This window comes from Streptopelia decaocto (assembly GCF_964273445.1).
Source record: "Streptopelia decaocto genome assembly, chromosome: 4".
NCBI lineage: Eukaryota > Metazoa > Chordata > Aves > Columbiformes > Columbidae > Streptopelia > Streptopelia decaocto.
In genome coordinates, this window is record NC_138658.1 from 72,184,931 (window position 1) to 72,254,432 (window position 69,502).

Below are 69,502 nucleotides of genomic sequence, written 5' to 3' on the forward strand. Positions count from 1 at the left end.
TGAAACAACATGGTCCCAGACTCAGACCAAATGCTGGTTTGCAGTCAATTTTGTCCACGTTTATTAGGAGCTTTGGTTGTACTGTGCTATGGAAAACACAAGCTCATATCTGGCTTGTGCTGCTGCTTCCAAATATTGAAGTGAGTATGTTAAGCAAGTGGTACTCAAACTGAGGCATTTATTTCAAGTACACTTTTACAAGACATTTGCCAGTCAGATCACAGAATCCCAGACTGGTTGGGGTTGGAAGGGACCTCTGGAGATCATCCAGTCCAACCCACCTGCTAACGCAGGTTCACCAGAGCAGATCACACAGGAATGTGTCCAGGTGGGTTTGAATGTCTCCAGAGAAGGAGACTCCACAACCTCTCTGGGCAGCCTGGTCCAGGGCTCTGGCACCTCAAGGTCAAGAAGTTTCTCCTCATATTCAGATGGAACCTCCTGTGGTTCAGTCTGTGCCCATTGCCCCTCATCCTGTCGTTGGGCACCACTGAAAGGAGTCTGGTCCATCCTCTTGACACCCACCCTGGAGATATTTATAAACATTGATGAGATCCCCTCTCAGCTTCTCTTCTCCAGGCTGAACAGACCCAGCTCTCTCAGTCTCTCCTCATAAGAAAGATGCTTCAGAGTCCTCATCGTAGCCCACCACATGACTCCAGTCTGTAAGTCAACACAAAACTCAAGAGGAAGTTTATTAACCACGTTAACAGCCTAACGACAGGCTAAATGTTCTGTTTCCGGCACACCAGGCTTCTTAACGCAGCCCTGACTCTGTTTAAAGTCACTCTTCGGTATGTACTTGTGACACATCTGAGGAGGCTGTGAGATGCGTTCCTCACTGCCCAACTGGCAGCGAGCCCCGCTCCACCTCAGGTGCCGCAGCGCTGAGCCCCCGCGGCCCCTTCCCGCCGCCGGGGGTTTTACCTCAGCGCTCACGCACACCCACCCCACCCTCCCCGCCGCAAGAGGAGCCGTCCCGGCGCTCCGGTGCCTCCAGCGGGGCCGGGGCAGCCCGGGAGCTGCCAGGCCCGACCCGGGCGCCTCCACGTCGCCATGGCAACAGCGCCCCCTCGGAGGCCCCCGTGCCTTAGCTGCCTACCTTCTTGCCTGAGCCGCAACACATCAATATCCCCTCTGCCCAAGCTGATCTCCTTACCGCAGGCCCTATGGGCCACCGAACCGAAAAGCCCAAAGCCCAACGCTACCCGGGACCGCCGCCGCCACCACCCCGGGACGGCAGGGAACCGGTAGAAATAACCCGCCCACCGGTAGGCGAGGGCTGTCTGTTGCGCTGCCTGACTAATAATCACTGCCCCTCCCTTCGCGGGCTGCGGTGAGGTCCTTGGCTAAGGTGTCCCCGACGCCGCCTGTCCCGAGCGCTTCTGAGGTCCCCAGCTGGCCGCGGCGCTGCCTGTGCACAACTGCCGTCAGCCTGAGGAGCCGGGGAAGTTGGGGGCGAGCGGCGCTCGGGCCGGGCCGGGCTGGGCCGCGCCGGCGGGACGGTGCTGGCGGAGCGCGGAGAGGGGGGCCCGGGCAGAGAGGAGGGCCCGGTGGCGGAGGAAGAGGTGGAGGACGAGGAGCGCGGCCCGGTGCCGGCCGCTATGGACCAGTGCGTGACGGTGGAGCGGGAGCTGGAGAAGGTGCTGCAGAAGTTCTCGGGCTACGGGCAGCTCTGCGAGCGCAGCCTGGAGGAGCTGATCCAGTACGCGGGGGGGCTGCGCCGGGAGATCCTCCAGACAGAGAGTACGTGGAGACCCCCCCGATCCCCCCTACCCCTCCCCGGGGGGCCGGCTCCTTCCTCCGGGGTTAAAAGGCCCAAAACTTTGGACCTTTGTGGGCTGGGGGTCCCCTCTGGGGAGACCTCCCCTTCCAGCCCTGCTGTGGTGGATCCGGGAGGGTCCCTCTGCTTGGGGGGCTGAGCTGGGGCTCTGCTTCCCTCACACCCTGCTTGGAGCTTTGTTTGTGTTTCTGACAGGGAAAAGTTAAAGGTGGGAAGAGATCTTGGGCCTCCCCTGCCCTCTGTGCATTGCTGAGGAGTGTGACCCGGTCCAGAAGGACTTTATGTTGAAGTTACAGCCTTTATGTTGAAGTTACAGCCTTTATGTTGAAGTTACAGCCTTTATGTTGGTCTCTTCTCCCAAGTAGTAAGTCATAGGACAAGAGCAAATAGTTTCAAGTTGCACCAGGGGAGGTTTAGATGGGATATTGGGAAACATTTCTTCATGGAAAGGGTTGTCAGGCATTGGAACAGGCTGCCCTGGGAAGTGGTGGAGTCACCATCCTTGGAGGGGTTTAAAAGGCATTTAGTTGAGGTTCTTAGGGACGTGGTTTAGTGCCAGAGTCCGGTTATGGCTGAACTCGATGATCCCGAGGGTCTCTTCCAACTGAAATGATTCTATGATTCTGTGTTGAGTTACAGCCTTTATGTTGAGTGACAGTGGGGTTAGACACCCCCAGGAGAAACAAACAGGGCTGCCCTGTTTTCTTATTTTGCCCCTCTTATTTATTTTTCTCTTTTTTCCCGCTTAAGCCACTGAGTTGTTTTCTTTTGCTGTGGGTGGGTTTGGAAGTGTTGAGGGTAAAGCCACCCTTCAGCAGCAGGTAAACACGGGCTCCTGAGTCCTGCCTACGTTTCACAGCACTATAAACACGAGACATTTAAACCTTGCGAAATCGCCGAGATGGAGGTGATGTGGTGTTTGTTGACAGGGTGGGAGGGGACGATGAGACAGCTGAAGGGATTTACCCAAGGCCACGCAGGGAGGGACGGCTCAGGGACTGAAAGTGGGAACTTGCTGGCTCCTGAGGCCAAACTGGGGACTGAACTGTGCGTTTGTGGAAACTGCATTTGTTTGTTTCAGAGAAAAAATGTGTTTGCTGTAGTGTTGTACAAATACAGGTGCAAAGCTCACTTACAAGTGCATATAATTCCAGGAACGTAAACACGAATATATTAGAGCTGCTGTGTGTACATGGCAATTTCCATAGAGAGCAAACACAGAACTCGGAGGCATTTATTTGGGGTGAAATAACATTTGGCCGTTTTGGCGTTGTTTTGATCTGTGTTTCAATAAATGTATTTTGTGCTGTTGGAAACAATATGGGCTTGTGCATTCAAGACAGTTGATAAAATGCGTGTCTTCACAAACAGAGATGTTGCCCTTGCCTGGAAAGCTGTGTGGCATCACCCTTATGCTTCTATTGGTCTTCATAGGACTCTGTGGGGCTGTAAAGATTTGTCTGGGAGACAGATCTTGCAGGTCCAGAGCTTTTACTCTCTTTGTAATAAAATTAAAAGGTTCCACTGTGCAGTTCCTTCAGAGTCCTCATTGGATTTTCTATCCAGATTTGGATTTAGAGTTTTTGGGGCTGTCCTGTGAAGGCCCTGGACATATTTTTTCATTACTTACCGAGTGAGTGGTGATGCTGTGCCAGCAAAGTGCATCCCAAATTGAGCTTTCTTTTAGGAACTACTCCAGAATGAAGCCGATATGTTATTAGTGCATCTCAAGCACGTGAGGACTGTGTTCAGTTTTGGCATCCGAGGGTAAGCTGGCTTCATAGGTGGTGAAATTCTTATTTTTTTCTTCAACATGTTACTTATAACTTTCTAGTAAGAGCAGGAGTTTGGAACTTTTCTATACTGTATCCTGAGTATCTTTGAAAGTTGATGGAAGTGGAAGCAGCCAGACTTGTTAATGTGGAGCTCTGTAACTCAGGGGTCTGAACTGAATAAACATGCTTGTGTATATAATGTAAAAGGGTAAAGGAAAACAAAAGAAAACCCTCACTGCTGAAGAAGAAATTAATGCTGTAGGAGAAGATTGGAGAGCAAAGATCTTGTGAAAAGCCCTTAAATAGGCAGTGGAGACAAAAAGGAAGTGGGTGGAGAAAAGTAAATGCTAGAAGCTGCTTCAACCCTTAAACTGTTTTTTTTTTTTCTCCCCATTTGTACACGCTCCTAAAATTTTTTGAGCCTAAGTGCAGCTTAGCCTAAAAGCCTAAGTACAGACCAGCCCTGTGCTAAGGCTTGTGAATAGGAAGAAAAGTTTGGTTTTCTGTTCTCATCCCTAATATATTTCACCTACTGGAGCAGCCAAAGCAGGATTATGTATTCTTGGGTGGTATAAATGTGTCTAGCTGAGTAAATGTGGCTTTGGACTCTACTCTGTGCCTTGCGTCGGTTCTCTAATGTATTTTTTTTCTTAATTTGGCTGTACTCACACAATACATAGAAAAGCTGTTGGTCTCTAGTGTTCTGTGAACACTGAATAACTGGCACGACTGGCTGCAGGTTTTCTGCTGCTGATTATTAGAAGCAGCTCATCCTTTAATTAAAGGTGGAAGAGATGGTTGCAGGGGGGATCCTTTCTCTGATGGCTTCTCCTGTGAAGGCATTTTCATCGCTTTGCTCTGCTTGGTTTCTGCTGCAGTAAGTGCTTGGGGCCAGTAATTCACTTATTTGCTTGGGGTAAAAACAATTACCCATGTAAGTTGTTTGGGTTTTAGCTTAATGGCTTTTCTTGCAAAAAATGGCTATGAAGAGAGTGCACTTTAACCTCTCTGTTTACTTTGGAAGGAGTATTTAAATTTGGTTGCTGCATAATCTTTGATCATTTTGGCAAAAGTCATGAGAGAGTTATTTAAGAACCTTCGTGTGTGTGTTTCGTTTTCTTGTTTGTTTGTTTTAATATGTGTCTATCACAAAAAGTAAATAGCAACCAGGAAATAGTGGTTATTTTTGAAATAAATTTAGGTGGCAAACTTTATGTGACAGCTGAGCGAAATGTTAGTTTTTATTTTAGGCTGCATAGAGTCGAATTAGCGAGTGTTCACTGAAGAGGCTTCAGTCCTGTTACTCCTCACTCGTTCACTTGGAAAACTATAGAACCCTGATCGCCTGGGAGGTCGATCATCAGCTTCATGGGACTGGAGGGAGAAACAGTGATGGCTGTTGCAAAAACGCTATTAAAGCTTCCTCAGCTGGGGCTTGTGGGGGTGAACAGGAGCTATTTGCTTTTCTGGAGACGAGTTTTTTGTGGAACAACAGGTTGTTTTTGCTGCTGGTGGCAGCAGCAGGGCTGGGAGTTGGGATGCGTAAAGTATCTAGAACAACCGGCTGGTAAACTATTACCTGCTCCCTGTGATTACAGCTCTTTTCTGGATTCCCTTTGCTCTCCTCAGAGGTGTAGGAATTACAGTTTGTTTCTGTTGTTCCTGTGCTTCCGCTCCTGTGTTTTGTTCTCCTGTGAAACACCTGAAACTGGGCTCTAAAGTGCTGCTGAAACCAAAAATGTGTTAAAATACAAAATGAGAAAGGAGCAAACTTTATGGAAATCATAGTTGCTTTGAAAATCTTCTAAAGACATATTTTAGGGATTTAATTCTTTCACATTAAGGTTTTGGATCTGGAATGTTAGGGAAGCCTTTTTGGGCTGCTCTGCTGCTTCAGTGAGCCTTCCCGTGAACTTTGAGGAAGGAGAGACCTTCAGAGGTGAGCCTGGAAAACAGATTGTCCTTATATTTCGGAATCAAAAGCTGGGAGAAAGGAGTGAAGCACAAAAGAATTATTATTTTCTTTTAATTTTTATTTTTTTCCCCAGCTAAAGCTGCTGAGTGATGTTTGAGTTGAAGTACAAAGGGTGTAAACTATTAAGTGCGATGGTGTGGTCAGGGGCTTGTAAACCTTTCATATTTATTATTTTGTCCACAGGATGGATCATACAGCATTGAACTTGTTCGTTGGACATCAGTTTAAAAATGTCACAGTTTCTAGAGAATAGATTTTATAACAAGAAAAAGCGGATCTGATGTTCACAGTCCTTTAGGAGCTGTTTCTTGTCCATCAAGGAAAATTGGACACAGGTTGACTGAACCATTTCCACAAGTTGAAAAGCAAAACTTTCACACAGCTCTAATGCAAACAGGGTCTGATATAAGTGGATATTGTGGGGAAAGAGTGAATCGGGTCTTCATTAATCCAGATTTTGCTTGCACTTTGTTGAAGTTAAACCTGATGTTCTGGGGTGTCTTTAGGGAACTGTCTAGAACAAAACTGATCCTGTAGTAGGTTCAGTAGCTTCCTGTTATATCCTGTGAGATTGATGGTTGGGGTGGTTCTCTGAGATGTGTTTATTAATCTGCTGTGACTGAGACATGTGAGAACTTTATATTAATTTTTTAAACTATTGCATTATTTTTTTTAAACTGTTCCAGTGCACCTGACTGGATTCATAATTCCATGGGTGAGCTGTGCCCTGTACATTTTAGTTCATTTAAGCTGATCTTGCTTTGCAATACTCTCTAGTTTGCATTTCCTTCTTTTAATACGATTTCTTCTCTTTATGTATTGTGCACATTAAGAGATTTAATGTTAGTGCTTGTACCAAAGTTAGTAAGTTTCCTCTCCTTTTGTCTAGATCAAGATGGAGACTTGTCGGGGACAATCTCACTCGTTATGACACAGTGTTGTAAAAGAATAAAAGACACAGTTCAAAAACTGGCCTCGGATCATAAAGACATTCACAGCAGTGTATCCCGAGTTGGAAAAGCCATTGATAAGGTATTTATACTGTGGTTTCATTTATATTTATGTTACGTATATTCTGTGATGTGTACTCTTACAAAATTTGGATTTATACTACAATTAATCTTAATTAAGTCTTCCTGTCAGCTACAGAAGCACAGGGTTGGGGTAGAGGCAAGATGGTGGGTTGTACAGTATTTGCTTTCAAAACTTGTGCACAGAATATTCCTTCTGGGGCAGCTCAAATATCTTAATTTCCAAGAGAACATGCCCTATAGATATTACTAGACTTAGTAATAATGTGTGTTATATGAGCTTAACCAAATGTTTGTTCCAATATGTGTCTCAATCAGAAATACTGGTTTTAATACATATATATTGCATTTCTAGTTAATCATCAGTAACAAATACCGCAAAAGTGGTGTTTTGTTTTAGAAGGCAGTATAAAACCAGATTTTTTTTTGAGAAAGACGCTTTGTATGTATTTCAGATGTGTTGTCAGTTCTTAGGGCTTAATTTTATAACACTTGGTATTCTTAATGTGAGTAGATTCAGCTTCTCACAGTATCTGTGTCTATGCTGTACCAAATAATAAGGTAGGGCAGCTTATCTTTGCATATGAGACATTCATATATGAATTCCAGGTTCAAGAATAACTGGGATCTGAAAGTGTTTTTGTAGGTAGATATTAACAGTGTTTTTGAAATGATACTAAGACTCTTTTTTGCGGTAGTTGGTGGTGTATGTGTACTTTCAGGTCATGCTTTTCTCCGTCTGTGTGTTCTTTCATATAAAGTAGTTCTGTATGTAAGGAGTCTGGGACTCGTTATTTTGGACATTCTTAAGTGATAGTTTCATATCAGAACATGCTTATGTTGATAAGGTCTAAATGGTTGGTTTGAGATGCACTTTATTCTCTTACTAAGGAAGACACTGATAAACGAGTCTCTTTATTTGGCCAAAGGCATTTGCAGCTTTCCAGAAAACTCATTCTTCCTTTGGGAATCTCATTTAAACTTTCTTAGTAAGGATAATCTGTTAAAGCATAATTTAACAGTAGTGTGATAAAGAGACAAAGTACATAATGCTGCATTTTTGGGCAGGATATCTGTGCAACTGTTCAATTTTTTGCATCTATCTGTGCCTGCCCAGCATGGAGATCTCAAACTTTGCACTAAACGCTTTAATCCAAGCGTCACCGTTATCCAAAGCTTAAGGACGCATCTGTCTCTGATCCTCGCTGCTGTATCTAAACCAATTAACTAGAGTAAAATTCCATCCTTATTACTGGCTTGAAGCCTGAAATAAATCTGTGTAATCTTGTCCTAAGTTTGAAACTTTCCTATTCTGCTGTAGTGAGTGGACTTTGGACAAATAAGCTTTCAGGTTTGGCTGGACCTTCTTCATTTAAATACTCTGAGGTAGAACAGCCCTAGGTAATGTATAAAGGGTGTAAATATTCAATGGCAATTGTTGAAAGAATATCATAAAGCCAAAGAAAACAACACTTGCAAGCTTAATAAAGTTTAAACTTGTCTGATTTCCAAATAGCTGTTTCAGTTGTCATGTGCGTAGTTTTTCCAGTGTTTTTTCTGTCCTGCTGTTTTATCTCCTGTTTTTATTTGAAAAAGGATAGCTGTGTGTGCAGCCAAAGACTAGAAGCAGTGGGAACTGCGTGAGTCCCCAGTTCTGCTCGTCACAAAGGATGTATTTTTATAAAGTTCAGAGCATCAGTTGGGATTGTCTTCTTAAATATGAAGCTTGTTGGACTTTTTAAATGCAAGTAGTCTGCATTTCAGTAGTTTTCCCTGCCTGTAGTATTGTAAGGGAATTACTTTGTACCCTGAAGTCTGGGCCTGTTTGTCAGATGAATATATATGATGTTTAAATCCAGGTGGAATTTAATGCTTCCCTGGACAGTGACATCTGAAGGAAATCTATATGTTCTTAATGTGTTTTCCTTGTGCTGCTGGAAAATGTTTGAAACCTGCCAGCAAAGTCCTATTGAAATGGCCCTTCCCACATTCCTTCCCCATAATATACTTAAGCTTAAACCAATAGAAGTAATTAAGTGTCGTTGATGTAGTGAATTGATTCTCAACACATTCTGGGCAAAATACTAGTGCTTCCTAAATAAAAGTGTTTGTCTGAATTTAAAGCAGCAGAACCCTCGCCTTGATTCGTGAGACTTGTATTTTGTTTCTGTTGCATGTAAATCCTCATTCCAGCATTTCTCCTCATTTATTTTATAGTCAGTTTAACATCTCCAGATGCTCAGGCACAGAGAAATGGAACTTATTGCTTGATTCAAGACTGGGAAACGTGCTGGTGTTGGTACTGGTTGTGTGTGATGCATCTAAGTGACAGCTGTTGTTACAGGTAGAATCAACAAACTTCCTACTAACAAGCTCGGCCTTTAAAAGAACTTGCTGAATTATCTGCTTGTAGCAACTTTCAGGTTCAATTTCTTTTTTGCCAGTGTTGAGCCAAGGTTACACCTGTGTGTAAAGTTTAGTCTGGTTGGTTTTTAATTTACTGTAGTCATCGCTTGTGAACTCAGATGGGACCCAGATTTGTGCGCCTGCAGAGTTCACTCTGAGAACAGAAGCTCCTGAGCATTTGAAAAATGAAGTTCAAATTTGGTGTCAAATAGGAACCATTTTAAAGTCTGAAATGCCAAAACTTTGTGTGTTGCTTTTTAATTAGCAAAGTTTATGTGACAAGATGGACTTTTTTCATGGTAGTTCTACATGGATAACGTGCTCCTGAACCGTGAGGTCTTCACCTTTCTTCCATAGAGCATTTTCTCCTTTGAAAGGAAATGTTTGCATCCAGTTTTTTCTTTGTTGTACCACCATTTGCTCTGCTTCCAGAACTCGTCCTGTCACTGTTCAGCAGGTTGTTACCGGGTGGCTCACTCATCAGTCTCCCTGTAAATCAATCACTCTTCTGGAATGATTTGAATTCATCTCAAAGCGTGTTTTGGTGGGGCTAGTAAATGTTTTCCTTCTAGCAGCAATCTGGCTAAATGCCTTCATTCAGGAAAGTAAGTGGAGTAAATGGTAGCTTCGTCTATTTTTTCACTGAATTTTAGGCCTGTTTTTAAAGGACCAACACTTTGATCCAATCTTTGTTTTGGGAAAGCAAACTTGTACCTAATATAGTTTTTGTTTCATGTTAAAACTTGTGTACAGACAAACTGAAAGCCTTTACTGAACATAATTGAGTTAGGCTGTTGTGAAGAATGGGGCTGGGTAAGTACAAAGTTGAGCTTTACCTTGTGAACCAACAAACTGAACAGAGAAAGTAACCAAATATATTCTGATTGTATTTTGAGTCAGAATTCGGAATAAGGAAGGAATGCACAAAGTAATCTCAACTGAGAAACAAAATTGGCCTTAATCATCATCCTTCTTCGTGTTAAAATGGTCCATCTTGTGTGTGTGTGTGCATTGAAGCCCTTCTCACATTTCAGCAGTTATCAGTGATGTACTTTGCATTGTATCATTGGTATATTTAGCACATAGTAGTCTGCATTTTAGCCTTAGGCTTAGTAATCAGGCTCTTAAAAAAACCAGACTTATTTCTCAGGAATATTAACTGACACTCTTCTAACCTTAAAATCTGAAAAGCAGAAAATGACCTTTAAGGAGTTTGTAACTTAGGGGATTTATTTCAACTTTTGAAATCGTATTACAGCCCACGTGCTATCAGCTGTTAGCATTTAGAAAACAAAAGTGAGATGTGTAGTCACCAGCAGATGAGGCATGCGCGATGGTTATGAAATATGTAAACCAAAGGCAAACAGTAATTTGTTCTGACATGTGACAATCACTCACTGGAATATGTACAGTCAGTCCTTGAGCTCCTCAGGACCCAGAGGAGGCAGAGCTGTAGAATCCCACGTATAATACAGACCTCAGAAATGTTTTGGTTTGTTTGTTTGTCTTAAAAAATAGTTATTGAAATGAGAACTTGGTTAAGATTGGCTTGATTGGAGAATGGATCAGGGGGAGTAAAAAAATATGAGGTCGTCAGGTTGTATGATATGATTTGAACCTTCTGCACATCTCTGTTAATATGACTCATTGTTACCATCTTTTATGGGATTTAAAAGAAATCTAATTTATGACGGGGTTTTGAAAAGGTTCTGAAGGCTCGTAGGTTTGTTGTTTCAGGACAAAATGTGGATTTTGTGAAGGAACTGAGGTAAGTGGCTCTGCCCTCAAGCAATGAGAAGGATGTGAGATGTTTAGGGCATCGATCCAGCTCTAATGGTTGGCAGCTGCCCAGAAGAATACAATTTCTTCTTACAGGGTTCTGTGTTTGATAGCACCTGAAATTGCAAGAAGAATATTTTTAGATCACTGATGATCCCCATACCAGAGTATGAGACTAATAACAAAAGCAAACTTGTGTGTTCTTTTTGCTGCCCCTGGTGTTTCTCTAATGCATCGTTGATGGATTTATGTGACCTGCTGGTGGTGTTTGGACACTGGTACCAGAATTGGTGATGGTGTTGAACCTTAAAGGCTTCAGAGAGCTGGCACAAATAAGAACAGTATTATTTATTCAGTCTTCAAAATCCTTAAGTTTTTTTCAGGGTAGAGCTTAAAGATGAGCAGCATGACAAGGTGCTTACAGGTTAAGACAACCAAGTGAAAATGTTAAATGTGAGATTGCAATCAATGGCAATAACTTAAATACTCATCTTGCTCCACCATGTCTGAGAAATGGAAGACATAATTTGCTGGCCTGAGGTGGTTGTTGTCCTGAAGGTTTGCTGGGAGACCTGAAGGGAATGGTGGTTTTGAAGCCACGCGTGCAGGGGTGAGAATCACAGACTGACCTGAGTTGGAAGGGACCCACAAGGATCATCCAGTCCAACTCCTGTCCTTGCACGTGACAACCCCACAGTTCACACCATGTGTCTGAGGACATTGTCCAGTCTCTTCTTGAACACTGTCAGGCTTGGGGCTGTGACACCTCCCTGGGGAGCCTGTTCAGTGTCCAGCACCCTATGGGTGAAGAACCTTTTCCTCATGTCCAACCTAAACCTCCCCTGGCACATCTTCCTGCCATTCCCTCAGGTTATATTGTTGGTTTGAGGGACCTTTCTCATGATGACAACGAGCAGCATCAAAGGAGATGTGGAGGTGTCTGATGGAGGAAATTAATAATTGGTGAATAAAAGGAAGATGCAGTGTGAAGCTGAAGTGCTGTAAGGAGGAAGGAGAAGCTTTACAGATTTAAGCTGCTGTGCCCCCTGTAACTCCTCCTTTGCTGTTTAAAAGGTGGAATTGCTCACTGTTGGTAAGGTAGCTTCTGAAGGGCTGGTTCCCTCCCTGTGGCAGGTCACTGTACTGTACCTGATCACCACATGCCACTCTGGTCCTCTCTGGCCAGCCTGCAAAGACAGCAGTTTTAATCTTTGAGGCTGACATTGGAATTGTGATTAGATATTTGATACCTCCTAAGGAAAATGCGGTGAGGCGTAAGTGTGTGACAGAGACTTGTACAAAGGAAAAGTGACCCCGTGGTCTGAAAGTTTGATGTTCTCCACTGCTTTTTAACTTAAGATTCTCCTTCCAACTCCATTTAATTTCTGAAACAGGTTAATAGTAGGCTTCTGAATGCTTTTGCAAATGCCTGTTTTCTGGTGTGTGTTTTGACAAAGCATATGACACCTTGGGCTCTTACTGCAGGTCAGCGATGTCACATCCCTGGGATACATGGTGCCAATCTAACATAAATACCCGTTGCCTGCTTGGATTTGTTCTGAAGCTGGATATCCAGCTTTGTGTTGGCAGAGCTCACAGAATCACAGGCTGGTTGGGGTTGGAAGGGACCTCTGGAGATCATCCAGTCCAACCCAGCTGCTAAAGCGGATTCACCAGAGCAGATCACACAGGAAGGTGTCCAGGTGGGTTTGAATGTCTCCAGAGAATTAGACTCCACAACCTCTCTGGGCAGCCTGTTCCAGGGCTCTGGCACCTCAAAGTCAAGAAGTTTCTCCTCATATTCAGATGGAACCTCCTGTGTTTCAGTCTGTGCCCGTTGCCCCTCATCCTACCATTGGGCACCACTGAAAGGAGTCTGGTCCATCCTCTTGACACCCACCCTGGAGATATTTATAAACATTGATGAGATCCCCTCTCAGCTTCTCTTCTCCAGGCTGAACAGACTCAGCTCTCTCAGTCTCTCCTCATAAGAAAGATGCTCCAGGCCCCTCATCATCTTGATAGCTCTCCGCTGGACTCCCTCCAGTAATTCCTTGTCCTTCTTAAACTGGGGAGCCCAGAACCGGACACAGTTCTCCAGATGTAGCCTCACCAGGGCAAAGCAGAGGGGGAGGAACAACCTCCCTCTACCTGCTGGTCACACTCTTGTTTATGCACCCCAGATACTGTTGGCCTTCTTGACCACAAGAACACATTGTTGGCTCATGGTCAGCCTGTTGTCAACCAGAACTCCCAAGTCGTTCTCTGCAGAGCTGCTTTCCAGCAGGTCCCCCGCTAACCTGTACTGGTACCTGTGGTTGTTCCTCTCCAAGTGCAGGACCCTCCACTTGCCCTTGTTGAACTTCATCAGGTGGTTCTCTGCCCAGTCCAGCCTGTCCAGGTCTCGCTGGATGGCAGCACAGCCTCTGGTGTGTCAGCTCTTCCTCCCAGTTTGGTATCATTGGCAAACAACCGCAGGTTGTGGTGCCTGACAGGGAACTGATAATAATGTGATTGACAGACAGCTCACAGCAACTTCATGGTGTTTGCTCTGCCTGCTTTCGCAGAAATGTACGTTTGCGCTTGGTAGGTGTTTCCATGTTGTTCAGGACTGTTGGTCATCACAGAGCTGTGGCTGAAGCGCTACTATTTTCACCAAACTTCTGATTTCTAAAAGTTGCTTCTCGGAATAAAGTGGAGTTAGGAGGCAGTTGGGTCAGGCAGCAAGCAATGCGCTGACTTCTAGACTGTTTCTTCTGCAAGAGGTTTGTTTTAGGCAATGGGTGAGGATTTGTATTCAAATTAGCCTGTCTGCCCCAATATAAAACATGTTAGCAGTTAAAATCCTGGTTTATATCTCGGGTTACAATAAGTGTTGCTCTCCTGCTGCCAAGAGGCACAGTGCCAAGTGTTACTAAAGAGTCACCGTGGCAATATTTTTACTTATTCCTGGAATATGTCCGTAGGCCACTGGCCTAAAAATACACAGCACTAGGATCATCGGTGTTAGATGTGTAAAAGATCTTTCAGATCTTCAAAGCTCATCCTGTTGCTGGGATGTTGAGGTCTTCAGAGATTTGAATTTCAGTGTCGTTTGGGGGTGGGGAGAAGTGACATTTTCCTTTTTCAGCATTGTCTACCTCCCCAGCTATGTCAAAAATTCTTGAGTTAAAGCTTTTACTTCTAATTTGGTGTGCTGCAGTGACAGTGATGCATTGATAACGCTATTTTGATTCTAGTGTAGGCGATTTTGTTTTCTGTTCTCTATGCATTTTCAGTTTTCACATATGGAAAAAGCCTTTTCTGCAGATCCTTCAAAAATGCACTATGGTCTGAAAACTCCTTTATTAGTTAACTTAGATTTCTAATTTGCTAGCTAGACTTGTAATTTGTCAGTATAATTCCTTATAGTGGACAATATTCAGCCTTGAAAAGAGCGAGCTGAAGGATTTCTTCTGTACACAGGAGATGATGAAGCAGCTGACGGGTTTATTTCACTTTGAACAGGAGCTAATTGAGGGCCGAGTGAGTAACAGGCAGAAAGCATCAGGGTGGAGACATAGGTATCCTGCAGAATAAAAGAGAAATGATGAGAGGCGATTTTTTTTTTCCAGCCTATTAATGATTAATTTGTACTTTTCAGAATTTTGACTCTGACATCAGCAGCGTGGGGATAGATGGGTGCTGGCAGGCCGACAGCCAGCGGATCCTCAACGAGGTGATGGTGGAACACTTCTTCCGGCAGGGGATGTTGGATGTGGCCGAGGAGCTTTGTCAGGTAACCATCATCTGGGATGTCAAATGTTATCAACCCTGTAAAATAAAGCTTTGTGTTTGTGTCCTTATTTGAATGTTCCAGGTGAATATTTAAAGTGTCAGAAAAGCAGTGGTTTAATCGCATTGGTTTTTGTGCTTTAACTAAAAACTGCCCTTGTTTTGTTTTGTTTTGTTTTTCAGGAATCTGGTCTATCAATAGACCAAAGTCAAAAAGAACCATTCGTGGAGTTAAATCGAATATTGGAAGCGTTAAAAGTTAGAGTTTTGAGACCTGCGCTAGAGTGAGTCTGCTTCAGTGTTTTTTCTCCCCCTCCCCCCTCTTTTTTTTGAATACTTTTAACAAATCCTTAGTTTTTCACTTAAAAGATTATCTTTAGTGTATTTAGCTGTGTCCCTGTTTGTCCTTTGGGAGGTCTAGTTACTGAGCACACCCCTTTCTTCTTTTGTCGCTCCCCATGGGCACTGGATAACTAAGAGTCTCTTTTTTAGATTGAGGATTAACTTGAACCATTTGTGATGCCAATTTAAGATTTCGGGAAGAAACATCACGTGGAGAAGCAGTTGTCTGCCATGACTGTACTTAGCCTTATAGTGAATAATTAACAAACCTTATTTTAATGGGTCTGATTACATAGAATATGGGGGCTTATTAAAGGCGTTGAGTTCCACCAAGTCTTGTTGGCATCACCCAGCCCTTGGGGTGAGCAGAACTTGACTCGGGATCAACGTTCTCACTTTCCCTCAAGTGACTTTCCCTTTTCAGACAAGGGACCCAGGGTGGGAAGAGGGAGGGAAAGGGTTGGTGGGTACTACCGAACACTGGTGACGGGTGAGGTGCCGCTGGGAGCCTGGACTGATGTTGAGATCAGTTAGCGAGATTTCTTTGAACAAAACAATTCCATTAATGCAACTTGCAGAATCAGAGAATCATTTCAGTTGGAGGAGACCTGCAGAATCATCGAGTCTAACCATAACCTAACCTAACTCTAGCACTAAACCACGTCCCTGAGAACATTGTCTAAACGCCTTTTAAACCCCTCCAGGGATGGTGACTCCACCACTTCCCTGGGGAGCCTGTTTCAATGCCTGACAACCCTTTCTGTGAAGAATTTTTTTTTCTAATATCCAATCTAAACCTCCTCTGGTTCAACTTGAGGCCATATCCTCTTGTCCTGTTATTTGTTACTTGGGAGAAGAGACCAACAGTGGATAATGCTGAACACTCAGATGAAAAACAGGTCTGGGAGTATCTGAGGTCTATCAGTCAACTCTAGACCAGGATATTTTTATTGACCTTAGTAGACTTTACAACCATTAGACTTGTAATCTGGTGCTAAAAGTGACAGTGAGGAGGGCAAGGTGATCAAGTGTTTCATGGGCTGCTGTTTTCTGACGTACAGTGGTGGATACATAACTGTGCAATGCCATTTCAGAATAGCTGTTATTCTCAAAACAAGACAACCCCAAACAAACCCTCAACCTATGTGGGGTTTTTGTTTGTTTGTTTTTAAATTGACCAGAGCTTTGGTAAGCCCAGGTTGATCTCAGAAGTTAGAAAAACAAACACAAAACCCCCAAACAACTGAAAAACTGAAACCAACTTTGAAGTGACCTTTTAAAAATTGAAACAGTGAATTAAAAATTTATGTGTTTTATTCCAGAGCATAATTCATATACTTAAGATACCATTTTTGCATGATTGTTATATACATTTTCATATGAACAAATGTTTTCTTTTCCCTTTAACACAAACCAGCACAGATCTATCAATTTGGAGCTTACTGGCATCCAAACTAAGCGCAGGGATGCTCTGATACTCCGTGCTGTTCATAAACTAAATCCTGGATTATGCCTCTAGGTCATGCAAAGTTTGACCTAAATAGTTGGTCTTTAAATACAGATACACAGGTGGAAAGCTCAGGTGGTTTATTGCTATCGAATTGGCTAATTGAAGGGAAACAACACTGGAATGCCTGGTGTCACAGCTGAAACAGGTTTTACTGTCAGCTACACCTTGTATTTCTTGTACTTCAAATAGTAACATGGCTGTTGTGAAGGTTACTGTCTGAGAAACAGTAACTTGCTGTTACATCCATTCAGTTAAAGTCACTAAATTCATTTTAGCTCCAGTTTGTTAGGCCATGTTCCTTACTCGTTGCCACTTAATTGTGTCTTGTAGTTCCTGCAATGTGTTAATTTTTTTTCAAATAAAGGGAAAAACATTGTCGTTCTTCAAAGGAGCTCTTATTCCCGAGAGAGCTGAATGGACAGACAATAGGGGGAATTGTCAGCACGGTTTGTATGCTGGTGTTCCTCCCCCACCATGTCTCATTTCTATTTATAATGTTTATTCTGTTTAAAGGTCTTCTGTGCAAAAGCTTCTCTTTGCCTGCTGCTGGGCACAGAGGCTCCTTATTTATAGTGATGCTTATGTAAAAAACATGGTGGTTAGTGAGAATGATCAAAATGTGACAAAACTACGCAGTTTAAGCGATAACCAGTGTCTTCAATGCCCGGTTATTCTGCAGAACTGTTGGTGCTAGTGAAGGCATTTCCCATATTATTTCCCAGCAGTTTTGAGTGTTCAAGAAGAGGGATAGAAACCGTTCCTGGAGGGACATTCTCTACATAAAAGGAGCTTGGAGATGTGGCGTTGTGCTCTTTGGGCAAAAAGCTACCAAATGGCTAAAACTGACATCAGTAAATAGAACTTCAGGGGTTCATAAGAGCATCCCCAACCTGGCCTGTTCTAGGGTTGGGTTACCGACAGTGGCGTTGGAGCAGAAAGCAGGTGTTGCACAAGGAAAGTTAATGACAATGTGATGAAGCAGGAAGGGCAGGACAGCAGGATTTACCTGTGCAAAGTTGTGGAAGGTTGGGATGAACAATAACCGGTCTCACTGGCTCTGCCAGGGCTCTGCAGTTGGTGCTGGGCTTAACTCAGTGCTGGAAACACAGCGGGTGGCTCCTGGTCGCTGCCATCCAGAGGGAGTTGCCAGAGAATGGCTTCTCAAACAGCTTTTCAAAGCCCTGCTGTGGTGATAGATAGAAGTTTGTATTTATATCTGATTTTTATTTTTTTAAAAAAAGACCCTAACTGTAGTTTTTTGGGTTTTTTTTTCAGTTTTTCTTACTAATACAAATTCCAACACTTAAAACTACTACAGTTCAGAATTTAATACAACTAGCCACAACATTTTTCTTTTCTTGTGGGGTATGCAGCTTGACTTTGTAGATGCCCAGCCTGGCCCTGCTCCCTAAGCCGTGTAATCTCTGTGCCTCTGCAGTATCCCATTAATTTCCAGCGACTTTTCTCTCTGTAATTTGGTGATGGGGGAGGGAAATCCATAGGTTCTTTGTGGGTGGATTCGGACCGTTCTGAGCCCTGACTTGCAGGTTCGAAGCTTTTGAGTGTCATCTCCTGGGCATGAGATATTCTCTTCTGTCCATAAAGCAGCAAGGTGCACAGGTCCTGGTATTTGCTGGGACCTTTGGGGTATGGTTTCAACTTTAATTTAATCTCTGCAGGCTTTGTGAAATTCATTGTAACTAAATCCCATGTGGGAGCTAGAGGAGAGCTCTGTGTACCTGTGGTTTGAATAGTATCCCATAAACTTTAAAAAAAGTTAGATGGCTTTGAGTTTTGGAAGTGAAAACACTGCAAGTATCATTTTGAGGGCAGGTAGGAAGACTCGTGTGGTTACTAATGATTTTGGATGGTGGTAGAGACTATGTGGGTTGAATGTTTTAAACCTCACTCGTTTTTTGTCTTTCCATTAGAAATAGGAACAACGTGTCCTAGACACAACACCTCAGGCCTGGCTTCTGTGGCTGCTTTCTTCTGATACAAATCTGTGCTGCCACTCAACAAGCTAAAAATGGAAAGCCTGCCTAAAAGCTAATTTGGAACAACAGACTCGAGCTCAGCGAGATGAAGTGCCGTATCATGTGGCTGCGGATATTGGCAGGGAGAGGATGGAGGCTCTTTTGATGCCCCCCTTTTGATGCAATACAGATTAAGATCTTATTAATGGGACTGTGGACTAGCCTTATGGTTTATTGAGCATAGTTTGTTGTCTTTGAGCTACTTGTTGGTCTGTGGTTGTTAACTTCAGGCTCGTGTTTTCTTAGTTGGGAGGGAGCTTTGTTGCCACTGGTACTTTCACCACAACAAATTGAAAGTAGATACTTGCTCATTAATGCTACATCTTAATGTACAAGACTAAGTTGCATTGAAAGCTTGACCAGTACTACAAGAATGATTAATTTTCTTATTTTAGGATTGGTTGAAAAGAGCAGAAGCCTCACACCCCCCTTCTTTTTAAGGGACAGAAACTACCTCACTTCCTTGCTGAAAAGTGAAAAGCTCTTTTGCTTAACAGGGCCCCCACAGTGTAAATGGTGTAACTAATTAACACTAATGAGAAACAGATGTACATTGAAACTTAAAGTTCTTAAGAGAAAGATTGGATTGATTTAGGCCTGACTAAATTGAATTAAGGAAAAAACAAACCACACAAACTCAAGAAAGGGATGGGTAAAACCGAAGTAACAAAATAACATTTTACAAAATGCTTTGGAAAATCCAGTTCATTTTACTTGGTGTGTGTTTAAGAATTCTTCCGTGTTATTTGGGAGCCAAACATTAGTGTTGTCATGGTGAATGAGACCCAGAAAGTGAGACATGTTTTTATTGTCCAAGTTGAAAATAACACAGACAGCAAAGTTTAAGCTGATTTCCATACCCCCTGTTGTAAGGCCTTGATAATACTGTTTTCAAGGCCCCCACAGAGACACGTCCCCTCTCCAGGGCAACACACACACACATAAACATAGCGGCTTAGAGGAAATATTTTGCGAATTAGGAAGTTGGAAAATACGTTCTTGAAAGGTTTGGTCAATCTTCTTCAACATATAGCTGAAAATTATCTATAATTGGTAAGATTCAGAGTGGTATTAATCCAAATACAGCAGATTCTAGCAATTTCTATGTTATATTTTGCCTAATTCAGCCTTGAATTCCAGCCTGTGAGTGGTGAATTTTGCAGGTTAACCCATCCCGCAGTTCCAGAGGTGATGTCCTTCACGTGTTGTGTGCCCTTTGTCACTTGGGAAGTGTCTTGCCATTTTTTGTGCCCTCTATAGACTCTTACAAGTTCAGGGAACAGTCATATTCTCCTTGAAATGGGTGTTTGATAATTGTAATAATTTCATATGGTGTGGGCTGACACTTAATCACTCCTGTGCCGGGTCCCATTGTACCTTCTCGTTTCTTCCAGGTGGGCGGTATCCAACAGAGAAATGCTTATGGCACAGAATAGTTCGTTGGAATTTAAACTACACAGACTATATTTCATTAGTTTATTGATGGGTGGGACAGCAAATCAAAGAGAAGCACTTCAGTATGCGAAAAACTTCCAGCCGTTCGCCCTAAATCATCAGAAAGGTAAGTTTTCCGTCACATTAAAGGGATTTAAAGCACTTGGATGTGGCACCTTGTAGTAAAATAGAAATCAGGTTCAAAATGTATTTTACTCCATGATTTTAATTTTGTTAGAGGTTTCTTATTTTTGTATTTAATACGTATAACCTGAATGCTTACAATCTGAATTAACTCCTCTTTATTTTTTTTGTAGAGAGGGCACAAAAATATGTTTTGTCTGCACGTTTGTTTAAATTTAGGGGGTTTTGACTCTTCAAATAATATGTAGAGTAGACCTGCTGCCAGGGTGAAGTGTTAAAAATGCACATACATGTTCTTGGAATAGTCGTCTGCTCTTTGCTGCTGCGTGGGGTAACACAAAGAGAAACAAAACTCTTGGGAAATGGGGTATATCGTGTGAGTTAAGTGAACCTTCTCAAGCTGAATCCAGTAAAGCTTAATTTTTAGGCTACTGTGTGTGTCAGAAAGCTTACAAAAAGGTAGATCGGTTTGAAGCTAGTTAATAGGCAGTGTGATGTGCTTGTAGGAGGGCAGATGACCCCCAGTCTATCATCACAGAATCACAGAATGTCAGGGATTGAAAGGGACCTCAAAAGCTCATCCAGTCCAATTCCCCCGCCGGAGCAGGAACACCCAGATGAGGTTACACAGGAAGGTGTCCAGGCGGGTTTGAATGTCTGCAGAGGAGGAGACTCCACAACCTCCCTGAGTAGCCTGGTCCAGGCTCTGCCACCCTCACTGAGAAGAAGTTTCTTCTCAAATTTAAGTGGAACCTCTTGTGTTCCAGTTTGAACCCGTTACCCCTTGTCCTATCATTGGTTGTCACTGGGAAGAGCCTGGCTCCATCCTCCTGACACTCACCCTTTATATATCTGTCAACATGAATGAGGTCACCCCTCAGTCTCCTCTTCTCCAAGCTAAACAGACCCAGCTCCCTCAGCCTTCCCTCATAAGGGAGATGCTCCACTCCCTTCAGCATCTTTGTAATCATCATAGCAGTTTGGAGCTCTTGTAGCTGTAAACGTCTGTTCTGTGATGGCTGTAATTGTATTTTTTAGCTGTGAGGATACGTGTTATTAATCTGTATCTACCTATTTTCCATGAAAAGCTAAAAGCCTAGCCACTACCTTTTATTTGCGGTGTAAAGTAACTCTCCGTTCCCCGTCCCTTGCAGACATTCAGGTTTTGATGGGCAGCCTGGTGTACCTGCGGCAGGGGATCGAGAACTCCCCGTACGTTCACCTGTTGGACGCGAACCAGTGGGCCGACATCTGCGACATCTTCACCAGAGACGCCTGCGCCCTCCTGGGCCTCTCGGTTGAGTCACCTCTCAGTGTCAGGTACGACGCTTTCCATTTGCTTTTAACACCAGCTACGTAGTGGGTTAGGTTTCTATTTTTTTGCCAAGGATGCGTTTTGAGAGTAGTCTCATCCAGCTTGTATTAAATAGTGTAGTTGCAATTAGCAATGAGATTTGCAAAGATTAGAAGTCAGAGGTTCCTGTGTGCTGTGCTTTGCCCTGCAGCTTGGCAGCTCGAGGGGAAACGTTCACGGATGGAATTTGGCTTCTGTAGTTGAGCCATCAGTGTGAAGGACGGGGGTGGCGAGCGGCCAGTAACTCCCACAGCAAATGTGTGAGAACTGTCCCTGCTGTTTGACTGCAGAAAACCCCCAAACTGTGGCCATGGCTCTGTCAGCATTTGATCATCTGGATTTTGAACCTCGTCATTATTTTACCTGTCTTCTCCTTAGAAAAATGCTCAAGAGTTATGTTGTGATTTCAGCTGCTAAAATTTCCAAATTGTTTGCTGGACCTCGTTTGCAAAGCAGAAAGAGGCACTTCCAAGCTCAGTAGCTGATCTGACAAAATGCAAATCCGTAGGAGGCTGCTGGAAATGTGAAGAAAAATCAATCTAATCTCCTTCTAGCTTCTCTGAAGATAAAACAGATTAGCCACTACTTAGTCTTTGGATCTCAGTTCCCCCAGTACACTCACCTGATGTTCTCATTGTCATTTCAGACATTAAATAGAAAATAAATGATATGTGTCTTTCTGGGCTAGATGTGGTATTTAACAGAAGCTTCACTATATTTTGGTTGGTTGTTTTTTTGTTTTGTCTTTTTTTTTTTACTGTTTGCACGTTATTGTTGTTAGACTTCTGTGCTTAGTTTAGAACTCTTCAAATTGTCGACCCTTGTTTGCGTCTCTGTCACAACATACGACAGAAGCAACAAAGGGAGCACTTTCAGATTAATTGTCTTTCTACAATAAACGCTACAGGTTTCACTTTGAGGGTTTTATAGATACCTAAAATTTCTACCTCTGTTTTTTGGTTTTCATCTTTTTCCCGTTTCAGTCAGATTAACAGCAATCAACGCTTTAATTGCTCATGTACTGACGCTGTAACACTGTTTTCAGTGCAAATGGCCAAGAGATTTTCAGTGAAGTGGAAAATCCCTGATATTGATGTTTGGACTGGTTGGACGCTTGTTTTGTGCCTCGTGTGAAATAGATTGCACTGAAACGTGTTTACTGTATAGGTGGTATCGATACTCTTGTCATAAACAAGATGGTTCTAAACCGACGTGACCTTTGAGTGCTGCGAATCCTTTAGAAATTAAACCAGCTTTAAGTTAAATCCCTGCTATAAAATATATTGCTTTCTAGAACACGAGTAGCAGCCGCTGCATTAAGGACTGATTGGTTTCTCCAATACTTATCTAATCCAGCGCAAGCCTCGTACTCCGAGTTACTGCGTGGAGTCAGTGGGAAAACTCTTGATGTACGAAGGAGAATGTGGTTCAGGGTCTGGAAGGACTATTGGACACCATTTGAATTTACTATTTACTTGAGTTCTTATCTCTCGGAAAGCCCTTTAACAGTATGTTTTCATACAGAACCATTAAAGCAGTAATTCTTTTATTTCTACAAATATTAATATTACTGTCTAGGCTTCCCATAGGGTTAACACAAGTTATGCTTAGGGCTGAAAAAAACGAAAGCGAAGTGTAAGGATTAAAATGACCAGTCAGAGGTGAAGGATATGGCTGCGTATTTTCCTCCTTCCACCCCTCCTAAATAAAGTAGCCAGAATGTTCCTGCAGAAACATAAAAAGAAGTATCTGGAGTTGCAGAGCAGAGAGGAAGGTCATGACTTCTGTAGACAATAAAACTTGCACAAATAGTAAAATAATCAGCCAAAGTAACAAAGCAGACTGATACCACAGTCAAATCCTGTTTCTGTTGCTTTCCATCAAAACATCTGTTAATTTGTGGAAACTCGGTGTCGCACTTTTCTTTTGTAACACAGTGAAATATTCAAAGTAAGGTGGTAAGTTCTGGTAAGGGGTGACTCCCAGAGCCAGCTGAGCTGCTGGGACACCGATCTAGGGTGGTTGTGTGCTGCCATTCTCATTATGGGCTGTGGTTTCTTTCCTTCACTTGCTTTCCTATGTTTGTTTTTTCTACATTTGTTTTCTTGATTTAAGGAGAAGGTGGAAAGACACGTTTCTTTATATGTTAATCACATATAATTAAAGGATACGTGTTGTGCGTACGTGTGGGTTATGCGGAAACTCTTAGGCTGCATCTCCTGTTGCGTAGTTGAGAGCAAGTACCTATATAAGCTGACATGTCTTCCTCCTCTACAGCTCAAAATCAAAGTAGGTGATATAGAAAATCAATTCATTATAAGACTTGGAGTGGGGACTGACTGTTGTTTTCAGTCCAGAATGTAGTAAGTAACACATAGGATACCTGATAACCTGCCCCAAAACTCTTGTTATACCTGAAGGGAGCTCAGAAGTGCAGACAATAATGAATGAAGTAGCACAACCCTCTTGTGTCCCAGTTAACCTTTAAAGTAGAAATACGAAAAATGCTCGTTTCTTAACAGGCACTGTATTTTAACACTTCCTTTTCCTCCAGTTTTTCAGCAGGTTGTGTAGCGCTACCGGCTCTAATTAATATCAAGGCAGTTATTGAACAAAGGCAGTGCACTGGTGTTTGGAACCAGAAGGACGAGCTACCGGTGAGTCGATGCTGAGCTATCCCAGGGCACATCTCCAATATTTAATGCTGCTTTCAGGTTGCTTTTCTGCCGCATGTTAAGAGATATTAAACACAGCCACCACCTCCAGCAGCTTCAGGGATTGGGGCTTCCCAAGGAACAGAGACCTGGGGTCTCCATCCCAGGCCAGTGATGGATGCAGCTGCTGTTTTCCCGTTTGTAGATTCAAGCTGTAGTGAGGCCGAGCAGGAATCGCAGCCACCACCCCCCTCACACAAAGGACACTGATCCGACCAGCTGCCGCAGACCAGGCGCTGCCTTCAGCAGCACCCACGTGCAGGACTTGCATAAAACATGAGTGTAGGCAGCCAAGATCTCTCCCTCCTCTTTGACTGGTAAAGATGGAAATTTGGTGGTGAAAGCACACAGGCACTGCTCTAGATTCACAACAAATGCTTGTTCAGGGACCCTCAAATATTGGCGTGGCCCTTCTGGCCCTGTTTATGCCCCTTTCTGTTCATTCCTCCCCAATCCCCTTCCCCTGCACGTTGCTCCTACAGTTTGTCTAGTTCCACTAACCCCTCTCCTCCAGGACCCTCAGGTTTGCGTTCTTATCTGTTCCAAAGTCCAGTTTTGGTTGCAGTTTCTTGATCTGTCAATTCGTATGACTGACAAAGTTGTTTCTTGTTGTCTCTGTTATGTTTGTCTGTCATGTTTGTATCCCTCTGTTTTCTTTGTTGCTTTACTTGTTATCCTCTTTTGTATTGAAATGGTCTTTGATTAAATGACCTTAACAATACAGGCACTCTCACTTTCTACTTAGCCTTACACTGAACATATGAGATCTTTCCATATAAATGGAAAGAAAATGGATCTTGCTGAGAAACATTAATTTCCTCTAACAGTGGTTGAGCTCTGTCCACGAGTTGCTTTGCGCTGACTCTTTACCAAGCAGCAGGGAGGTGAAAGAATTAGTCCCACATCTGGGGACGTGGAACCTGAACTGGGACCCAGCGCTTTATGCTTCCAGCACGACTCATTTACACCGGTTGAAATGAAGTTCAGTCATTATGAAACCCCAGTTTCCCTTTATAGCTCTTAGCAGGCCTGCGCAGCTCTCCAGTGGCCTGCTCCTGATTTGGAAAAGAAAACCTATTTAGTGCAAACTGGGCATGAACTGAGTGAGGCTCTTGGATTGTAGCTGGAAAAGATTCATTTATAGCGTTAAGTGTTTAACCTCCAAGTGCGACAGATTCATGCCCTGCCATCCAGACAGGAACGATTAGCTAGGGAGGATTTGGGAAAAGATCGCTGTCAGATGCAGATCAGTTAACAATATTTATATGCCTCCTTGCAAATTCTGAACTTAAGGGTCTCTAGCGTGTACTGCTAAGGCAGTATGGGGATGGGAAGCCTTATTTTTGTCGTGGGAGATAGAGATTGAGAAGTGCAAAAAGGTTATATTGTCAGATTTTGTTGAAGGTGAAACCTGTCCGAACTGAGGGCTGGTCAGAACCAGGAGCTTCAGGTACCAAGGTTGTGATTTTTGCAGTTCTCAGTCAATTCCTGAAGTCACAGACTTGTTCTTTGTGAATGTCCCTTTCTGAAATCATTTGTTTCTGGGGGCAAGAATTGTGCTGTACCAGTGTCTTCTGTGTTGATACTGAAAAATAAGCGATTCCAACACACTTTGTTATTGCCATGACATGTAGGTGTTGAGAGCCTTTCAAGAAGCTGTAGAATGTTAACATAATCAATCCAAGGGGTTTTCTTTTTTCCCTTTAAATGAGTTCTGTCATCTAAACCACTTTGGAAATCCCTGGCTAGGAAATACAGAAAGTCTTGTTGGGTTTTCAGCTCATTTCTCCTGCCAGGGCATAGATTTGCACTAAAATATGCACTTGTCCCTTGGCAGAATACTCTGCTTTGTTGAAAATGGGGAGAAGCAACATAAATCATCATTTTAAGATCACAATCAAGTATTTTTGGCTGGGAGATTGTCAGGCATGCACACAATGGATTTTTCTGCCTTCACAACTGAGTTGTGAAATCTGTTAAGTGAGGGGCCACGACCTAAAGGGAAAATTAGCTGGAAATGTAGTTTCCCACAATAAATTGTTATATCAATTTCTTTCACAGATTGAAGTGGACCTCGGTAAAAAGTGCTGGTATCATTCAATATTTGCCTGTCCCATTCTTCGTCAGCAAACAACAGATAATAATCCACCTATGAAATTAGTCTGTGGTCATATTATATCAAGAGATGCTTTGAATAAAATGTTTAATGGCAGCAAGTAAGTACCATTCTTTCATTCTATACAATGTATAGATAAGGTCAAGTCTTAGGACTAGAATACTGTATTTTGGGAAAACGCAGTCTGTAATTACATAATTGGTGGAAGCTTGTTAATTTTAGAGAATGACTTAGAAGCCAGATGAGCATCATAAATCCTCTGATGTTGTAGAAAGTGGGATGACATGAAGGGACGCAACGAACAGAGTAATTTTCCAAGTTTTAATTACTGTTGTGTTGTCTTAAATTCGAAACGGAGGCTTCTACACACACTTTTTCACGGGGAGCAAGGTTACTAATGCATGAAACATCCCTTAAGAAATAAAATGAACCCTCAGGGGAAATATGGCTTAGGAATTGAGCAGGTAGTTGAATGATCGCTGTGGAAATACTAGTCCTTAGATATCAGCGGGGTGCCTGCGGGCTTTTGGGAAGGAGGAAATGGGAGCGAGAGAGCTGTACAGATTTCCTCGAGGAAGAACCAGTGGTCATTTGAATATGTGCAGCTTCTGTGGAGGCTGTCACCTTAATTTAGAGCTCTAAGTTGTGTGAAATCCAGCGTGAAAATAAGCGAAGCTATAAATGAAAATGTTGAGTGATGTTTGCATTCTTTGCCCTGTTGGAAAACCCTGAAGATGCACCTTTGGGGGTGACTTGAACCATTTTAAGCCAGTAAACTTATGTTATTCCTGTCCCAAATCACTCATTCCTGATGATTGATCCGCCTTACTGACAGCACAGCTCTGACAACATTAATTCGGGGGAGGGGAGTGAAAAATAGATCAATGTTAGAAGAAATATTGTGAGCAGGTGGAATTGTGTCAGCGGAGCCCTCAGCAGGGAGCCCAGGCTGACCTCTTTAATCACGGGCTGCAGCTCTTCTAAGTGGGTTGTAAAATCATGGCATTTTGGGAACCAGAGAGTAAAGTGCACTGGATATTGAGGAAATTAAAGCAAAAGCTACCAGCCTCTTTAAAATGACTAAAATGCAACACACTAATGCAGAAGTAGAAATAATAGTTTAATCATGGAGAGTAATTTCTTGGTATTTAATAATTCAGGGGTGTGTGGGTGAAAGATGAGAAAGAATCTAATTAGAAGCAGCAGCATGATAACATCTCTCTCAGCTGAAGGTGACTTTTAATGGAGCCAAGTAAAGCATTACGGCTTCAGGAACATTTATTTCATGGTACAGGGGTAAAAAGAGGAAGGATTATCCCTGCAAACTCGATCCCTTTGTAATGGCTGAAAAAGCTTAAAGCTCAGTTGTCATGTGTTGCCACAATACTAATAATTGTCTTTGTCCCCAGATTAAAATGCCCCTATTGTCCGATGGAACAGAGCCCCGGAGATGCCAAACAGATATTTTTCTGAAGAGAAGTTTCCTTATGCAGTTTGTAAGTGACACTCTGGATTTCAGGTGCATTTCAGGAGAATGAAAACCAACTCGTTCCATTTTATGCAGTAGACTGAGGACTCCTATGTTTGCATAAGCTAATGCTACAGAAACTTTGCCAACATTTAGTATATACGTACCAAGTGGAAATGCTACAGAAATATTATTACCATAGGGCTTTACTGTACTCTTGGTCTCCATACCTGATCAAGTTACTACACCAGCAGTTGTCATTCAATGCAGGTTTTTGTACTTAATTATATGGTGACTTTTTACTTTTTAAAAGCAGAAATTGATCACCCCCATTTGTTTAATATTCTTCCTGCTATTATTCTCTCATTCTATTGATAACTGTCACCTTAGAGAACGTTTGTGGGGAAAAGGTTTTATTTCCTGTAATGTGTACATAATTAAAGGTAAATACTTCAAAAAAAAAAAAAAGTTTGATAAATTGAATAGTGGTTATAAAACTAATTTGTATTTTTTTTTTCCTGAAAAAAGGTGATATATTCTGAATTTTTCTTTTAAACATTTTTTCAACTTTTACATAGAATTCAAAGTAAATGTGCATATATATAAAGTATATAAAATATATAGCCCCGAGGGGCTACCTGTTAAAATCCATCACTAATTTATAAGGGTGGTGTGTGGCTAAATTACTGCTGGAGCAGAGAGGGAATAGGAAATCCTCTTCCTTTGGTTTTACGATCAAGAAGTGTTTGTGTAAGAGAACATTCAATAAACTCTGAAGTGGAAATGCTTTTAGTCAATGACATTTGCTCTCTGGCCTTTGTAGTCACGTTCTTTGAACTTTGTATTCAGGATTAGGCTCTAAATGTCATGTCGCTGTATAGTTTAATAGTCATGATAGTGTGCTATTTATAAACAGTTATCAAAACCAAATAAATTGTAGAAGTATTCATTGTGAAATGGGGGATAAGCATGTTCTGATGCAACCTACTGATCACGACTGTGCTTAGCAGAACCGGGCCCTACATCATATATTAGGAGGTAGCAAGTTTTCTGTAGCTTGAGAACACTTTGCTTCTAGCCTTGTTTTTGTAGTAGACTATTACTGCCATTGCCACTTTTTCTGCTAAATCTGTCATATTGTTGACTAGCTCAATTTGTACTCATAAACGAGACGTAGATCATGGCAGTGAGATCTTTTCTAGTGTGCATATATTTGTATTTATTGCACTGTCCTATAGTAGGGCAAGCGGCCATAAGGCATGCCAAGCTACATGTAAAATTATATTTCTGTATTGTGTAGTTAAAGGAAAGCCCAAGCTTACCTGGTTGAATACTGACACACTGGTTGGATGCATTAGCACCAAGCACTACAGAGAAGACCGTCCTTGAAATATCGACACTCTTTGAACTTGTTCGTCACCTGACTGGAGAGACTGAGTTGGACTCTGTTGGATCGGTGACAACGGCCACCCCTAAAGAGACAATACGAGGAGCGAGTCAAGGCACACAGATTTTAAACCTTTCAATGTGTTTGATACATGTGAAACATACAGGTGTGTGATTCTTTTTCTGCAAAACTTCAATTGTATTCACACTGAGTTCAAAACAGCCGCGTTACCAAGTGGTAAAATCAACAATAAACGGGTGAGGATGTTATTTTCCATGTAGGTTTCCTAGTCTTGCTGAAGTTGCTTTTAATCTCTTCTTTTGAGCGGAATTGCCTAATGCTTTGGGGTTATGACATGGCATATCAAGTATTTAAACAAAAAAACAAACCCAAGCCTAACAAGATAACACTGATAATAACAAAATTCAAAAAAAACACCCTGATGTATAAGTGCTGCATCTCTGTTACACTGCTGGTATTTTGGCATTGATGTGAACACCGTGTTGATGATGCCTCTAATGCAATTGCTTAGGGTACAAGAATGATGAAGTTATTAAGTGGCAAGAGGCTACAAATTCAACTTAGAATGTTTCTAACACAGCGTGGTCCTGTTTTCCCTTTTAAATAGTGTATATGATAGATCCCTAGCTAATTCAAAAACTCAGCTGTTTTCACCCTATAATTGCCATTATTTTTGCCTGGCTGTCTGCATTTTTTTTACTTAAAAAGAATCCCTTGCAGTTGCAAAGCTCCGCCAACAGATGCTGCTCGCAGTTTGATGCGCAGCGCTGGGCGCTCGCAGCCTTTGTGAAACTCGCCTGTGTTTTGCTCCTTCCAGCTCCCCGGGTTGCGAGTTGGCTCCTACTACTGCCCGATATTCTTCTGGTAACCAGAAAAGGCGCTTGGGACGGGGAAAAGTGGATAATACACTGGGGGTTTCATATTTAAAATATAGTTAGCACCTGATACACATACTTTTTTCTCTTAACAGCGTTTGGGAGTATCCATAGTAAGAAAGTATTGGATTTTAAAGCTACAGTGGTATCTGAAATCTGTGTCTACACACTTTTGGGCCAGGTTGTGAAGCCTTTAATTAGTCCCTTTGTGCCTTTTAATGAGAGTTCTGCATAAATAAGGTTAAAGAGACTCAGCGTGTTTATATCTGTATCGGGATCACTGTGTCACTTCATCCCACGCTGGGTTTTGCAGCTGGTGCTTCCCCCCTTTGCAAAATGTGTCAGAAGAGCAGCTCGGCAGCAACAAGTGCACCAGCTGGGGAAGGAGCCTCACGCTAAGAGGTTTTTGACCATGCTTATATAAAAGGTTTAGCTTATAGGTGCTCCGAAAAGAATGCCTGGTTGTCAATATGATTTCCATAGCTGTGGCTCATTAATAGTGTTGTTTCTGTGTCTGTTAATAGACATATTACGTTAAATCCATCAATAGAGTTTGAATTTTAGTAAATGTCTAAAACAGGAAATCAGTCGTGATATGTTCTTGCGAGGTTTCTAGTTGTGGTATCAAACATAGTCACACCTTAATAACAGATGGCGGGAAATGCAAATAGTCCGTAGCCGTTTTGATCTCAAAAGGTGTTGATTGTTTTGTAGTATTAACACTATGACTGTCATTAACACAAAGCTCGTGTCCTCACCCTCCATTAGTACCCAGGATGATCAGCTGCTTTGTGAAGTATTTTTGAATTAGGTCAAGTCTTTTCCTGCAGTGACTTGAGCACGTTGTGAGGAGTTGTGGCTGAACAACCAATCTTCCCTCTGAAAATCAGTGTCTCTCTACTGAACTACCTGGTTGATTTCTGTAAATCAGGTTAATGAACGTGTGTGGAGCTGCAGTGAAGGTTGTGTGTCACAAGCCATGAGTTAGAGCTCTGATCCCTGAGAATTTACACCTGTCTGCATCCTGTTGCTTTCATTCTTTCTTCTTAACATTTTACAGGACGGCTGCTGCTAGAATTTAAGGTTGAAGTTATTTGTGAGCACTCAGACCAGCTCGCCAGGTTTAACACACTAAGTTTGGGTTAGACTTTGCTTTCAAGGTTTGTTTGCCGACTGCAAGATGCCATTTTCCTTTCTGTGCTTATCGCTGCAGAGGTTGATTTGTCTTTAAAGGGGGAAAAATTCACCCTCCTTAATTCCTCCTAACTCTTGCACTTCTGTGAACAGGAGCGTGCAGTGTAGGGAAAGGCACTTTGAGAACAAGGGAAAAAAAGAGCGGCTGCAATGATCTGTATTGAGTAAAGCTGTGATGGGGTGTTATGTTACTAATTCAAACCTTCATATATATAAAGGAAGAGTCATTTACATTCTAGTGGGTTATCTTGACAGAGTCAGTGGCCTGGACTGGAGTCAGCAAAGTGTTCCTGAATTCAGCCTTTGACATGGGGATCCCTCTTCTCCTGCATCTCCTCTGCCTCCTGTTTCTTTTCAGGCTTAGTGACACTGCTGTTGGCTTCTTCATTCTTACTAAGCCTGGCTTTTCCTTTGGATAAAGAAACAAAGAGAGGGCGAAGATGCAAATAGCATCTCAGTTCAAGTCTTAAGCATCATCCATGAGACATTTGCATCAGCATGGGGGGAGCTAAATATACAAACCCAGCTATTGTCTGACAGTTTTTTTCTTTTCAGAACCAGGAGTAAACTCCATTATTTTCCAGGATTTCTAAATTATACAAGAGGTTTCCAAGAACATGGAGCACAAGCAGATGTGATAGGTCTCCCCCAACAACAGTCATATGTATTCAATTAATTCAGCACAGCTCAGGATGAGAACCCAGTGACGGAGAGGTCATGCTGACCCTGCATGTCGGATAAATTTGATTTCGGATGAATCAGAAGGAAGAAACCTCATTACAGGGACGTCATGTTTCACTATTTACTGTTCTCCCAGAGATTTCTGTAATTCTTTCCTCACCTTATTCTGCTTTTCTGTCTTGGATGCTGCAGAAGCAGCAGCAAGGGTTTGTTTTCTGTGGGGTGGCTTGCAAACGCTTGCCTAATGTGCAGCTCAACGTTAGTCTGAGGAGGCTGGACTAAGCTTAAGTGCCTTTGCTGTGACAGGTCATCCATCAAACAAGCTTGGACAGACAGACTGAATTTAACTGGACAGGCTCTGGCTTTTCTGGGGTCATATTGGCCATTGTATTTATCTGGAGCTTATGTAACTCATCAAAATCCTTTATCAGAAAATCATAGAATAATTTCAGTTGCAAGAGACCCTCAGGATCATCGAGTCCAACCATAACCTGACTCTAGCACTAAAATATTTCAAAGCAAAGCACCATGTGAGGGAGAAGCAGGTATCTAACAAATGCAACAAATTCTGGATGCTTTGTGTTGCCTCCCTCAGCTTCATAGGGCTTTCCATGACCACCTTGTGCCCTTTTTTCTCTATTAAAGTTTAGCTTAAGCTGTAAATCAGCTCTTTTGACTGTTAACTCCCAGCTTTGTCTTTAGCCCATCAGCTCCAAGCTTCTCCACTATTAATTTTGACCAGCTCCTATTAGATAACCCTCAACCTCTGAACAAATCTATTCCTTCTGCTTCTCTTTGAAAATCATCCCATATCTCAGACTCTTGTTCACTTCATATTAACCCGTAGCAGCTCCAGCCTTTGCCTCGGCACCCAGCGCTTGGTTTGCTGGGGGCAGCTCTGTACCTTCCAGCTTGATGCTGTGTTAATCCCTCAGCTGGGCTGGAATTGCTCTCGGCTCCTTCCCATCTCACTGCTGCGCTGATATTTGCGTCTGGTTATCAAGATTTTGCTGCAAAAGATGCGGTTTGGTTTTTGCCTTCTAGCAGTATCTTATCAGTGAGGGTGCAAAGGTTTTGCAGGAAGTCTTTAAGGCTTTGCAAAAGTAATTGTAGTTTTGGACTGTGAGTTTTAAATCATTTTACCTAGGCTCAAACACATCTTTATTAATCAAAATAGGAACCATTACAATCAACGTATTTTTGCCTACAAGAAACAAGTTTGTTTATTCCTGTAGCGTAAAAATCCATTATTTGGGACTCAGCGAACTCTTGGAAAACATTTTCTGCATCCTGCAGGTTGTGGAAGTGCAAAACGTTGTCGAGATGCTTGAGGACGAGTGGTAGTCAGTTGGCAAGAGGTCTAGCTGCAGCTAAGTCAACAGAGGACTCTGGGACAAGCTAATAATAACAATAAAAATATAATTGATGCTCGTAGGAGAGAGAGAAAAGGATGAGCTTTTCACCTGCATGGTTAGACCTGCCTATAGACCGAGATCAGACTGGTTTAGGTAACCATAACTTATTAAGACAGGGCTAAAGCTGAAGTCTGCCTAGCGACGGGTTGGTGAGCAGATTTGCTTCGTGCGGCTGTGAAATGCAGCTGCAGGTTGGTGCTGGGGGCGATGGGGCAGAGTCTGGTGGGACCCTCGTGTCTCCCCAGCTGAGCACTTGGGGCTCGGACTGCGCCACTCTTTGTAGGTTGGACGTGTCTTGGTGTGTTGTAGTGTCTGTGAATTCATAGATATTTCGGTGTTAATGCTTTGCTGTTAAATTTTTCCTTATAGTGTGTGTAGATATATGTAGTTGTCAGCATTTGCAGGATATTGTTCAGGTACGATTCTCTAATATTTTTTTAATTAACCTAAGTTTAGAAGAACTTTGTTTTTCTCTGAATCTCTCTCTTTCCCAGCTCGTTTGCAGAGGAGGAGACAGCAAAGAGTTTCTTTCATTCTTTATTTTTTCCCAGGTTTTTATCAGCCCCTTGGCACGGATACCTGAGCACGTCAGTGTCTTTATCTCATCCAGCTTCACAGCCCCCCAGGACGGGGGAGTGTTACAGCGCCTGCATTGCAAGTCCCTGGGAAATACTTTAAGAGAGAGAGTTTTAGGCTGTGCTAAACTGTAAAACTGAATTTTGGCATCTTAAAGCTCCGGCTGGTACATAAATCACTGCCTTTTCCCTTACCCAGGACTTTCTCAAACCTTCATTTCTTATCTTCCCAAAGGATTTTAGCTATTCTGAAGAAAGAAATAAATGTCACCCGGTCCGACTAGAAACTTTTATTAATGTTTTTTTTCCTCAGTTCTTGATTTTGCAAGTGCAGTAAGGAAACATTTACATCAAATACAGAACTCATCGTAGTCAATCAACATGTCCCAGGTTGCTCAAAGTGCTGCTTAACCAAAGCAAGTGACAAATCCCACCTTCCTCGCTCAGGCACAACTGCAGCAATGGGTGGAGGTGGGTGAGCAGCACAACAGGGACAGAAAGAGGGAACAGTGAACTGTGGCCCCCAGGACTGTGAAAAACTAAAACATCAGGCCCTTTACTTTCTATTAACCTTCCCAGTGCAGCCTTGTGTTAGATACAGCTCCTGGGAGATACGTGGCACCTCAGAGAGGGTGTGTTACGTGAGGCTGTTCATTTCAAAGGAGTTTTGCAGCAAATTGCGATTTTTGCTGCATTTTAGAAAGAATTATTGCACACTCTTGATCAGAGGGCTGGCTAATATCCTTCTTTCTCATCAGTTCATCACCGACACGTCACCATCGGGTCTGACCAGAACCGCAGAGCTCCGTCACTGGGAACAGAGATGGCATTTGGCCTTGGGAATTAATCCGAAACTCTCAGGTTTTAGAAGGAGCTGTGATTTAACATGCAGTTTGTTGTCTATGTGTCTCTCCTCCGTCTTGTCTTTTCAAATTTGTCAGGGCAGAGGGTGTGAGAAACAGTCGTGTTATAGATAATGGAGGTGATGGGCTTACGCGGTGACAGCTCCCAGGAGATGATCCAGAAGCCATAGATGCTCATATGTGTCGCCTGGGAACGCTGGGTTTCACAGGGGGCTTCCCGTTCACAGGTCTGGAGGCAAGAAAAGTTTTTCATAGAATTAAAGAATAGTTTGGGTTGGAAGGGACCTTCAAAGCTCACCCAGTGCCACCCCTGCCATGAGCAGGGACATCTTCACCAGATCAGGTTGCTCAGAGCCCCGTCCAGCCTGGCCTGGGATGTCTCCAGGGATGGTTCATCCACCACCTCTCTGGCCAACCTGGGCCAGGCTCTCACCACCCTCATTATAGAAAATTTCTTCTTCATGTCTGGCCTAAATCTCCCCTCTTTTAGTTTAAAACCATCACCCCTTGTTCTATCACAACAGGCCCTGCTGAAGAGTCTGTCCCCATCTTTCTTATCGGCCCCTTTTAAGCACTGAAAGGCCGCACTAAGGTCTCCCTGGAGCTTCTCTTCTCCAGCTGAACACCCCAACTCTCTCAGCCTGTCCTCCCAGCAGAGGTGAAGGATCTGCCGGCCTTCAACTAGTGACAGCCAGTAGCAGGACTTCAAGATACACTGCTAATGATTTGTTACAGTAATTAAAAAAAAAGTGGGGGGGGGGTTTCTAAAATTTTGTCTCTGACTCCTGCACACTCCTGTCCTCTCATCAAGTCCTTCTCTGTGTTCAGAAATAAATGAAGATCTCAGGGCTTTTTTGGAGTTGGGGGTGCTATTAGCAATTCATAAGGACTTTTTCTTGTTGCAGACCAGTTTCCTGCAGAGGAGTTTAAAAAGAGGCTTTCTAGACACCCGGCGTGTTCCCAAAGTGGCAGATATTACTGGTCTCCAGCAACTGATAGTTTTATGCTGATTTAATGAGCTGGAGATTTGGCACCTGTTTTCACTGAAGATTAATTTGCAGTGGAAAAATGAATCCTTCAGCTGCCAGCCAGGATCCCAGGCCAGACCCTGACGTGCTCTTTAATTGAGAGAATTGCGCTATTAACATCCAAAGAGCTTCATTTCAGGGAGTGGGAACTGCTCAGAGCAGCAGGAGTTTCCTCTCTATATAGAAGTTTAAATATGCTATGGTTGCTTAAACCAGGACTCTGTCATGTTAATGCTGCTGAAGGAAAACTGTCCATAATAAGATGATTTCCTGAGGTGCTGCAAAACTGAATGTCTCTGTGGTGGATTTATTTTTGGGTTTTTTTGTTTCTTTTTTTTTTAATCCCTTAGGGACACATCATCTTTGCACAGGGCTGGCAACAGGGGTTGAGATAAACGAAGAATGCAAGCATCCTCCTGAACAAGGCTGCAAGGAGAGCTCTTCGTTATCATTTAGCCCTTGGAAAGCCAGACGAGGGTCAGGAGACCATTTGGTGTAATAAATATCCATCATAAAAGATGACAGGCTGTTCCCTTTTTCAGACAGGTAAATGAACCTGCAGGTCTGTGAGTGCAGCTGTATTCTCATATATCTGTAGGCAGGTTGCACCCCCAGGCCAGAAGCCATTGCCACTCAGTCCCTTAAACACCGTCATTATTCAGGCAATGATTTCTGACACATTTTTCCTTTAAAAAATAATTATAGGGATCTGCTTAATGTAGGAGGAGGTTCTTTCTGTGTCATTGCATTAATTTGAGCAACTAAAAAAAAACTATTAACTTTTTAACTATGAAACCCACAGATGTATAACAAGCAACACAATCTCATTTTAAAGATGCTTGATTTGCAAAGAATAAAGCTCCGGAGATGTGATAATAAAGCTCCGGAGATGTGATATTACTGCTCCGGAGATGTGACAATGCTGTTCCAGACCTTCTTGCAGCCCCGGTTTTCCCAGTCCTGGCCCAGCAGGAGTGGGTTTTAGTGCTAAAGCTCTTTCTTGCCGCAAGCCCTGGGGTGCACTCGGAGCACGAGGTTTGCGAAACTGCCAAGGGGTTTTCTGCAGAGGCGAAGAAACCGGCCGCAGAGAGGTCGATTTGCAGAAGCAAAATGTGCGTGATGTGCTGGCCAAAGGATTTCTCGTTCTAAACTGGCAAATTGCAATTCTTATTCCGATAGAGTCGTTCCTGGTGACTCGGGGTGTTGCGTGGGTTGGGGAGGCATTAAAAAAATAAGGGATACCTATCTGCTGTACAAAATAGGTTATTTCTGAAGCTGTATATATATGCGTTGTTGTTTCTCAGGAAAATCATCTAAGGCTGCGTCAGCTCCTCTGCTACAATTACTTAGTGCCTGTTGGGGAAATAGAGGCATCAAGCCGTGGTGGTGATGGTCCAAAACTGTGCAGAGGGGCATTCGGGATGCAATAATTTGCATGGGCACAACCTGGAGGTCCAGCAATGAAATTGAATTAACATTTTGGGGAGGGGAAGGGCTCAGGTTGGAGCAGTGCATTGGGAGCGCTCAAATGTGATGTTAACTACCGGCATCGGGTGATGCACGGGGGTTTTAGGCTGCCACAAACACCTCCTGTGTTTCTGTTTAGTACCTACTGCAGTGTCAGTGCTCAGTGACTTTAACTGCTTAAACAAAGCAAAGCAAGAGAAGAGAATCTTATCTCTCTTTCTCGCCCTCAATTCATTACACAGTCCCCTCCGCTGTATATCGGATAAAGAATTTTTAGGTTGTTTTTTGGCACCTGCCTGCTTCACCCCTTGAAGGCGAGATGCTGCCCGCTTTAAGAGAACAACCTGTCACTTACTGACCTTTTACATCTGCATCTTCGGCTCCTGGTTCCTAAAAGAAGCAAGAAAACGTCTCAGTTCCAAGGTAGCAAGTCACAGCTCAGTACAAAAGCGCTGCAGCAAAGCAGGGCTGCATTCCCTCGTAGCTTCCTGTCTATAATGTTAACCAAGATAAACCAAGCTGATTTTAGAGGAAAGCCAAGAAGCGAGCGGTGCCGCAGCTCCCATTCTCCATTATTTTCATCAATTAAATTTTAGCGTGAGTAACAGTAGTTACTTCGTTGTAGTTACCCCGACAGTGATTTATTTTTGTCTCCAGTGACTTTGGCATGTTGCATACGCAGCAATTAATGCTACAACAGTAGAGCGGCAATGATGCCACACAGCGTGCAACCGAGTTGAACGATACTCTTCCCCGTTTCAGCACCTATGTCATTACTTTGGGATGTATTTGGCAAAATAAAATACGCAGCCATTAATTTTAGCATGAGGTTAAAAAAAAGCCCTGTCCTTGAGGGCTCGGGCTGCCTGCTGCAGAAATTAATCGCAGCTCATGGCTTTTCATTGGTAATTCACAACAGCATTAAAAAGGCAGAAATAAATCACCAATGGTGTTTGTAGGTTAATGATGTTGCAGGTCCCTGAGGAATCCAATGCATGTGGGGGACTCCTGGTGAATTCAGAGGGAATTTGGACCAACTTTGGGCTCTCTGCAGCATCGTTGGCTATTTCCCTGGAGAATAATGATTTTTTGACTGTGGCCCATCAGTGTTTTTTCATGTATTCCTATTGCTGCAGACCGTGGTGAGAAGGATTTGTCAGGGCTGAAAGATGCTCAAAAATTGTACTTTTTTTTAAAGTGGGTCAGCTGGTAAATTCATGTCACATCAGCTCCAGGCTGTGCGATCCGTGCGGGTTTAGTTGGGTTAATTCAGCAGCAAAACGTTTCGGTGTTCCAGGCAAACGAGCTGAGCTGGTTTAATGACATCGGTGTAACTTCTGGGGGTATCAGGGAACACCCCGAAGGAAAGTTAAACTGATTTCAGTGAGCATTAAATTGATTTAAATACATTTGCACTCACTGCTTGCTCAGGGTAATTTGAAGACATTTCAAACATGAAATTTCACCAAAGGACTTGTGCTTACCCCGAGGTTTTGCATTACTGCTTTAACCGTAGCAGCTGCTGAACCTGTGTAATTAAGTTGCTCATTTGGTTACAGCTTGAGCTGCTAATGGGAGTCTCAGCATTTGTATTTGCAAACCCTGTGCTGGAGCACGTTTACCTTATTTTGTCAAAGTGTTTCAGGTTCTGATAGTTCTACTCTCTGATAATACTGATTTAAGAATGCTAGAGCCAATACAGTTCAATAGAGTAAGTTTTCTACATTTATAATCTGTTTTTCTTCCTTAAATTCATTTTCCAACCTAAATGATTCTATGATTCTACAATTCAAAACTGATAATTATTTCTCAGCCTAAACCTACTGATGGGGAAAATGCAGACATTGATATAACAGTGTCCTTATCTCACATTGACTGTGTCCTGCTTATCTGCTGCTGATGTAAAAGAAGATGTAGGACAGGGCAGTGGTTTCAGGCCAGAGGAACATCTGGGGGGGGTTACGGGTGAGTCTTACGTTGACACAGCACGACGGTGACTGCCAGGGCGAGGAGGAGCAGGACGCAGGCGCCTGCCAAGGGAACCCAGATGAAGATGTCACAGAAGAAATCCGGCTCTTTCTTCTCGCTGGTGTCTGCGGGGTTACAGAAGAGGAAAGGTCCACCAGGTGTGGTGTTATGACCAGTTCTGGTGGAGCAAAGGGACCTGCCTGACGTCCAATGGGGCTGGTGGTGAAGCAGAAGGCTCCCTTGAGGGAGAATACGTAGCCAAAAGTTTTTCAGATCCCTGGTGTGCCCATGCATGAGACGTGCTCATGCTTTTTATGCCATACTTAGCCTTTCCTTTGTGGGATGAAATGCTGGAGTTACAGAATCGACTGGGTTGGAAAAGACCTCAGAGATCATCCAGTCCAACCCTTGGTCCAACTCCAGTCCATTTACTAGATCACGGCACTAAGTGCCATGTCCGATCTCAGTTTAAAAACCTCCAGGGCCGGTGAGTCCAGCACCTCCCTGGGCAGCCATCCCAATGCCTGACCACTCTCTCTGGAAATAATTTATTTCTAATATCCAGCCTAAATTTCCCCTGGCAGAGTTGAAGCCCATGCCCCCTTGGCCTATTGCTGACTGCCTGGGAGAAGAGACCAATCCCCACCTGGCTAGAACTGCCCTTCAGGTAGTTCTAGAGAGTGATGAGAGTTGTATAGAGAGTTATAGAGAGTTCAACCCTTTCAGCTGAATGTACGCAGTTATCCAGCTCTGATAGAGCTCTAAGGATTTTCCCTCTCCCCTCACCCCAAAATGCCTCCCCCAGCCCCCCCCCCGCAGCCAGGCTACCTGGATCCGGGGTCTCCGGGCTGGGTTCCTCTTTGGTGGTGCTACCCTGGGTGGTGGGTGCTGGTGTGGTGGTGACTGTAAGTGGGGAAATAGAATTTAAAAATATAATAAAATATATATAATAAAACAGCTTTCTACCACCTCTTTCAGCTCCCATGGCTGCACAAGGCTCAGCTCCAGGGGAATTTCATAAAACTCATTTTGGATGGTGAATCCCCCAAGGAGGGTCTCCCAAGACCCAACGAGAAGCTCCAGGCTCCTTATTTCTTGCTTTCTGCCACCACCCTCAGCAAGTTCGAGTGCCCTGAGGCTGGTAGGACTTTAGGGACATGTGTGGGGTGAGGAAGGAAGGGGTGGTAGTGGACTTCGCTTTAGTCTCATCCCTTCAAGAACTACAAATGGGATGGAGAAGTGAGGATGGGGAGGTGATGCTGGGTCTGCCTGTTCATCTTTACCTTTGGACAGGGGTGATAGATACCATGAGAAGAAGAAGCAGGGAGGATGGGGACATTGGTCACAAGAAGCCTTGGGCAAGCAAGCAGGAAAAGGGGAGTTTGAAGGAGAGGTGACATTAAAAAAGACATGGGCAAGGGGTGGTGGGCATTTTGGCAGAGCTAAGCGAGGTTGGGTGGAGGTGTAGCTGACCTGGGAGGAAGGTAGGCTGACCGCGGCTGAAGTACAGCACTTGGTTACTGTTCATCAGGCAGAAATAGTTCCCCTCGTCCTGCTGTGTGAACGACCTCACAACCAGCCGGTAGAAACTGCTGCCCCTGGTCGCTTCAAAGTGTGCGGAGGTCCTCTGGTTCCCCTCGAAGGTGGTCCGGGCCAGTGACGAAATGAAGACGATGAAATGAAGAGTCCCCGCTCTGTCCATACGGACCCAGAACACACCACTGTCCCCCTTGTCCGTCTGACACTCCAGCTCCAGCCGCTGTCCCACCCGGAGCTGCGTGATGCTGCTGTCACGAACCTTGACCATCATCTTGTACCCCTGGACCTGCATCCCAGGGCAGCCTGTGGGAGAGGAATCCTTGTGGGAACTGCCTCTCTGGGCAAACCTTGTTCCCTGACCACGGGGCACAAGGTGGAATGCAAAAGGATGACCGTGCTGTCCGAATGACTTGAAGTTTTGTTGGAGTCCTTGATGGGATCACGCGTGCTCACCCATCAGCCATCTGGGCTTTAAAGGTGGGTGCAACCCTTCAGAAAAACCTTTCACCTGCCCTCTCAGGGACATTCCACCTTCCCAGCTTATCTGAAGTGACTCCCTAAAAACACTGACTGCTTCTTTCCCCTTCCTCCTCCCCTCCAGAACCACTTTTTGACCCAGTTTCCTTCCCAATGCACATGATGGTACAGTCACCCCTACACTGGCAGAGATGATGCCACCTTTCCCTCCACAATTACTGAGCAAAACTCAAAGTCGACCTCTTTCATTTGCTTTTTATTTTTCCTTTAACCATTTATCCCAATTTGTTGGATCCAGTGGAAGGTTTTACTTGCCCCTCCCGGTGAAGGTCATTCCCAGCCCCATGTCCATACTCACAGAGCCTCAGGGCGAGCAGAAGAAGCAGTGCAGGGGACCCGTCCATCTTCTCCTACGGGTGACCGTCCTTGGGGACGGTGCGGTGGAGCAGAGATGATCTTTCTTGACTTGGGAGGCTGCGTTGCTCTTTGGAGAGGATGTGATGTCATCAGGACCCTCTTGAGATGGTGTTCGGCATCTGTGGCAAAATGAAGGGGAAAAAAATATTTCTGAAGAAACTAAGTTCTAATCCAGAATTTGGGCTCATTTATCATTTTGGTTAACGGCGCCTGAAGGATTTTGCCTCGTTGACTTCCCTGGAGATCCAGAGGGGTGATGCTCATGCCTGAGGCAGGATCAGCCACCACAGCCTGGTATCTCCAGCCCTCCAGGGCTTCACAGCAGCTCCATCTCTGCAGAATCATACAATCATTTTGGTTGGAAGAGACCCTCAAGATCATGGACGAGGCCCATGCTCTGGTTGCAGGCTCCAGGTTGTGCTTCTTGGCAGGGATTCTGCTGCCCCCACTTGCGTGCACTCAAGGAGCCTCATACAGGCGGCAGAGCCTGCTGTATTTTATTACCCAGCAAGCAAGACAGGGTGTTTCATGGCATCTATCCACATGTATTTGTTATCTCTGAGCACACGCACTGCTAACAGGCAGCTGAGTTCTTCAGGTGTTCTATTGTTCTCCTCCCGATTCTTCCTTGCAATTGCTCTGCAAAAGCTGCTTTGTGCAAGACAGGTGGTCTGTGATCTGAAACCCACTGAGAAAGCCCCGTACCCCAGGGCCATGGCGGGCTTTTTGTTTGTTGTTTTGTTTAACACCTTGTGGTTTTCTTCTCTCACCACAGAGGCTTCCGCCCTGCCAAGAAAACCCTCGTGTACTTCAACAGAAAGGGCTCTTGCTGCTGCCTCCAGGTGACCACTCGCACATGGGTACGGGTGATGCTTCCTGCAGCTTTGCACACACCACAGCAACAGTTCCACCAGCCTGCGAGGCGGGGGGGCTGCTGTGTTATTTACTTCTTCACTTGGCACTTGCTGTTTTTCCTGATGATTAATTTTCTGCTTTTTTGTTTGTTTTTCTATTGCTCCTTTGCAAAGAAAGGACATGTCAGGAACCAGGTGCTGCTGATCCTGATGCCGTTGTGATTGTGACAGCGACTTAGAGATGGGCTATGGAAAATGGTTTAGGAACGGCATTTATTTAATTGGGCATCAAAGCATGTTGGTGAGGGAGGGAAAGCTGCTGAGATGTGTGAAATTTGTACTTTCATGATGCTATGACACTTGTGATGTCTACTTGAAACAGAGCAGATTTTGGCAAAATAAAGAGAAAATAGGTTTCGTTAATTAAACATTACGAGAATCTGGATCTCAAAATCCCATCAAGCAAATGAGAACTTGAGGTTGTTCCAAGGTTCTCCGGTCGTCTCCAGATGAGACACCAAGTGATGCTGCTCGCGTAGGCTCCTTCTGGTTTCAGTGGGCAGTTTATTCTCCTTATCCTGCATGGAATTAATCCTCCCTTTTTAATGGGATAAGCTGCTCTGGGGAAGCACCTGTCTTCACAGGCTGATGGAGGAACGTAGGCAAGGAACTGAAGCCATGGGCCTGCCTTGTAGATGACTAAAGGTGAGTGTCATGTTTTCTGAGATGCTGATGAGATCTGGTTCTTGACATCCATCCGATTGTTGTGTGAGTGAGCCCCCACTTCCATCACTATCACAACTCAGTGTCAGAAAACGAAATTTCAAAAGCATTTTCTAAAGCACAACCCCCCTGAGACCGAAGTAGGAAAATTCCTGATTCCCGTTGTTCATCATAGTTTGAATGGAAATGAATGTTCTGGCAAATGAGGATGGGGGCACCAAAGCTTGTCAGGACTTGGTTCTCAGTCTGACATAGAGCGTGGTTGCTTATCTACAGCACGTGGTGCGTGTCCTCAGGGATGTGGTGGTGGAGGTGCTGGGAGAGCCTGTACAATTAAAGGACCATCCAGGAAGGGCCACTGACTTTCTTAGTAGGAATATCTGACTTCTCTCTTGTCTCTGAATAACAGTAAATTTTATTATGAATCAGTCCTGGGTGCCAATCTGGAGCCCAGAGGTTCCTCTCCTGGATGTAGAGGCGTCCTTGCTCTTGGTTCTCATGACTTGCAGATTGAGCTGGTTTCCATGCGAGGCCACCATTTCCTGTGTCACGTTCAGACCCTGTATCACCATTCAGAGGTCTCCTGTTCCTCTTCATACTTTTATTTGCTGAAGCGCTTTGTGACTCACCACTACATGGAAGAGACCACCAGCCCTTGTCTCTTCTGAGGTTGTTTCCCTGTGCCAGGCATGGGCAACATTGGGAAGTCACAGGAAATGGCTCCAGGGGGAACTACTGCTTTCTGTGGTCTGCAATAAACTGCTAATGAATATATCCTTTTAAGGCAAGGCAAGAGCTGGAGGAGGTACTGAGTTTTGGATATGATTGATCTCTCAGTCATTTTGTGGAATGAATGATCTCATTAACTTTTGCATGGTGGTAAGAAACTCTTCAGCTTCTTAGTATCAGTAATATCAGACATCACATGGATGTCTTGCAGTATTGCATGACTGGCAGCAGAAGCACGTCAGAGGACGCTGTAGTTACCCTGTGATGGTTGGTAGACACAAAACGAGCTGCAAAATGGCCATGGTCTGTTTAGTTCACTGTTTTTGTTGCCCATGGTCTATTGGGTCCATTGTTTTTGTTGCCCATGGTGTCTCCTCACAGGACTTCAGGGCTTCCCATTTCCCATTAGGATCCAAGGGAATGGCAGGAAGATGTGCCACGGGAGGTTTGGGTTGGACATGAGGAAAAGGTTCTTCACCCAGAGGGTGCTGGACACTGAACAGGCTCCCCAGGGAGGTGTCACGGCCCCAAGCCTGACAGTGTTCAAGAAGAGACTGGACAACACCCTCAGACACACAGTGTGAACTGTGGGGTTGTCAGATGCAGGGACAGGAGTTGGACTCGATGATCCTTGTGGGTCCCTTCCAACTCAGGACATTCCATGGTTCTGTGATTGCCAAGCAATGGTGCAAGGTTGCTGATGATGAGCAGATGCTGCAGGTGATCAGTCAGTGGTAACTCATGGACAGACACCGGACTGTGTTCGCTTCAGCATTGCTGATTCTTCCTGTTGTTAACCTTTGAGGGATCTCTTTCATGAGGAGGAATGGAAAGTTTTAATGAAGATTTCAAAATTTAGTCACAAATCACAAACTTTTGTTTCAAACAGAGGAAAAAAAAATAAATGGTGAGACCATAGCATACAACTTTTCCGGTGCGAAATGAAACTGTGGTTTGCGAACAACTTGCTGCCCCCCTTTTCTTTGCAAAGCTGCAGCACCAAAGGGGTTTAGAGAATGTCAAATGCAACTGTCACGCACCAGATACTCACACATTATCTGTTATCTTTCCATTGTAGCTTCATGTTTCCAATTCACTGACCACTCTCTTCTGGGTACTCTTGGCGTAAACATCACATGCCTTAAAATACAGTATGCAAACCACAAACACTGCTGTGCTCTCATCTCTCCATGATGTGGACATTTAACCTGATCACGGGGTCAAAATATCTCCATAATTTCCATGCTTGTTGATACCTCAGTGGAGAGTCTGATAACAGAAAATCTGGATATGTTGAAGGTTTTCTTTCCACAGACTTCCCACTCTTTTCTCTGGATGCTGCAGAGCTGATTTGTGCAGACATTTGGTAAATCAGCAATCCGTGATGGCTTCTTTTGGGGACCAGCGACAGCTGGAGTTGGCAGTAGATAAGTTGGGGTTTTTTTTGCAAGTCCAGCCTCCTAAATATTATACCACAGAGATTCAGTCCAGCACTAGAGGAAACTTCGTATTTTATAGCACTGAATGTGAGTTTCATTAGGAAAAAGAAAATAATCTGTATAGCTCCAGTGTATAATTTATTGTCTGGAGAGCAGTTCCAGTCATCTTTAATTGGTCAACTGGGCTCATTATCTCGCTTCCAACTCCCACCATCAAACTCCTGTTGGGTTTGAGGCACTGCTTGGCAGTTGTCCTCCTAGCTCAGCCCCCTTCTAGGGTGTCATACACTGGGACCTGACTTCTGTCTCCATCAATGCAGAGTCTTGTCATGTCTGGTCTCCTTCCTTGGTGCACATTGACCTTCACCTACAGGTGAACCTGTTTTGGCAGGTGAGCTGCACTGGAGGATCTCCAGAGGTCACTTCCAACCCAAACCATTCTGTGATTCTGTGGTTCTTCCCTGAAGACCTTGTGCAGGAGACCCTGGTGGAGACACCTAAGGGGGGTTTCTGGGCCCACCCGTGCAGTGCAGGAGGACTTTCCCAGAACAGGGTATTGCTGTGTCTCTATTTTACAGTTCAGGGCACCTTGGATACCTCTTGGAAGAGGGATAATGACCAGGAAAGATGTTTGGCCCTGGCCAACTAGCGCAGTTTGTGTCCCAGCTTTGGGAAGGTGAGGATGGACCCAGGTTTGGGGACAAGGGGAATTTGTGTGGTGGCAGCTGCCTTCTCCTGACATCTCCTTGGGTGCAGCAGCTCAGCCTCTGTGCAGCAGGATGTGACCCATGTTTCTATACTATATCAAAATTACCCTGGCTACGGTAGCGATGGATGAGTCAGATTAAAATGAAATGACCTGAGGAAAGTCATTTAGTTCAGTAATGGCCATTCCACCTCTGCTCTGACTTGTTTCCTCTTGCATCGAGATTACTTGAGACATATATATCTGAGTAACAGCATCGTCATTTGCAGCTTGTTGCTCGGGGCAGGAATATACAATTCCAGCCCACAGGAATATTTTGTCTCAATTTTTTTGAAGAGACTGATAGGAAATATCCCAGCTGGAAATTTGCATTGGGTGTTGATGTTAACACATAATACATAATATTTTGAAGCCTTGTAGCTGGGTGTAAGCACAGCCACGCATTTCTCCCTGTGAAATCAGCCAGTGATTTTGCCTTGCACTTGTGCTGGACATTGATTGTACCTTGAGCTTTGATGAGAAACATCAGCAGTTCTGCCTGTGACCCTGTCTGAGAGCCGGCTGCAGGGCCATCAGCATCTCCTCCCATGGTGGTAAATGAAGAGACATCAGATACCACAGAATCATAGAAATACAGAATGGTTTGGGTTGGAAGGGACCTTCAAAGCTCATCCAGTGCCACCCCTGCCATGAGCAGGGACATCTTCACCCAGATCAGGTTGCTCAGAGCCCCGTCCAGCCTGGCCTGGGATGTCTCCAGGGATGGTTCATCCACCACCTCTCTGGGCAACCTGGGACAGTGTTTCACCACCCTCATCATAAAAAATTTCTTCCTCACGTCTGGCCTGAATCTCCCCTCATTTAGTTTAAAACCATCACCCCTTGTCCCATCACAACAGGCCCTTCTAAAAAGTCTGTCCCCATCTTTTCTTACAGGCCCCTTTCAAGCACTGAAAGGCTGCAATAAGTTCTCCCTGGAGCCTTCTCTTCTCCAGGCTGAACAACCCAACTCTCAGCCTGTCCTCATGTTCCATCCCTCTGACCATACGGTGGGACTCAGCTGTGGTTTCTGCCATGGGTTGTGGTGCAACGTGGAAGAGCAGCATGGACACAGCTCCTCTGAGGATGCCTCACCTGTCCCCGGAGGCAGCTGCCCAACACCTGGGTGTTGTGCTGCATCTCACGCCGCCTGCACGACCCGCAGCCCCAGCTCTCTGTGCTGGGAGGGAGCAACAGGAAACATGGTGGGCGAGATCACAGGCATCGCTCTGGGGACAGAGATGTCTGCTAAGCCACAGCCCTCCTCCCTGCCCAGCCTTGGAGGGAGGGAACGTGGTTGCACCCCGTATTTTGTTGCCCAACCTCTTGGCTGGATGTTTTATCCACAAGCAGAGAAGAGGAGCAGAAAATAATGACATGGCCGGGTAAGGTTTGCTCCATCATCCTCATAGGGTGTGGGATGGGACATGGGCTGACCGAAACAGGCAGAGTGCTGGTGGCTGTGGAGGCACCTGTTGCTCCCCATACTCTGCATGGGGAAATTAGGCATTTTTTGGTGTTCTCCAGTATAGAATCATAGAATATGCTGAGTTGGAAGGGACCCACAAGGATCATTGAGTCCAACTCCTGTCCCTGCATATGACAACCCAAAAATTCACGCCAAGAACAGCTCAGGTGCTTGAAAAACTCGGTGTTGCAAGACTTCTCCCAGCGTTTCTGCAGCTGGGTGTTCTGCTGCATGATACAGAGACTCAGAGCACTTTGGGCAAGACAAAATTTAGTCCTTAATCATTGCCTGACCCCAAAAAAGCCAAGGAGACCATCTCACAGGCACATGTGTCAGCCTTGCTGTGTTAGGGCTCCCAAGCCCTCCAAGGAGCTTTTTGGAGAGCATGGAGAGGCCTTTGCCATTGGAGCAGGTTTCCTTTTCATTTTGACCAGCAGTTACTTTCCATGAGTGACTCCTGTTAGAGTTTTGGGGTTTTTTATGTTAAATGAACTAACCAGGTTGGTGGTGTGAGATCCTCCTTGCAACAGCACATAGATATGTTGTACCTGGCAGAGATAAACTTCTTTGCTGATGTCATCCTTGGAATTTTTATGGAGTGTTTCACATCTGGTTTTAATTTATTAACTAGATCAGAGAGTGCAAATAGTGATAACGATATTCCCCCAATTAAAAGTGCGATGCAGCCCCCCCTTCACACACTTGGATACTTCAAAGGCTCACTGAAAAATCTAACTTTAGCAGATAAAACACACGGCCATGGGAGGAATATTAAACCTCCTGCTCTTTTGCAAATATGTAAAGCCTGGGGAGAGCTTTATTTCATGTGTAAGAACCACTGATGTATTAAAGGAATCTTTCCCATAACAAGGCAGTAGAGAAGCAAAATACATCCCTTATACTGACATATTTGTAACTTGGTCTGACACGTGTTCCAGTTAACCGGGTGTTGCAATAACAAATATTTGTATATAATTCCACAGAAGCTGCAGATCTCACCCTGATGCGTGCAATATAGATATACTGATACATGCAAATATTTGTTATTTCAGCAAATGATATTTAATTAATGGCCAGGAATAATACTAAATAAAAATTATAATAATATTAAATAAACCTTTTCTGCTTTATATAAACCAGGAATGTAATATATTACTGTTTCTGGTTTATTGAATGAAATCTGATGAAGTCCAATAACATACAGGCAAGAAGTACTGAGAACACCTGAAGGTATCTTTTTGTTCCCCAATGATTTTTTCTATAGATATCTGTCAATCCATATAACTGTCAATATGCATATAATAACACACATGTAGCTATATATATGATATATAACATAATACATAAAAATAGTATCTATAATTTGGCTATATGTAATATATTTAAATGCGGTATGTAATAGGTAAGTTATAACTATATTGAATATATTATAAAATAATGCGTCTAACTGTAATATATAAGTTCTAGTATAACTAGATATAATAATGCATAGTTATAAAATTGTCGATATAAATAACTGCTATGTGATGCAATATTTCTATATTTTTCTATATTGAAGGCTTCTGAAAGCTGGGGAAGAGACTTGCCCGTGTCCCCAATCAGGGGTTGTGTGTAGGGCTGTGTCTGTGCACCAATGGCATTCAGGAGCCGCAACTAAAAACTGGGATTTCTTTGAAGTTTCTGGGACGTATCTGGTTTTATACGGTGGCAGAAAAAGACATGCAGAAATGTTGATTTCACAAGTCTGCTCTGGATGCCTGGAAGTCCTGCTGTGAATCTATTCTTCCTGCCAGAAGGAGATATTTAATAAGCAGCTACTGTGCACGAAGCTGTTCTGGCCAAGGATAAATTGAAAGGAATTTAAACACCATCTCTGGATATCTGTCTCTCCCTTTGCACACATTTCAAGTTTAATAATTTAATAGATACGTTACTAGTCCTTTCCCCATTAGTGTGCTTGACTCATCTGTGTTTATGACTCTGAAAAATTATTTATTATTTATGTATTTAGGAGCTTTAAAATCAGATATAACTTCCCATCTCGTGTCACTAGCCTGTTTTCAACTGAATGTTTTCAACTGCACACGATTTATATTTACTTGTTTGTATTACAAAATCACAGGTTGCCCACAGAAACAATGACTGGGCAGGTTAAAAGAATAAGGAAAAACTGGGCACTGCCAATATTAGATCAGCAACTGAGATGTTCTGGAAGGACTGCCAAATTTTTAAATGTCCATCTACATAAGTTTTACAAAAGCATTAAGACTATTTACTGCGATGCCTGAAATACGTGTATTTCTGCTCTGCTCTCTGTTCCTTGAATATTTTAATGCTTTCAAGACATGCATGCACTGTTTATTGAAAGAACAACTGCAGTCTTTTTTATAATACAGAAGATATTCTATAGGGAATGCAGAATATAAATAGAGAACACAAAATAATAGAAAATAATATGAAATAATAAAATAATAATAATAATAATGGATTATTGCAACATGTTATTTCTGACCTCTTTTACAGTTTCTTGCCTGATGATTCATGGGATGGGCACAATACAGATAACACTTTGTACTTAAAGCCACAGATCTGCAAAAACCCCCTTGTCCTATTCAAAGGCCTTTTGTATCTGTTCAATTTTTAGTAGTGTCTCCTTTTGTTGTTTAAGATGACATCATTTATTAACCGCTGATCGAGTGCTTGGGGCTATATAAAAAAATCCCATTATTTTCCCTTCTGGGTATGGATGTTCCTTGCTGCGGGGAGGAAGGTGACAGTGGGAGGAGGTTGGTCCATCCTTGGAAGGAAACGAGGAATAAATTAGGGACTCTCATTTGCCAAGAGATCGTGGCAGGGGTGACACCATGACAGGTGACACCGTGATGGGTGACACCATTATGGGTGACACCATTACCTGTATCTCTCCCTTCGTTGATCTGGGTCCCTGTGACTTTAGCAGAGATGCACAGAAACACTTTCCCCTCAGGTTTCATGATGGAAACCTCCCTTTTCGCCCACATGCCCCAACACGACGTCCCTGACTCTTGGATGGTATCGTCGGCGTCTCAGCAGTGACGAGATAGGAAAGAAAAAAATACATAATCAATAGCAAATGTCAGGGAACCTGGTTAATTTTCTCAGACCTAAAAGTATCTTTTTACTTGTGCTTCTGTTTCTTTCTTATATACGCTTTGGGGAAAAATCTGTGGAACAGGTGATTTTTTTCCACTGTCTCTTGCAGTTGTGAAACCTGCTGCTAAAATCTCTTTGAGTTTCACTGTCTTGAAACATCCTATTGATGATTACAGGAATTACTACATTTTTTTTTTGTTGTTTCCATTGCTAAACTGCCCAAACCTGTGCTTCAAAAGGCCATGTAGCATCTTTGGCTTGCTGTCCTCTCCTGTTTTCATTGCAGGCAGATAGATGATGCGGAGGTGTGGGTTGGTTTGTTTGTCCGTTTGTGTTCTTTCCAATTTACAAAGACACAAGGAAGCCAAATTGGGGAATTCAGGATCTGAGCAGATTCTTTACTGCCTGCTACAATTATTCACAGGTGTGCACAGAGCCAAGGGGTAAATCCCCGTCCTTTGAACAGGTTTTACTGAAGCAGGGATAATCGGTGGCTGAAGTCTATCAAGGCAAGATGGTGTCGTCCCAGGGGGGTTTCAGCGAGGGTCACACACACTGTGGGGATGGTGTGAGGGTGGGATGGAGGGAGGAGGAACGGACCAGGCAGGGTTATCCCCGAGGCTGCTCACCTTCCCGTGGGAGAGGAGATTGGGCTGTCACAGCCTTTCACTGCCCAGACCCGTCCCAGCTGCTCGGCGGTGGGAGGTCACCTCCTGTGCTGGGTGTAGGTGGGAGAGGGGAGGCAGGGATGGATGCTCAGGTCAGGATGCCTCAAGTGTGGGAAACCCAGCCTCGGAAAGCTTGGCTCAGCGTTGTCCACAGCAGCTTTATCGCGGCATCATTCAGGGGAAATATCCATCTCAAGGAGCAGGCATGGCCAGATATGAGACCAAGTCCTTCAGAAATATCTTATATTGCAGTGGAGAGCAGCAGCTCCCTGTGGCTGGGAGGGGAAGGAGGGTAAGGGCAGAGGGATGCTGCTGTGCCACTGCGATGCTTCACACCCGCACGGGTTCCTCTCATGCCTGCTTTGTCCCAGCCCTGGGGACTTTGGAGCCACATCAGCCCTTGGCTTGTGGGCAGCTGTGAGGACACAGGCAATGTGCAGGACAGGAGATCCCTGCTGCTTCCCCAGCAGTAAAAATAGCCGCTGGACTTCCCACCCACACTGGGGACAGGAGGTGTCTGGAGCAGCTTCCCCTTGCACTCACTGCTGCTGACATGGGCTTGCTCTGGTGCCTGTATTTTGGCAGAGATGAGGGGCTGGGGATGCACCTGAGAGTGAGCACCCACTGCCTGTGCTCAGCAAGGCACCAAATTTCCAGCCCCACATCAGCCTTGCAGTCCTGGACAGGGGCTGAGCCTTGTTAACCCATGTTCAAGGTCCTGCACCTGGGCTGGAGTGACCACCAGTATCAATACAGGTAGGGGAGGAAGGGATGGAAAGGAGCTCTGTGAAGAAGGACTTGGGGGTACTGGGGCGAGACATGAGCCAGCAATGTGCGCTTGCAGACCAAAAGGTAAATCATATCTCGGGCTGTATCAAAAGCAGCGTGGGCAGCAGGTGGAGGGAGGTGATTCTGCCCCTCTGCTCTGCTCTGGTGAGACCCCACCTGGAGTCCTGTGTCCAGATCTGGGGTCCTCAGCACAGGACACACATGGACCTGTTGGAGAGGGGCCAGAGGAGCCACAGAAATGATCCGAGGCTGGAACAGCTCTGCTGGGAGGACAGGCTGAGAGACTTGGGGTGTTCAGCTGGAGAAGAGAAGGCTCTGGGGAGACCTTATTGTGGCCTTTCAGTGCTTAAAAGGGGCAGATGGGAAAAATGAGAAGAGACTTTTTAGCAGGGCCTGTTGTCATAGGACAAGGGATGATGGTTTTAAACTAAAAGAGGGGAGATTCAGGCCACACATGGGGAAGAGATTTTTGACATGGAGGGTGGTGAAACCCTGGCCCAAGTTTCCCAGAGAGGTGGTGGATGAACCATCCCTGGAGACATCCCAGGCCAGGCTGGACGGGGCTCTGAGCAACCTGAGCTGGTGAAGATGTCCCTGCTCATGGCAGGGGTGCCACTGGATGAGCTTTGAGGGGCCCTTCCAACCCAAACTTTTCTATGATTCTATGAACGTCCCTGGGGAGACCTACCCTGCTCCTGGCATCGCTCGGGGCTCAGCACACACAGACATTGCTCAGGGCAATTCTCTACAGCTCTGCTGAGCTGCCGGGCTCAGGGCCAGGTCCCGGCCGCCTCTGTTTGCTCTTAGCAGTGTTGTTGGCCTTCAGGCTGCTCCAGGTGTTTGGCCTTGGGTGTATGGCTTTGTCTGGCTTTCCTCTCCCACTCCTGGATGTTTTCAGTCTCCTGTGGGAGAAGATGCTCTCCCAGACCTGCTCCCCCTGAGCTGTTTTTCTGCTGTAACTCTTGCTTGGGCAGAAGCCGTGGCTCCTCGCTCACCACTCAGCCATGTTGTGCACCAAGTGCAGACGCGAAACACCAGCCTACAGAGCCAAACATCTGAGCAATATATTCACTATTTCTAATGAACGTGCCTGTACAGGGCAAGCTATACAGTGACCCACCCCTGCTGTCTGCTGGTTGCTTGCAGAAGGTTTGTTAGCAAAGTCTTACCAACCAGTGTCAGCAGAAGCAAAGGAAAAGCATCTTTGTGATGTCCCATGGGTGGAGAGGAGAGCCAAGAAGCTCTCAGAGCATCTTTCCAGCCCATCTGAGCCCCCTCAGTACACCAGCCCCTGTGCAGAGCCAGCTGTGGTGTTCACCCTGCTCAGCACCCTCTGAAAAATGCTCCACGTGGTGCAGGATCCAGCCCAGTCCAATTACCAGCTTTCGTGTCAAGAAAAAAGGTTAAAGTTATGGTCCATCACAGGAAAGAAATGTCTGCCTGCCCCCTGTAACATCCTTCCCGGGTCACATCCAGGCTGGGCTCAGCACTGTGCAGGGGAGGGTACGTGGCTTCTCTCTGCATGCCCAAGGCAGGAGGAGCTGGTGGGATTTACTGCCTGTGGATGCGAAGCCACAATCTCCGTCGCAAACCTGGGGAGAGATGGTGTCTATCAGCCTCAGGACCTTCTCTTAACTCCCCATCCCTCTGTCAGGCTGTCCCTGACGCCCCTCATCGTCCCCTGGGGCTGGTGGGATGCTTACGGTAGAGGCGGTACGCGGTGGGGACCAGGCTCAGCAGGAGGACCAGGACACTGGTGGCCAGGGGGACCCAGACCAGGGGGCTGCAGGCACCTGGAGAGCAGGAGGGAACATGGTGTGGAGCTTCACCCAGTTCAGCACCCAGCATCATCCTGTCCTGGCAGCTTTTAGGGATGAAGTGTGGGGTGAGAGGAGAGAAAAGCATAGCAGGTCCTCAGGAGGGGTGGAGGATGTGGCCACGACCCTGGGGTATCCCTTGGAGGTTCTATTGCACCCCAAAGGCATTGCAGAGAACTTAGCTATGAGTCATGATGAGGAAGAAATATTTTACACTGACAGTGGTGAAACACTGGCCCAGGTTGCCCAGAGAGGGGGTGGATGCCCCATCCCTGAAGACATCCCAGGCCAGGCTGGATGGGGCTCTGAGCAACCTGATGAAGATGGGTGAAGATGTCCCTGCTCATGGCAGGGGTGGCACTGGATGAGATTTGAAGGTCCCTTCCAACCCAAACTGTTCTATGATTCTGTGATTCTATGATTCTACGAAATATGTCTTGGCCCCTAAATCCTTGCATATCCCAGCAGACTGCTCCTGAAGGCTGAGATCACCTCCAACCAGAGCAGTGGGTCTAGGTGTGCCCAGATGCCTGTCCCAGCAGGGTCATGCTCTGGTTGCCCCCACCCCAGGACAAACTCCGGCTGAACCTTGGAGACCCCAGGAGCTCAGCAAACCCCTTTCACAACCCAGCTCGGTGCCGTACCTTTCTTGCTGACAGCTTTGCTTTTGTTTACGCTTCGCACAGGCTTTGTGGAGAGTGGTGCCTCAGTGGTCTTCGGAGGAAGAGGCAAAACATCAACTGGTGGAGAAGAGCATGGTCAATATGGCACTGAGTTCAGTGGAGGTTCCAAATAGCAGGCAAGAAGGGCTGGAAATTTTGGCTTTTAAAATCAGCCTCATCCAGGGACCCCCCCAAAGAACGGGGTCACCTAAAGCGTCTGGGAGCTGGACCTGAACCTCTTGGTGGCCACAGAAGTTACCAAGAGCTTGTAAAAGCTTTAATGAAACAACGTACCAGACAAACAAAGGCAGAAGGTTAAGAAGGGAGAAAGGAAGCTTCCTTGAGCTACGTTTACTACAAGGTACCACCTCATCAGCGTTGCATGAATTCAAGGGTAGCAGAAGATTTCTGTAGCACTGGGAGGTTTTAAGAGCTCTCTGGATCTTTTCCATACTCAGATTGCTCTAACCTTTGCTCAAAATTGGATTTTTTTTTCCTTATAAAATGAGGGGAGGATTTATTATTCTGTGAATTACAATGGAGTGCATTTAGTTTTACACTGGTCAGGAAAATATCCCAGTAATGTAATTGAATAGCTGTATCTCTGCTTAGACTCCACTTATTCACAATTTTGGGTGACTCAAAACTGCTTTTGTCTGCTTTTATCCAGGACTAAAATTCCTATGGAAACTACTGTTCTTTTACGTGGAAATATGAGGTATCAAGTGTTTGGGATTTATCTGGACAACTTCTACCTTACATTATAATAGACTTAAAGAAAAGGAACTTAAAGACAATCTGTGCTATCATGTGTACTGAAGGAAAAAAGAAAATATCAAGCAAAGCCTGAGTCCTCCCAGAGCACCTGCTGATGTTTAGTTCTAAATTGGAGTGTCCTTGATCATTCTGCTTTTCAGCCCTGTTTTTCATGCTTTGCTTTGCACAAAGATATGTGCCCAGTTGATAAAAAACAGTTGCCCTTTATCTCCAAGCAGTTTTTCTTCGAGCCGGCAAGAATCCAAAACCAAATTCTCAGCCAGCTCAAGGTGCAGGGCATATTTGGGACAAAAAAAAAGCAAACAACAGAAAGATCGGGACAATGGGGATGATTTAAAGTCAGCAGCCGTAGCTGCATGTTGGTTAAATAAGTTATTTTTCTCTCTAAAAGCCTGCAAACTAATGGCTGAAACCTACTTTAAACACATTAGCTTTTCTACACCACCTCCTGCTCAGTAGTCCAAGGGAAAATGGGCAAAAAAGAGCTGCTGTATGACCCAGGGTCTGTAAAGCATCATCCCCCCAGTGACACCCACAGACAGCTCTGATTTCTGGCTGGAGCTCCCCAGTGATGGTGGATTGTGAGATTTGAGGAATAAATTGCAATTCAACCCTTTATGTGAAGGACAGGCTTGAAACCTGCGGCCAGAGCCACCCCAGCAATGCGAGGGGTGATGCCCTCCAGCCTGGAAGCTGCTGCTCTGGTGACTTGGAGGAAGGGGAGGGAAGAACCGGGGTGCAGAGGACCCGGGAGCTGAGCAGGACATCCAGCCTCTCATCCAAAGTACCACGGGGGATGAGGAGAACATAGGGCAGGCTCCCTAACATAGGCTGTCCTTCCCCTCTGCTCTGCCCTGGTGAGGCCACATCTGGAGTTCTGCATCCAGTTCTGGGCTTCCCAGTTTAAGAAGGACAAGGAATTACTAGAGGGGGTCCAGCAGAGGGCTGCAAAGATGCTGAGGAGTCTGGAGCATCTTTCTTATGAGGAGAGACTGAGAGAGCTGGGTCTGTTCAGCCTGGTGAAGCTGAGAGGGGATCTCATCAATGTTTATAAATATCTCAAGGGTGGGTGTCAAGAGGATGGACCAGACTCCTTTCAGTGGTGCCCAATGATAGGATGAGGGGCAATGGGCACAGACTGAACCACAGGAGGTTCCATCTGAATATGAGGAGAAACATCTTTCTTTTGAGGTGCCAGAGCCCTGGAACAGGCTGCCCAGAGAGGCTGTGGAGTCTCCTTCTCTGGAGACATTCAAACCGCCTGGACACATTCCTGTGTGATCTGCTCTGGTGAACCTGCTTTAGCAGGTGGGTTGGACTGGATGATCTCCAGAGGTCCCTTCCAACCCCAACCAGTCTGTGATTCTGTGATATAGAGCTTGAACACCTCCCCATAGAAATCCTAAAGCACTAGGACCAACACAGTGCTCAGGGCATGATCGCAGCAAAGCAACTGCTGGTAGCAAAAGGACTGTCACAAGCAGCTGACCTAAAATATAGCTTTTTTTTTCTGGATTTTCTGACTTATCTGGTCTCATAGGCCCCTTCACAAAAACCCCAAGGCCCCAATATTACATCTCAAAATTGAGAAGGGTCCGCCAACACACATGACCCCTTACCTAGGGGACCTCATCACACATTTTGGAGCCCTGGTGGTGATGCTTACCCACACCGAGATGTGTCCCACTGCCCAGGAGGAGTTGAGAGGACTGGGAGATGGAGCAGTAGTAGGTGCCGTTGTCCGAGGCACGGAGCTGGCTGATGCGCAGGCTGTACGAGCTGTGGGAACTCGCCCCTTGGACACTAAATTTGTCTTGGCTGATGTTTGTGCCATATGTGGCTTTGCCCAACGGGTTGGAAAACACCAAGAACTCAAAATTTTGCCTCTCCTGGCTCCAGCGGTACCAGTACACCCCCGTGTGCTCCTTCTTCAGCTCACAGCGGATTTCTGTTTTATTGTTAGTTTGGGCCAAAATATGCCCAGGAGTCTGGGATAAAAGTAGATTTGCACAGAAACCTAAGAGAAAAGACAGTAATACACAGTTACTGTTTTATTTTCATTACTTTTCTTCCATGCTATGTACAGATTTTCTTTGTGGGCTTAATCACATCAACTAGTCACAGACCTGGGGATCACACGAGCGAGAAACAGGAGCATCATTATCAGGATGGTCCCACATTCCCTAAGAGGCTTTTTTTTGGGTTTCTCAACTATTTTTTGCTCAAGCTCGGTTATGGAGGTAGAGTTTGCCCTATAAGCACATCTAGAGAGGAGGCTCAGTGTCAGGGAGAGGGATGGAGGGATGATTTTGAGGGTGTTCTATGTGCAGGGAAGAGCATCCCCACCTGTGCTTATGGATGTCCCTCTCCTGCTCTCTCATTGTTTTGGAGAGGCTTCACCTCTATTGTAATAGATTTTTTTTGAGCCTCTTATTTGCCAGATTTTTGTTCTAACAGAAGCAACACCAATAAACTTCAGATCACATCTCAGATGCAGAAAAAGACCAAAAACCATTCAAAACATCTCAAAATGAGCCACTTTGATATTAGTTTTCAGACTATTATTTTTATACGAATTTTGAGACCTGGGGAATGAGAGGGAGTGAGGGGTAGCGGTGGGGTTGAAAGCTTCTGTCTGACATCGCATTGCCGTGTTTGGGCTTTGCAGCTTTTGTGGAAATTATCTGAGTTGTGTTCGGCCTGGGCAGATGTGAACAATGTCTGTGTGCGAGCGAGGATGTGTCCTTGCGGAAAGGACAACAGGTAACTTGTGATCCCTTCTGTTCAGCAAACACTCCTACAAAGTGGCAGATACTCCAAGATCAAGTGAAAAACAGCCCTTTGAAGATAAGGATGCTCTTGCTTCCCCCGTCTGCTTCCCAGACATTTTTACAGCCATGCAAACAACTCAACAAAATACATTTTTGGGGGCTTTTTTTTTTACCTTAAAATGTCCGTATTCCTTCAAAATCCCAAAGCTGCTGATGGTGGTTGTTGCAAACAGCCTTGTGGAGCCCTGCAAACCGGCGGTGTGGGAATGGGTTTGCATGACCACGAGAACACCTGAAGCCATCCCCGTGGCCCATGGCCCCCATGTCCCCAGTGGGGACAGAGGACTGACACAGATCCAGAACCCTCCTCTGTCCCACAGCAATGACCCCATCGCTGCCCGGACCCTGCAGTGACAAGCAGCCTTCAACCTAATATTGCAACGCTGAAATCCAGGTGTTCCACAGCAGCCGCAGCATTTCACCGCTTCTTCTGGCTCTATGATAATGTAAATGTCTCCTTATTACCAAAATAACATCATTTTCAGGGTTTGGAGTGCAATCCTCCCAAACTTTGCTCTGGCAAACACCTGTATGTTTTTTTTAGGGGATGAAATGTGTGCGGTTGTGGGACCCGGTGGCCTCAGGGTCCTCTTGGCTGTCCTGAGATCTGGCTCCGCTAGCTTTGGAAAGTTAACCCCCCATGGAAACCTTTTGCTCAAGGTGTTGGAGGTGAATCAGAAGGGATGAGAGGGGATCCTGGGAAACGCTCAGCTCTGCTCTGAGCCAGAGGTTGAGCTGCAGTTGGGGTGGAGCTGGAGCAGAAAAACTCAACCTCCGCTTCACCTTCATCCCCCCAAAAGTCCCTGTTCCCTTTTCTGGTGTATATTTGCACAGGAGGACATGGGAAATCAGAGTGTGATGGCCTTGTTTCCACGTGCTTGGCCAGACCAGCTTGCAGCAGCTCAAAAACAGTCTCTGTTCCCTTTGTATTTGTAGGGCAAACTCTTATTTATTGGGGTTTTTCTCAGCAGGGACCCTAACATATAAATCTGTAGGATATTATTACCTGTATATAGGCATCGATAAACTGTATCAGGCTGTTTGCCGCCAGATCGGCTGTGTTACGCCATGGCTGGATCACCACCATGTGCTGCAAACAGAACTCCCTGCAGTCCTGACAGCATCTAGTGAGGATGCTGGGCGGCTGCGGACCCAGGCTGGGCAACATCTGGGGGTCGAAACTTGAGCTGTCACCCTAATATATACATTCAACAAGTATTTCATACTCCAAAAATTTTCTACATAAGAACCAATGGCACAATTTGTTCTGTAAATGTAATTTTGCCACTTTGCCGTAACATCGACTGCATATATTCGGTCCAGAACTCCTGCAACCTGCCTGCAATAGGCAGAAGGTAACACAGTTTTATAGCACACTGATTCCAGCTGGGGCCTTTGGGAAACTTTCAGTCTTTGGGTAGGTTTAGAAGAAAATTTGATGGATGTTTATCACCTTTGTGTTACACAGGCAGCAGAGATAGGTGCTACTTTAACTTCTCCACCAGCAGCTTCCCCCAGTCCATCTGCAGTAAGAGGATGCAGCAAAAACAAACTCTGAGGGGTCTCTGCCACTGTATATATATATATTTTATATATATATATTTATGTATATATGCACATCATTATATATTGCATTATAAAGGGAAGAGAAGAAGAATAGACTATTTCAGTTGGAAGTGACTTAATACAATCAGCGGGTCCAACTGCCTGACCACTTCAGGGCTGGCCAAAAGCTGAATCAAGTTATTACTGGCGTTGTCCAAAATTATGTGGTGACATAGCCTGTAGATCTATCCTGTGCCTGTATATTTAAAGTTTCCCTCACACAGATGCCATGCAACACAACCCACATGCTGGAGCAGGCTGGAGGAAAGGCTCCAACCTGATTTTAGCTGCCCTCAACCCTTAAGAGACGTGCCCCTCTTACCTGGGATCTGGAAGCAGATGCAGAGATGGAGCCAAAGCTGGGCCATGGAATCAACAATGGAGGGGTTTTGGTCCAGATCTCCCTTTCCACGTGTGGTGGTGGGGTCGGCTTCACCCCAGGAGGTTCTTCCCTGTCTCCATGCAGATGTCTCACCAACAGCTGCCAAAGAACATCTGCCGCGGAAGCTTCTTCTGCTCCGAGCCCTCAAACCAGGTGTGCACCAGGGTAGCAGCCCCACACCGGATCCTCCAAAATCCCCTTTAGGAACTAAACCCCCAAAACTCATTGATCTTTAATAATGACTTCTTCATATCTCATCACCTCACTTTTCTTCCTTCTTTTAATCTAGCTCCGTGCAATTAAAAAATACAGAAACGTAGGAGCTTGGCGTGAAAAATAAAAGCAGAAAAGGATGAGTTTTGGCTGTTTTCTCCTCTGTTGAAATCAAAATGCATTCAAAATAAGGAGAAGGTGCAATTTGAGCTGTGGGATTAGGTTCTTTGGCAGAATCATTAGCAGGAGTTGTTCTTCTCCGGGCCTGGAAAATGCTGAACTCCAAACGAGCTCACCATAAAGAAGAGGCATGAGGCATCACAGAACACTTTGAAGCCAAGAGCAAGAAACCTCAAACAAATTTAGTGGCTGAAAAACCACAAAAATAAGGAAATTCTGCTGTTGCTCCCCACCTCGGTGCTTTGGTAGCTGCAGCACTGCACAGCTCATACCCAGAAATATCAAAATGATAGATAAAATACCAGAGTGGCTTTGAAACGCCTTTGAGAAGGAGAGATTTGAAACACTTGGGGTTTAGGATCTGAAGAGTGAAATATGTGATGTGAAATTACAGGGGTGAACTGGTGTCAGAAGCTTCAATATTTCCATGTTTGGGAAAAAAAGAAGTAAGTTATTTGTTAATTTTTTAAATTCACTGCCCCCTTGGCTGCCAAGAGGGGTTTGTGTTTCTTTTATGCCCTATTTCTGCAGATGCTTGCGGTCTTTACAAAGCCTCAGCATCTCCCCAGGGCTGGCTCCCTGGTGAGGGGGAAAATCCCTGGAGGGGTCTCATGTGGGGGCATCGCAAAACCTCCCCTGGGGTCTGAGTTGGTGGAGGAACAGGAAAAACGATTTTGCATCTTGTGCTGTGCAAATTTTTGGGTCCATTTTGTACCAGATTTTTCCATGCTGCACTGACACATCCCCCCCCATTTCTGTTGACAATAATTTCCTGCTCGGAGCGGGTTGCTAACCACCAAACTTTGCCACCAAGGGCTTGGCTGCTGAAATTTAGGGTCGGCTGAATCGTTCCTTAACTCTTTCCTGGCAGAAAAAATAATCATTTCAGTGCTTTCAAACACATTTTGGTGCTTTGAAGGGCTTGTTTTCAGAGCTGATCCCCCAGCGTGAGGTGCAGCAACCTCTGCTTCTCCCCTCCCTACCTCCTGCTTGCCTTTCCCCTCACTCCCAAATTGGGACCTCTCCAGAATGGCTGTAGGTACCTCTTTGTTTTTTTTTTTTTTTGGGGGGGGGAGAGGGACGTTGCTTAATATGAGAAATTCCACTGCAAATGAATTTTCCCTTTATATAGTAGTGAAGTCAGTGAGCTGAGCCCGATGTCCCTGGCTGTTGCAATGGCTGCATCCCCTTTCCTCACTGCTGCTGTCACCTGGAGCATCTTCTGGCCTCCTGGCCAAGACCAAAGTGTTCCCAGAGGTGGCTTTTGTCACCATTACAATTTTGGACATAAGGCTTGTTACACAGGGCTGCTGCAAGGCTGGTGGCACTGGGTTGTCTAAGCAGATACACTGGGTTGTCTAAGCACATATTTTGTCTTGGGAGGGTTCCCCAAGCCATTATAGCAGCTTCAGATATGTTTCCCTGCAGAGCTTTTACCTATAGGCCATCTCCTATGGAAACAATACCCAAGTATTTGCAATATTAAAGCATAATGTATGTGCTGGAACAGGGATTCATCTTCAATTTTTGTTGAAGCTGCTGTTTATACACAGTTGAGCTATTTACCAGCAGCCAAGCTGTTCTCAGGACTGGGTGTTGCTCTGCCGAGAAAACATTTTGGAGGTGGGATGCCTTTGTCTGGCAGCCCAGCGCCAACAAAAATAAAAGCGCCGTGGGAAGGTGCAGGAGAGCAGCTGCTGTTTATACCATCCCCACATTGTTTGGGCCTCCTGTCCTGGGAAGAAAGTAGGGAAGGAAAAAGGGGTGTAAATTGAACTCATCGGCTAACACAAAGAAGATCTGTTGGTGACCTTGATGGGGTATGGCCTCTCCTAATCATGAGTGTTTGGCTCTGAATTTGGGGCTATTTGTGTTATTCAGCTGCACAATTTCTAAGCAGAATTTATTCTTTTTTTCTGAAATGAAAGGCAGCCATCCCCAATAGGGAAGTTTCTTTTCCCTAGGGCTTTAACAGCAAAATGAGAATAAAATAAGACATTTTATGGCCCTTCCCATTAAGGGTCTACTTTGGATTTCTCTGAAAATACCTCAATAAAAACTTCCTCTCCAGGCTGTATATCATACAGCTGTCTTTCTGGTGGTGCTGACTGACACCACTGAGCATATTTTCTGTTATTTTTGAACCCTTCTGGAATATACAGTATGCACTGGGTTAACTGTTCATCTAACAGGCTGGTCTCAGCTGGAATATAAGTCCCTGGTACAGCCTAAAGAGAATTTCTGCTGAGGTTGGTCCCATGGGTGGCCGTGGTGCATTTCGAACACCTCGTAGAGCTCAGTTCAATGCCTCTGTCCACTTTAACCCACTGTCTGTGCATATACCTTTTCCTTTAATGCACTGTTCGTGATTTCTACCAGCCAACTCTCTGCCCCACCTCAGTGCTTGCCCTGGGGGTCTCCTCCTCAACTCATCTCAGGGCAGAACAGTCCTTCTGCTTTTCCCCAGCTCACATCCTTCACACCTCACCATGTTGATACTAATTCCCTGTCCTTTGACCAGCTTTCTTACATTTTCAGCTCTTTATTTTCTCCCTATGATGGGTTTCTTGCAGCAAAGAGTTTGCTCTTGGGGGTTTGGAGCAAAGCATTGGGGTAGAATAATGGGGTCTACAGACAAGAAGCAGGGCCTGGCTGGGGTTTCATCTCTGTTAAAGTTCCATTTCGCTACAGTGATATTTGTAGCTGGGGTGTAAGTGCTGGGCTGGAGGAACAGTTCTCATAACAATCCGAAAAAAATCCATTCCCTCTGTGCTTTTGGGGCTACAAGGGCTGATTTTTGGGATTGGGGAAGGCTACTCGGCCTCAAGGCTGGTCCAACATGACCAGTACCCCAGTACTCACTGGGGATAACAGGCTGCTGGATGGAAACACCCCATGGCTCAAGCAGCCACAGGTGAACATTTATTTGATTTTTAAATTTTTAAAAACATTATTTGATTGCAGGGAAGGATGTAGCTTCTGGAGTATTTTGTTAGGGGGGAAAAGCAACAAAGAAAATTATAACATTTTCACAGAGTAAAATGAGTACTACCTTTTTCTTAGTATAATAGCAGAGAGGAAAAAAAATCAAGTGAGTCAAGTTTTCTTTTCTAAACTGCTCCGAGCTAAGATGTGGTTTGTAGGGTGATGTTGGGGGGGGTCGGTCTGCCTTTGCAGGTGCAGATTTACAGCTGTACTTCAACTGATGCAACACCATGGCTGAGGCACCTGACGCATTGTGGGGTGTGCCCGAGGTAAAATGGAAAAGGAAAAGTGCAGCTTTTTGAATTCCAGAGGACAAAATGAATCTAAGCCACAAACTGTGTGACTTTTCCTGCCATCTCACCCCCTCCGCCAGAGAGCAGATCTGCCCTTAGAGGTTGGGGTTTGGGGGGACCGTGTGCGTTACAGGTGCCAGATGTGAAGCTCATGTGTGATCCCCCCTTCAAAACCCAGGTGCTAACGGGGGTGTGCAGCAACTGAGGAGGCCATAGAGGGAATTGGAGGAGATGGATGCTGTGGGGAAAGGCTCCAGCTCTCCCTCTTCAGGGCATTTAGTGCAAGCAGAAGTTGGCATGAGTGAGTGATGACTGATCCTACCTCCCCCCGCCACACAGATAGATAAGGGGCAGAGCAGCTGCTCCCATGTGATTTCAGCTTCCCTAATCAGAAGAGGATAAGGAAAGACAACAAAAGTGTCCTTGGGAAGGCAGGAGGAGGGATGCAACACCTGCAGGATGAGATGCCACCAAGAAAGTAAACAGAGTTGTTATCAGCCCCAAACAATGACCTGCCACCACTATAAAAAGCCACCGGATTGAGACCTCGCGACCACCTTGTCCTTAAAGGTGCCAGATCCACCGTAGCTCTGCGGCGATCATCTCCAGGCCCCCGGGACTGCCAGGACATCCAGCCAAGGATTGGTGAGATCTTATTATCGGGATTCCTACTACTCCTCTGCTTTGCTTCACCCGTTCCCGCATCCCTTCCCCATCCCCTTCCCGGGAGCCGGCGGGTCGCACCAGCCGCCCGCTCGGGCACGGCCACCTCATCCCCATCTTCCCCTTCCCTCCCTGCCAGGTTCAGCATCCCCTCGTTGGGGCTTTTTGGAAGGGTAGGTTGCAGCCTTCCTCTGCGGGTGGGTCGGCGGTGTGGGTGTTATGGTAGCTTTGCCCTGAGACTGAGCCGTCTTGGATCTCGTTCCCCTCAACCATGATGTCTGACATTGTTAGTAACTGGAAGCTGGAGCAGTTTGTGCTCCAGAAGTGTCTCCCCCCAGTTTGGTCTCCAGGGTCCTTCCAGGGTCCAGACGCATACCAGCAGCTCTGCCAGCAGTGGGAGAGCTGGTCGGAGGAGTCCAAAAAACCTAAACCCACAAACAAGTGCAAGAAGCGGGCGGCTTTGCAGGGTTTATTGATGGTGGGCAGGGAGTTGTCCAAATTGCTGAAGGAGGCTCTTGAGAGGGCGAAGACCTTGGAGGAGGCCAAGGGTGAGCTCAGAAGGCAGGTGGACAACCTGCAGGCAGAGGTGCAGGGTTTGCGCGGGGACTCTTTGCGGAGCGCGGTGGAGATCAACCGGCTGGAGAACGAGCTGGGCTACGAGAAGCTGAAAAAGGAGGAGCTGGAGAAGGAGGTCGGGAAGTGGAAGGGGGAGACCCATGATGCGCAGAGCGCGGTGCGGGCGGTCCTGCAGGATGCCCAGCGGGACCGGGGCACCGGTCCTGATCACAAGGTGTGCCACGCCAAGATCCAGGAGCTGCAGGCGGAGCTGGGGGTGTCAAGGGGCATTGTGGCTGCCATCCAAGGCAAGAGGACCCGGTTTGGGAACAGTGAAGAGGAGGACTCCCTGGACTCACATCCACCCCATTATGACTATGAGGATGATGTCTGGGGTGCCAACGGCCCCACCAGGCCATCCCCGTACGCTCCTCTGCGGGAGGAGGTGTGCCAGCTGCAAGGAGGGGACACGGAGGCTTCCAAAACTAAAAAGAGCCCTCCCGATGAGCCAGCCCACCACGGCCCGCTCCAGGCCATAGACACCAACAGGGCCGTGCTCTGGTTTACCCCTGAGCAGCTCAAGACAGTGGGGAAGATGCTGGGGCCATTGACGAAGGACACAGCGGTCAACTGGCTGTCCAGAGCCCAGCGGCTGCCCAGGTGCCAGAGCGTCAACGCGGTGAGTGACCTGATAGACGTGGTGAGAAAGTGCATGAAACCAGACGATTTCGCGGCGCTCCCGGGGGATGTGCAGATGGGCAACGTGCAGAACATTGGGGATGTCCAGTCAGCCGTGCTGAAGGTGTTCTTCCCAGAGGTTAACCCCTTGGTGCTCTTCCACCAGGAGAGGCAAAGCCCAGAGGAGCGGCCAGACGCCTACGTTAACCGTAAGAAGATGCTCTACCAGATGGCCGGGCTGCCCGGCTCAAAGGATGCCCCCCTTGATTTTGACAGGCCTGAATTCAAGGAGCCACTAGTGATGGGGCTGACCCCGCCACTGCGGGTGATTGCTGGTGGGGATGCGGCCAGGAAGCCGCTGTCAGAGCTGGAGCAGATCCTGACCCAGAATTTTGAGTTGCAAAAGCAGGCGTTCCCGGGGTACATGATGGGGGGGAAGAAAGGGAAACTCTTGGCCGCCTCCTTCCAAAATGCAGGCATGAGAAAAATGCAAGGAGACAACCGCAAAGATCCTGACAGCAAGGGTGGAGCAGGGAAGGAGAACCAGCCAGGGCTGAGGTTTCAAAAGTCCAACCCCTGGCGGGCTGAGCTGAGGAAGCGCTTGATTAAATACGAGAAGCAGGAGGATATTGATGGCTTGCCGGATGCTGAGCTCTTCCAAAAACTGGCCCTGCATGAGGCCAAAAAGCACAGCAGCTCCAACCCGATTGACCCGGGGTCTAAAGTTCAGCAATAGGGCTGCCAGGCACCTGCATCGCCCCTTTTTGTGGCACCGATTAAGACCGATTTGTGGGGGCGCCTGATAGTTGATATAACTATTGGAGGAGGGGTGCTTGGACAAGTGATGTTAATTGATACTGGTGCCTCTTATTCAATTCTGAATATGGTCCCTGGTGAAGCTGGGATCTTCCAAACTTGTGAAATTATTGAATTGACAGGGCCGAATGGTCAAAAATCATCAGTGCCGTTCACAGGGCCCATACCCTTTGTAATTGGGACTGCCAAAGGGTCTGAAAAATTTGGGAAAATGGAAATGAAGGGAAAGCCAGGGATTTTAGCCATCTCCACGTTGACAAAGATGGGGGTGGTGGTGGACCTGGCAAACCAAGCGCTGTTACGCTGTCCCCAAAGTGGGGTGGCTGTCATCCCGGCAAGCCACAGGGTGATGTCCGTGAAAGCCCCTGAGCTCCTGGTCCATCCCGAGTGGGAGCCCCGGGTGAAACGGGTCACGGAGAGGTTCCCCCAGGTCTGGGCAAGGAGCAAGCTGGACTGCGGGCAGATTGATGCCATCGTGGCCATCAAAGGGCCAGATCCCCCTCCTCAGCCACAGCCCCAGTACCCGGCTGAGGCTGAGGATGGCTTGTGGGACACAGTCAAAACCTTGTTGGAGCAGGGGGTGCTGGTGGAGCAGCAGAGCACCAGCAATGCCCCAGTATGGCCCCTGAGGAAAGCTGATGGGAAAACGTGGAGGCTGATGGTTGACTTCAGCGCCCTGAACCAAGTCACCCCGCTGAGGATCTCCGCAGTGGCCAAGTACCCAGACATCATGGCAGCCATCTCCCGGGGATCCAAGTGGTTCTCGGTGCTCAGCCTGACCAGCCCATGCTTCGCCATCCCCTTGCATCCTGAGTCCTGGTACAAGTTTACCTTCACCCTTCGAGGGCAACAATTTGCCTTCACCAGAGTCCCCGTGGGCTTCCATAACACTCCCGCCATCTGCCACGCACACGTGGCAAGGATGTGGGAGAAGCTCGGCCACCGGGACAGCGTGCTGTCCTGTGCTGGTGAGATCCTCATCCACACTCAGACAAGGGAGGAGAACCTGGAGGTGCTTGCAGAAGTGCTGGAGGCCATCCAGAAGACAGGCTTCAAGGTCAGCCCCACAAAGGCCCAGCTTTGCTGGAAGGAGGTCTCTTACCTAGGGGTGACCCTGGGGGAGGAAGGCCGCTCGCTGGAGAAGCAGAGGGTCGCGCTAATACAGAAGGTGTCGGCGCCAGCTGATGCCACCACCCTGAGGTCCTTTCTGGCTCTCCTGAGGTTCTCCCGGGAGTTCATCGAGGGCTACGCAGAGAAAGCTGCCCCCCTTTGCCACCTTCTGAAGAAGGACACCCCTTGGGAATGGGGGCCAGAGCAGGACAAGGCGGTTAAGACTTTAAAGGAAAGCGTGGCACGAGCCCCCATGCTGGCACATCCCCAGGGTGATAGACCCTACGTCCTGCAGCTGGCTAGTTCAGGGAGGGGGCTGTGGGCCACCTTGGGCCAGCAGCATGGTGGCCAACTCCGCCCCATTGCCCATGCCTCGCGTCTCCTGACGCCGGCTGAGCAGCAGTTCAGTGACTATGAGAGGGAGGTTTTAGCCTTGACCTGGGCCCTGCAGCACTGGGAGTACCTGGTGGGGTCAGCCCCGGTGCTGCTGAGGACCTCCTGCTCCCCGGTGAGGTATCTCTTGTCGGGGACGGGGGACGAGGGTCCACTGCGCTGCCCCAGGATGGCCAACTGGGCGTTGGCGTTGGCCAACAAGGAGGTCCCCAAGAAGGCGGGGGAGCCTTCACCTGGCATCTACAGGGTGGTACCCAGTGGAGAGAGGGATGGGGAGGAGCTGGGGGGTCCCCTGGCCGAGCCCAAGCTGTGGCGGCCGCCCCTGTTTGAGAGCAGCCTCAGCCTGGCACAGGCCAAGGAGAAAGGCTATGTTGTGTGGTTCGTAGATGGGTCCAACTACCACAAGGAAGGGGTGCCCTACACAGGCTACGCCGCCGTCAATCGGGCCACCGGGGAGGTGGTGAAGGGGAGGTGCCTGCCTCACTCCATCCAGGCTGCTGAGCTGGTGGCCGTGACGGTTGCCCTGGAAAACACGCCGGCAGACCAGCCCCTGGCCATCTTTTCAGACTCGGGGTGGGTGGTGCGGGTGGTGCTGGAGTGGCTGCCACTCTGGAGGGAGAGGGACATGCAATCCGCTGATGGCAAACCCGTCGCTTACGCCAAAAAGCTACTGTACCTGGCCAGGCTGGCGGAGCAGAGGGTGCGCCCAGCACAGATCATTAAGGTCAAGGCGCACAAGAAGGGAACGGAGGAGGCCAAGTGGAACAAGGAGGCGGATGCCAAGGCCAAGCAAGGTGCAAAAGAAGGGCCAATGTGGAAGGTCAGCAAGCCCTCAGAGAGTGGCCCCATGTCGGTGGCTCCCAGCAGACACAGGGAGAATGTGGACCTGGTGGGCTTGCAGGCACAAGACCCCAGCATCCGGGAGTTAGTACAGGGCCGGGAGTATAAAGGGTGCAAGGTGTGGGAGGATGTCTCGGGGTTGGTCCTGGCACGGCGGGAGGGGGCGGATTTCCCTGTCTGGGTGGTGCCTGAACTTGTCCGGACAGAGCTGGTAGCCCTGGCTCATGAGCAGGGGCATTTAGGGACAGACAAGACCATGGTGAAGCTGCAGGGCACTGGGTGGTGGCCTGAAATGAGAGAGGACGTGGAGAGGTACGTCAGCAACTGCCTGACATGTGTGGCCAACAATCCTGATGCCAAAACGGCCAAAACCCTCCTAGGCCACCAGAGGATTTCTGGGCCGTGGAGCAAGTTGCAGATGGAGTTTATCGGTCCCTTGCCCCAAACAGCCCAAGGGAACAGGTATTGCCTGGTGATCAGCGATAACTTCACCAAGTGGGTAGAAGCATTTCCAGCACGAAACAACATGGCCAGCACAACTGCAAAGATCCTGGTAGAGCACATCTTCTCCCGGTGGGGCATCCCAAAGGAGATCTACTCGGACCAC

At 45.8% G+C, this 69,502-nt stretch overlaps 3 protein-coding genes and 1 long non-coding RNA gene across 8 annotated transcripts; 2 read left to right on the forward strand and 2 right to left on the reverse strand.

Annotated features, from left to right (window-relative positions):
• Nucleotides 1–1,409: 1,409 nt before the first annotated feature.
• Nucleotides 1,410–29,308, forward strand: RMND5A (required for meiotic nuclear division 5 homolog A). Of its 3 annotated transcripts, none has more exons than XM_082052055.1 (10): nt 1,410–1,746; nt 6,423–6,565; nt 14,393–14,527; nt 14,707–14,807; nt 19,806–19,972; nt 21,144–21,309; nt 23,898–24,000; nt 26,119–26,273; nt 27,583–27,692; nt 28,942–29,308. In XM_082052055.1, exons 1-9 carry the CDS (start codon nt 1,605–1,607, stop codon nt 27,644–27,646), a joined length of 1,176 nt encoding a protein of 391 aa, XP_081908181.1. In that variant the 5' UTR covers nt 1,410–1,604; the 3' UTR covers nt 27,647–27,692; nt 28,942–29,308. The 3 variants fall into 3 exon arrangements, with proteins under 3 accessions (XP_081908181.1, XP_081908180.1, XP_081908179.1); XM_082052054.1 differs by having other exon boundaries at nt 27,583–27,669; XM_082052053.1 differs by having other exon boundaries at nt 27,583–29,308.
• Nucleotides 29,309–34,064: 4,756 nt separating this feature from the next.
• Nucleotides 34,065–42,667, reverse strand: CD8A (CD8 subunit alpha). 2 transcript variants are annotated; one of them, XM_082050583.1, is made up of 7 exons: nt 42,121–42,667; nt 41,490–41,667; nt 40,589–40,957; nt 39,944–40,018; nt 39,124–39,240; nt 37,507–37,537; nt 34,065–34,881 (listed from the first exon to the last, which is right to left on the reverse strand). In XM_082050583.1, exons 2-7 carry the CDS (start codon nt 41,533–41,535, stop codon nt 34,827–34,829), a joined length of 693 nt encoding a protein of 230 aa, XP_081906709.1. In that variant the 5' UTR covers nt 41,536–41,667; nt 42,121–42,667; the 3' UTR covers nt 34,065–34,826. The 2 variants fall into 2 exon arrangements, with proteins under 2 accessions (XP_081906709.1, XP_081906708.1); XM_082050582.1 differs by having other exon boundaries at nt 41,490–42,667.
• Nucleotides 42,668–43,084: 417 nt separating this feature from the next.
• On the forward strand, nt 43,085–51,115 carry LOC309438879. 2 transcript variants are annotated; one of them, XR_014183887.1, is made up of 3 exons: nt 43,085–43,107; nt 46,936–47,423; nt 48,647–51,115. It is a non-coding gene; the product is annotated as an uncharacterized lncRNA (long non-coding RNA). The 2 variants fall into 2 exon arrangements; XR_014183888.1 differs by having other exon boundaries at nt 49,065–51,115.
• Nucleotides 51,116–53,228: 2,113 nt separating this feature from the next.
• CD8B (CD8 subunit beta) lies at nt 53,229–60,557 on the reverse strand. Its single transcript, XM_082051138.1, has 5 exons — nt 60,110–60,557; nt 57,018–57,368; nt 54,557–54,652; nt 53,799–53,888; nt 53,229–53,687 (listed from the first exon to the last, which is right to left on the reverse strand). Exons 1-5 carry the CDS (start codon nt 60,393–60,395, stop codon nt 53,647–53,649), a joined length of 864 nt encoding a protein of 287 aa, XP_081907264.1. The 5' UTR covers nt 60,396–60,557; the 3' UTR covers nt 53,229–53,646.
• Nucleotides 60,558–69,502: the final 8,945 nt, after the last annotated feature.

Excerpts from the sequence above, each read along its gene's own strand:
- CD8B (XM_082051138.1), bottom strand. The coding sequence starts at position 60,395 with ATGAGTTTTGGGGGTTTAGTTCCTAAAGGGGATTTTGGAGGATCCGGT. Across the intron at positions 57,369-60,109 it reads CATCTGCTTCCAGATCCCAG|GTTTCTGTGCAAATCTACTT; the intron begins GTAAGAGGGGCA and ends CTTTTCTCTTAG. Across the intron at positions 53,889-54,556 it reads CAAAGCTGTCAGCAAGAAAG|GTGCCTGCAGCCCCCTGGTC; the intron begins GTACGGCACCGA and ends CCTGCTCTCCAG.
- CD8A (XM_082050583.1), bottom strand. The coding sequence starts at position 41,535 with ATGGACGGGTCCCCTGCACTGCTTCTTCTGCTCGCCCTGAGGCTCT. Across the intron at positions 40,019-40,588 it reads TCAGCCTACCTTCCTCCCAG|TCACCACCACACCAGCACCC; the intron begins GTCAGCTACACC and ends CCCCACTTACAG. Across the intron at positions 34,882-37,506 it reads CGAAGATGCAGATGTAAAAG|ACCTGTGAACGGGAAGCCCC; the intron begins GTCAGTAAGTGA and ends TCTTGCCTCCAG.
- RMND5A (XM_082052053.1), top strand. The coding sequence starts at position 1,605 with ATGGACCAGTGCGTGACGGTGGAGCGGGAGCTGGAGAAGGTGCTGCAG. Across the intron at positions 14,528-14,706 it reads TGGCCGAGGAGCTTTGTCAG|GAATCTGGTCTATCAATAGA; the intron begins GTAACCATCATC and ends TTTGTTTTTCAG. Across the intron at positions 21,310-23,897 it reads GAGTCACCTCTCAGTGTCAG|TTTTTCAGCAGGTTGTGTAG; the intron begins GTACGACGCTTT and ends CTTTTCCTCCAG.